This window comes from Benincasa hispida, chromosome 8 (assembly GCF_027475165.1).
Source record: "Benincasa hispida cultivar pf3 chromosome 8, pf3_genome.v1.1, whole genome shotgun sequence".
Lineage (NCBI taxonomy): Eukaryota > Viridiplantae > Streptophyta > Magnoliopsida > Cucurbitales > Cucurbitaceae > Benincasa > Benincasa hispida.
The window spans coordinates 46,046,897-46,118,985 of record NC_143485.1 but is presented as its reverse complement, the minus strand read 5'-3'; the positions used below and the strand labels follow the sequence as shown (position 1 = coordinate 46,118,985).

At 36.3% G+C, this 72,089-nt stretch overlaps 3 protein-coding genes across 5 annotated transcripts; 1 reads left to right on the top strand and 2 right to left on the bottom strand.

The window, feature by feature from the left end:
• Nucleotides 1-13,225: 13,225 nt before the first annotated feature.
• Nucleotides 13,226-17,652, bottom strand: LOC150034627 (protein FAR1-RELATED SEQUENCE 1-like). The gene is made up of 6 exons (XM_090316802.1): nucleotides 17,514-17,652; nucleotides 14,565-16,861; nucleotides 14,262-14,324; nucleotides 13,720-13,809; nucleotides 13,568-13,636; nucleotides 13,226-13,478 (listed from the first exon to the last, which is right to left on the bottom strand). Exons 2-6 carry the CDS (start codon nucleotides 16,758-16,760, stop codon nucleotides 13,437-13,439), a joined length of 2,460 nt encoding a protein of 819 aa, XP_090172928.1. The 5' UTR covers nucleotides 16,761-16,861; nucleotides 17,514-17,652; the 3' UTR covers nucleotides 13,226-13,436.
• Nucleotides 17,653-19,816: 2,164 nt separating this feature from the next.
• On the top strand, nucleotides 19,817-38,836 carry LOC120069306 (kinase superfamily with octicosapeptide/Phox/Bem1p domain-containing protein). Of its 2 annotated transcripts, XM_039021021.2 has the most exons (9): nucleotides 19,817-19,936; nucleotides 31,440-34,568; nucleotides 34,661-34,738; nucleotides 35,720-35,872; nucleotides 36,104-36,267; nucleotides 36,363-36,510; nucleotides 36,619-36,741; nucleotides 37,942-38,029; nucleotides 38,340-38,836. In XM_039021021.2, the coding sequence occupies exons 2-9, from the start codon at nucleotides 31,611-31,613 to the stop codon at nucleotides 38,528-38,530; spliced, it is 3,903 nt and encodes a 1,300-aa protein (XP_038876949.2). In that variant the 5' UTR covers nucleotides 19,817-19,936; nucleotides 31,440-31,610; the 3' UTR covers nucleotides 38,531-38,836. The 2 variants fall into 2 exon arrangements, with proteins under 2 accessions (XP_038876949.2, XP_038876950.2); XM_039021022.2 differs by lacking the exon at nucleotides 37,942-38,029 and having other exon boundaries at nucleotides 19,819-19,936.
• Nucleotides 38,837-39,336: 500 nt separating this feature from the next.
• LOC120069308 (potassium transporter 11-like) lies at nucleotides 39,337-44,988 on the bottom strand. 2 transcript variants are annotated; one of them, XM_039021031.2, is made up of 9 exons: nucleotides 44,503-44,988; nucleotides 43,611-43,831; nucleotides 43,193-43,418; nucleotides 42,420-42,665; nucleotides 42,011-42,061; nucleotides 41,661-41,921; nucleotides 41,409-41,576; nucleotides 40,874-41,128; nucleotides 39,337-40,443 (listed from the first exon to the last, which is right to left on the bottom strand). In XM_039021031.2, exons 2-9 carry the CDS (start codon nucleotides 43,737-43,739, stop codon nucleotides 39,398-39,400), a joined length of 2,382 nt encoding a protein of 793 aa, XP_038876959.2. In that variant the 5' UTR covers nucleotides 43,740-43,831; nucleotides 44,503-44,988; the 3' UTR covers nucleotides 39,337-39,397. The 2 variants fall into 2 exon arrangements, with proteins under 2 accessions (XP_038876959.2, XP_038876957.2); XM_039021029.2 differs by having other exon boundaries at nucleotides 43,611-44,212; nucleotides 44,503-44,808.
• Nucleotides 44,989-72,089: the final 27,101 nt, after the last annotated feature.

Genomic DNA, 72,089 nt, shown 5'->3' with positions numbered 1-72,089 from the left:
CCATTAAGTGACCCTCGAATACTTTAGCCGAGAGGGTCTTTGTAAACGGATCAACTAAGTTATCGTTAGAGGCTATCTGTGTGACGATCATGTCTCTTAGGTGTACAATCTCCCTGATGAGATGGTACTTACGCTCAATGTGTTTTCCGCGTCTATGGCTTATTGATTCTTTGGGATTTGCAACTGTTTCACTGTTATCACAATAGAGGGTGATTGATAAATGCATATTTGGAACCACTTCCAAATTCGTCAAGAACTTTATAAGTCATACTGCCTCCTTGACTGCTTCACATGCAGCTATGTACTCTGCTTCCATGGTGGAGTCAGCAATACAACTTTGTTCTATACTCCACCACACTATAACTCCTCCATTTAGAGTGAATATTGATCCCGAAATTGATTTCATAGAATCCACGACGGTCTAAAAATCAAAATCAGTGTATCTTGTAAGGATCAGATCCTTAGACATAAGCATATAGTCCCTCATTCTCCGAAGATACTCGAGGATGTTTTTAACGGCAATCCAATGATCATATCCAGGATTGGACTGATATTTGCTGACAATTTCAATTGCATAACATATATCAGGGCACGTACATAACATGTCATACATCAAACTGCCAACTGCTGATACATAAGGAATTTGTTTTATAACCTTAACCTTTTGAGGTATCTTAGAATATTGTTCATTAGACAAGTGAATTTCATGCCTAAAAGGTAACATACCTCTCTTGGAATTTTGAATTTTATATCTAGACAATTTCTTATCTATATAAGATGTCTGGGATAATGCTAGCATTCTATTTTTACGGTTCCGAACTATTTGGATCCTAATAACATATTGTGCATGTCCCAAATTATTCACTTGGAATTGTGATGCCAGCCATCCCTTAACATCAACTAAAAATTCTACTTCATTTCCAACGAGTAGAATATCATTAACATATAAAACCAGAAAAGCTACAGTTTTGTTGTAGCAACTCAAATTTCTATGATACTTCTAGGACGCTACTATATGCATGCATGGACTTAAGAATAAACTTTTCAAAGAAAAATTGAATAAATAAATAAAAAATTTATATTTTTAAAGTAAAATTCAAAAACTAAAATCCTGAAAACACTATTTGGGGTACATCTGACTTTATTCTAAAATAAATTGAGCAAATAAACAAATTAATAAATGAACAATGAAATAACTAAGAGTTTTAATATGCTAGACTCTTAAACAAACTCCTATTAAATGAAAACATGAATGTGAAAGCGATAACATATCCCAATGGTCGAGTTCACGCATGTCTCCTGTTAATCGTCGATTTTTTTTTTTACCTTTACCTAAAAAACATGAAGGGAATTTGATGAGTATATAAATATACCTAGGGATGTCAAAATTTTCCGTGGGTCCCTGACGGGAATCATACTCGGTCAAACCGGGGATTTAAATCGGGTCTCCGACCCCGCCCACCCTCGCACCGATTATTTTAATTATTAACATATATAATAATAATAATAATTAAAATTAGAAAAAAAAATCGAAAGCAGAACTTTTAATTATAATTTTTTTCTAATAATATAATGAATAATAATATTATGTATTATTATTATTATTATTTATTATTGATTAATTTTTTAATTTTTTTTTTTTTTTTTAATTATATATAAATATATATATATATATATATAAATCAACTACTATTTTAGGTTTTTTTTTAATTTTAATTTTCTAATATAATAAATTTTATAATAAAAAATTAAAATACTTTTTTAATTGTTAATTTAAAGAAATATATGTAACAATAATATTAATTTATTACATAAAATTTATAATTTTAATATAAATACTAATTTTAGTTAATTTTAGATAATAAAAATAATAAAATAAAAAGCGGAGATTTTTCCTCATGGGACCCGAATCCCCGACCCCCCAAAATGGGGAATGGGGCAGGGACAGTGATTAAAAATCTCCATGGGGACGGGGATGGGGAATGCATCCCCGCCCCACTCCGACCCTATTGTCATCCCTAAATATACCTAGTAAGTGATCAATTACTGGGCCCACTAAGTGAACTATTAGACTTTCTATTGAGACTAGGTGCACATTATGCATCATAGGCATAGGTGGGGCGAAATCGGAGGCACACTTTCATAAGTAGTGAACCCGGAGGGACATCGTCAAAAACATAAGTAGTGATCCCAAGGGGCACCGTACATAGGCATAAGGTGTGAGCCCGAAGGCTTACTATATGCAATGTGCATAGCCCGATAAGAAGGCTAACAGCCAATATAGTTCAACTTAGGCATAAACATTCAATTATAGTCATAAATCATGCTTAAAAGATTTCAAATCAGTCTCTAAATCCATCCATCAGTCAAACATGTTATCAATATTTCCATGGAAAAACACGAGTTTCTACAATTCCATCTGACCAAGAAACATGTTATAATATTCCAAACCAACATAGGGACCAATACTTAACACGCTTAGGTTCGAGGGTGAACCGACAGTAGGTAACTTACCTTGATTTTAAGCTCAAATATCAAGCAATTAAACCTCCCTCTTGGCTTTGAAATTATTGAATCAAGACACCTAAACATAAAGCATAAATAACTTTAATTTCAATTTTAAGGTCCAGTTCCAATACATACATTACCAAAACTTAGTCCACCTACCCAACATGTGGTTTTACTCCAAACCACTACAAAATTCCACCAAGTACTCCAACCTAAACATAAACAAGAACCAAATGTTAAAATTTCACCGACAACGATTTTGCCCAAACTTCATGAGTCATGACGCCTTAGAACTTACCAAAAATCTACCAGAGAAACACTCTTGATACCGCTGGATAACACGCTTGTAGCTCCAAAACTTCCTTCAACCTTCCAAACATAGTAGGTAACTCAAATTAGACAAACTCGAATGAACATTTTAAAAACCCATTCAAGAAAAAACCAAATAAATCTTAAATAGATCTTGATTGAAGTACATAGATGGAGTTAAAATGCAATCAACAGAAAAAATCAGGATCTTTAAGCACTCTAATTCATCAATTTTAGCATCCAAGTAAGCATGTTCGTCAAATGAAAAAAGGGTTTCTGAAACATACCTTTGAAGAACTCTTTAATCTTCAAATTCCAACTTGAATCTCCTATTCAACAAGATATAAACTACCATATGATCTTCCATACTATTCTCTAGGACCTTATATTGAATTGTGAGATTCAAGATGAACTGAATTTTGGGAATATTGAGAGAAGAAGACTGGTTCTTCTTTAAAGTTTGAAGAACACTTCTTCAACTTTGAAAACTCAGAAAATCACTTTGTATGGTCTGAAATCTCAGCACAAAAACTGAGTTTTTTTGTTCAAATTTCTCGTGCAATCAGATTGCATTCCTGGATGACAGCACCTACTTGGATGAATTAGTGGGATTTTGTATTGTCTAAAGTGGGATAAACCCACTAATTTTTAATTTTCTAATTTAAATTGAATTTACAATTAAATTCAAAATTTCTTTTTAATTTTGAAACCAATTTTCATAACTAATCAGAAAATTCAATTCATAAAATATTGATTCTATAATTTTTTAAATAAAAAAACATTAATTTTATACAAAATTAACTCAACAATTAATTTCAAAAAAAATTACTTCTTTAATAATTAATTAATTAAATAAATAAATTATATTAAATTAATATCAAATATTAAATTAATTAAACATCAGTTCCTTAATCACGAATCTTTATTAATGTATTTCATCTTTAAATCAAATTTAAATATTATCCACTTTTCCAGTTTCATAATTGTATATAATTACTAATTCCCTTAATTCGAATTTGAACATTTAATTAATCTCAACACACTATTATGAGGTTTAATCCGTTTGTGAGCTAGTAGGGGATCTAATGGACTTACAGATCATGGGCTACAACGATTCAAGATTAATTGTCCAAACTCTTTAAACTTAATCAATCAACACTCGTTAACTACCGAGTTACTCCACTAAAGCCCAGTAGTTGCACTCCCACCACTGGAGATATACTTTTGTCTATTTGATTTAACCATAATTGATAAGTTAACCCTTCATAGATTGTTTGTAATAACGACTGGGTCAATTGTTGTTTTACCCCCGAGATTACATCTTGTTCTTAAGTCCCACTGATTTTCTAATGAACAATTGGTTTGTGACCAATCACGAAACCGAATCCCTCTCAGGCCAATGAGAGGGTGAAGCCCCTTGTTCAATACCTAGAATCAGTACTTAAGAAAACAATCTCTCTACTATCCCTAAAAGTGGGTAGGAAAGAATTTCGTCTTGCACTCTATGTCCCCAACTATCTACCTGGTCTTACCCCTGAAATATGAGGCTTATTGAGTCGACACTGTTGAGCCAACCCTCACTATATAAATCTAAGGATAATCTCGAATAAATATGAGTTCATAGTTAGCTTGGGATTAAGGTCAAATTACCTAGGTCATCAATTTGAAATAGTCAGTCTTAAGTAATAAACAACGTTATTGAGTAATAGTGACTTATTTCTTGGTCCGATCTTATACAAATTTTTTGCGCAGGATGCCCCACTTGCATGTCTCTACATGAACGATTCAGGATCACATCTTCTGTACTAGATACAAAGTAGGTTGCATCCAATAGTGTTGCAATATAAGGTACCCAACCTGACCGTTTTGGTTATTTACTCGAACTTGATCCATTCCTATGTCTCCACATAAAGTTCAAGTATTCATGTAATAGCCACGAATCTTAGTTTATTGGAGTTAGTCTTTACAAGCGCAATTTACATATTCAATAGCAGTTTTATTGAATAAACTTCAATAACGTCTTTATTGCAAATAGAACATGTTTGATATTACAAACTGTGAGTTTTGGGACATACAATCCAACAGGCGGTTGTCTCTAATCCGTGAAAAGGGTCGGTGGAAGTTCTATCCAAATACCCAAGAAGAAGTCTTGAGGAGTGAAATAGGAATTCCAAACCACGGTAAAATTTTCGATGTTATTTTTCTCTATCCCTTTCCTATTTAATTTTGCAATTAACTTGTTATTATAGTTTGTTGCATTAAATTAGTTGCAATATTTATTCTTTAAATTAATTACACTTATTGTTTTATTTTGATTGGGTTTCCTTAAATTTCTATATTCAGTATCAAACTTTTTATAAGAATTAAATAGAGTGTTTTAAAGTGTTTGTTAATTTCTCATTTAACTCAAATAGAAATTATTTGCATAAAATTATTGTTTAGCAAAAAGTACATTAATTTGTTTAATTGGGCCCACTTAGTATTAGTTTACTTAAACCCTATTCATCCTCCTTTAGGATTGCCATACCGATCCTATATAGCGAGAAATCCAAGTGGTCATGTCCTCAAGTACGTGACTTGTCGTGTTTGTGATCATTCCGGTTCAAGGGAAGAGTTTTTTGTTCGTGATCCGTAGAGAGGAAATACGTGAATATGAGATATACCATGGTAAGTTATTCTATTATTCTTTCTCTCTAGTAAAGCATGTTGTATAACTTTGAATGTTTATCCTGGTTTCTCTATTTCATTTCTTTGTGTTTTGAGTTTTCTAAAATTGATCTTCGGTGGCATGACGTTCACACGCTTTCGCGAGGAATATAGTTCCTTCAATAACAAACCAACAAATTTAGAACTATGATTGTTTATAGACTTAATTTTTATAAATTAAAAAAAAAAAAAATCAAATGGTTAGCAAATAAACTTGAAATATCTGGGTTTGAGACGTGTGCTTTCTAATGTTAGGTCAAACTTTTCCTTTAGATGTTGTTTGTTTTTTGGGAATCTAATATTCCCACAGAGTAGGCATCCCGATTGACGCATTTTTTTGTGGTAATATAAGATGTCCGAGCATTTGTAGATTCCTAGACATCTCATAATGCTCATACGGAGGATATTTCAGGAGTTTTGGATGCCTTCCTGAAACATGAGTTTTCTGGATTCCCCTATTGAGGGCATCCTCTTTTTATACTGTGAACTATGTATTTTGCTCTCTTTGATTATATTGTAGTTATTCTCTAGAAAGATTTTCAAATTCAAATTCAAATTAATATTTATTTTATAAACAATTTTAAATTAATATATGTTATTTTGTTGAGAAAAATAACAAATGAAATAACAGAACTATATTAATTTAAAAAGAAATTCAAATTAATAATAACAAATACGTTATATAAGTTCAAATTATATTTAATTAATTATAAATTAATAATTTATCGTAATGACATTTATGAAACATTATATAAATTCAAGACATTATCGAGTAGAAATCCTACCAAATAAATATAGTTATCCAAATATTTTTTAATACTTTTAAAAACATTCCTATAAAATAAATGTGATTATTTAAGGATGTCTAACATATGATTTTTAAGAAATCAATAATTTCAAACATCTAAAAATTTCGATTATCAATTTTAAAACAATCTATTCATTATAGTTTTTTTTTTCCTCTCTTGTTTCTCCATAATACTATAGTCATGGAAAATACGCATCTATCATATTTAAATGAAAACATGAATTGGTTGTCAAAAAAAAAAAAAAAAACGTGACAACGTGACACATACTTTTTATTTATTCATTTATTTTTCGACACGTGACTTTTTTCCCTTTTTTCTTAAAAAAATTGATAAATTGTGGATTTTTTTGAGATAGACGCAAAAACTACGATTTGTCTGTAAAAAAATGATCTGTAAATCCTATCTCGAAAGATTTTAAAATTTTAATGTCACATCATGTGTTTTGATAAACGGGAAATGACTTTACACGCTTCTTTTCAATAGAAAATGACTAATGGTTTGCTTCATTAAACTATTTTCATTTACATGTCAATATATTTCGAAGTTTGTTGAATTTTTGGACACGTATTTTCAAATGTCGAATATTGATATGAATTGTTTTCTTAAACCGTTAAAAGTATATTAGTTTATGGGTAATTATTTTAAATAATAAAAGCACTCAAAATATTTTGAAATATAACAAAATATCACTGTTTATTAGTGATAGATTATGATAGACTACAATAACTTCTATCACCAGTGATAGATAACAATAAAAATTTATCGCAATCTATCGCGGTTTATCATAGTCTACCACGGATAGATAGTAATATTTTGTTATATTTGTAAATAATTTGACTCATTTTCCGTTAATTGAAAACCGCCCTTAATTTAATTTGTCAATCTATAAATACGATAAGGATACGATGTTTTTTTTTTTTTCTAAGCTATACATCAACATTTAGGTTATTTATAGTTCTCATCATATGTTCACAGTGTATATGTGAAAACTAGTCGAAACTATGTGCGTTACACGTGCTTTATAACTTTGAAAATGCAATGTACAGGTATGAGTTGAAAAGATTATTCAATCTAAATCTCGATCTCACACAAACATTAAGAAATAAAAAAAAAATTTACATTAAATAATAAGAAAAAAATGTTTAAAAATGATAACGTACTTTAAGCAAAAAAAAATGTGATTTTTTTAATGTTTCATCTATTTAATGTGAATTAGATATTCGTTAGAGATAAAATGATTTTTTTTTAAAAAAAATCTTTATTTAACGTGTAGAAGATATTAGTTAGAGATGAATTGTAATTTTCTTAAATTATATTTAGAAAAGTATATATTAGTTAGAGATAAAATATGTTTAAAAAAAATCCTTCACTTAAAGTGAACTATATAATAGTTAGTGATAAAATATGATTTTTTTTTTTTTTTTAAAAAAAAATTCCGTTAGAGATAAAATGTCATCTTTTGAAAAACAAAAAATTCTTTATTTAACATGGAGTATGTATTAGTTAAGATCAAATGTGATTTTTTTTTTTCTATTTTCATTTTGATGATTTAATTATCTTATTGATTTCAAACTTTGATTTAGACCAAGATTTTTTAAAAAACAGTGATAATATTTTTTTATATACTTTTTTTTAACTTGACGATTTGATCACCAACGTATTTTTAAACTTTAAATTAAACCAAAATAATTATTTTTATTTTATTTTCTTAAATTTTATGATAAAATCACTTAGTTAATTTTTTTTAGATGATCGATTATCTTGTTAATTTCAAACTTTGGTTCAAATTCAACCCATTTTATTTTAAAAAAATACCGTGACAATTTTTTTATTGGATATTTTGATAGACCTCCTAATTCTAAACTTTAAATTAAGCCATAATATTTTTTTTCTAATTTATTTTGGTTTGATGATTTGATTATTATCTTAATTTTAAACTTTAATTTAAAGCAAATTATTATTATTATTTCGTTATAATCTTATCTCCATATATATTTTTAATTGATTTAGATGATATGATTACCCTTTTAATTTCGAGTTTTAATTAAAATAAAATATTTGTTTTTTTAATACAATTTTTAATAATTATTTTTGTAGTTGAAAAAAGTATTTCATTGTCCTCTTACTTTCAATCTTTCTTCTTTTTTTTTTTCAAATTATAATTTCAACACAAATATAATTTTTCTATGCAAACGAAAATCCTAAAAAACTTAATCTCTCTTCTGATTTGTAATGATCTTCTTTTTCATTTTAAATTTTATTTCAATTTTTTTTATAAATGGGTGTATATTTACAACAAATTTGAAAAGATTAAAAATAAACAAAAGCTAAAAAATGAACAAGAGCATGTAAAAGAATAATATAAAATTATTAAAACCTCTAAACTCATTGGTGCGCATTTACGAAAATTAAAACGTGAAAAAACTATAAAACATGAAAACAATCACTCTTTTCTATGTCACTTTGTCGACGTTTAAATTGCTTGAATTTTGAGAAATTTCTTGAACCTCAAAAGTAAGGTCTTTTCTCCACACTCTTTAGTATGTGAGGATCAGTGAACCAATACATGAAAAAAACAAATTATAGAAGCACATAAAAAGACACCAAATCACTCTATATGTTTTTACAAAATTGAAAAGTGACAATAAATATTGAAAAAAAATGACATTTGCTAATTAATAGAGAGGGGTGATATCTTAACAGATAAATCAAACTTCTTAAAATAAGTTAAAGAAACATCGAGAAATATGTTGCTATTAACATTAAAAAAAAAAAAAAAAAATACCTACAACAAAATTTCTACCAAAAAAAAAAAAAGATAAAGGGAGATGAGATACCATATGGAAAATGAGGAGAAATTTGTATCGTGATTTTTTCATACTGTATCCATTCACCACTTGACACAATAATATCATTTAAGAATTATGTGAGGTCCACAAAATAAATAAAAATATTTATTAATAAATCATTTAATGACATATGAAATAATGAATGGAAAAAGTTAGTATTATGATAGTATTGTTTTTTTTTTTCAATGAAAATGAGATGTTGAAATTAGTTATTTATAGAGAAAATTTAGATATCAAATCATATTTTTATTTTTATTTTTTTTAATTTTCTTTATATTAATATGAAGTAGAGATTATTAGTGATAGATTTTTTTTAATTGTGAATAAAAGAGGATAAATTTTGTTTTTTTTTTAAAAAATTGTTATCTTTATTTAACTTTAGATATTATTAAGATAAAATGTGATTACAAATATTTTTGTAAATAAGATAAAATATGATTTTTAATGTGCAATAGATAATAAATACAAAATGAAAATTTTTCAAGGATTTAAATGTGAAATTAAGTAAGATATTCCAATGATCATGCACTAATAGGGACAAAAATAAAATCAAATGTTTTTTCTCAAGCCTTTTTAGATAGTACTAGTTTGATACTAGGTGCTTTGCACGTGTTGTATAAAATTTTAAAATAAACTTAATTATAAATTTTGAATATTACCATAACTTTAATTTATTAAGAATATATTTTTATTTAAAAAAAAAACAGTCCAGAAAAAACATTTATACAAATTTTGGAAGTTGGGTGAAGAAAAATAAAAGTGATTCTAATTGAGTATAAAATGTATTATAAAATAATATATAAATTAAATATGTATAGAATGATATATAAACTAAACTATTTTGTACTATTTTTGAAAAACAATTTTGTGATAATTATCATCTTAGTAAAAAAAATCGATTTTATTTTAATTGGGATGATTCGATGCTTCCTAATTTCAAACTCCAATATAAACGATGATAATAATAATAATAATAATAATATATTTTTATAAAAAATTGTGGTCACTTGGTTAAAAAAATATATTTGATATTTGGATATGAATTATTTGATTATCCTCTTAATTTTGTACTACATTTTTTAAAAAAATTTATTGATAATTATCTTTTGACTATTTTTTTTTATTTTAATTTCGATGACTTGATTATTTTCTTAATTTCAAACTTTGATTTAAACCATTTTTTTTTTTAAAAAAACCGTGACAGTCCTTTCTTATTTTTATAAAAACTTTTTTTATTAGATGACCTACTTCTAAACTTTAAATTAAACAAAAAAAAATTATTTTTATTTTTATTTTTTAAATTTCATGATAATAATCTCTTAGTTTTTTTTTTTTTTTAATTTGATTATCTTGTTAATTTCAAACTTTGATTTGAATCAAGATTAAAAAAAAAAAAAGTTGTGATAACTTTTCTTATTTAATAATTTTTTTTTATTAGATAATTTGATTAGCCTCCAAATCCTAAACTTTAAATTAAACCAAAATATTTTTTCTACTTTTTTATTTATTTTAGATGAGATAATTTGATTATTCTCCTAATTTTAAACTTTAATTTAAATCAAAGTAGTATTATTTTTTTCGTTATAATCATATTTATATTAATTTTTTAATTGATTAGGATGATTTGATTATCCTCCTAATTTCAATTTTTTCTTATTTTAATTTTAACAAAAATATAACTTTTTTCTATACCAAATAGAAATCCTAAAAACTCAATCTCTTGATTTGCAACGACCTTCTTCTTGATTTTAAAATTTCAATTTTTGATGTTTGTGTGTACTTACATTACAATAAATGAGTCTTTTTAAATATAAAAATATGTTTAAAAATATTTATACTTTATAGCAAAAATTTTCAAAAGTACAAATATTTTTAAAACTTTTTGCTATAAAGTATAAATATCTTTGAGATTTTGCTATTTATAAGAATTTTCCTATAACACAACAAATTTGAAAAAAGAGAGAAAAAAAAGTATGTAAAAAAATAGTAAAAATTACTATAAACACCTAAATGCATTAGTGTGCATTCACAAAAACTAAAACGTGAAAAATTTACCAAAACACTAAAGCAATCACTCTCTTCTCCTTATCACCTTGTCGGCCTCTAAAAGCAATTGCTTGAACTTCGAGAAATTTCTCGAATCTCAAAAGTAAGATATTTTCTCTATCCTTTAATGTGTGAGGATCAATAGGCGAATCTGCTATGTGTATTAAAAAAAAAAACTACAAAAACATATATAAAAAAAAGTTACATTAAATACTCTATATGTTTTTACAAAATTGAAAAGTAAAAAATTGAAAAAGAAAGAAATAAAGGAGAGAGAGATGACATATTCCTATAGTAGATAGAAGATACATTTGCAACATGTAAATTAAACTTCTTAATGAAGGAAAAGAAACATTGGAGAACATGTTGCTATTGACAAAACTAAAAAAATAACCACAACAAAATTTCTACCTAAAAAAAGAAAAAAGCAAAAATATTAGAGAGAGTTGGTTAACAAAATTAAAAATTAAAAAAAATAAAGAAAAAGAAAGAAAAGGGAGATAAGATATATGATGAATGATTAGATGTTGAAATTAGCTAAATATAGAGAAAATTTAGAGATCAAATCATAAATTGATTTGATTTTTTTTTACAATCCTTTATAGTAGAGTTTATTAGAGATTTTTTTTTTTTTAAAAAAAAAGCATATGATGTTTAGATATTAGATATAAAATGTGATTAAAAAAATCGTGAATAAGAGATTAAAGGATAAAATGTGATTTTTTTTAAAAAAAAATTATTTATTTATAGAGAAGTAGAGATTGTTAAAGATAAAATATGACTTTTTTTTATTTTTTTATGAATCAGAAATTAGAGAATAAAACATGATTTTTACAATTTTCTGTCTTAATTTAATGTAGAGAAGATATTAGAGATAAAAAGAGATTTTTTTTTTAATGATTTAAATGTGAAATTACATAAGATATCCAAATATTCAACTAGAATACATAAAAGGAGAAATCAAATCCAAATGATCATCAACTAAAATGCGTAAAAGGGGGAAATCAAATATTTCCCTGCCATAGTCCTTTTAGATATTAGAGATAGATTTTAATAATAAAATGTATTAAAATGCATTATTTATCGTGAGGGTGAAATAATAATTCCATAGTTTTTATTGGTAATTCAATTCATATTTTCAATGGCTGAAATACTAAGGATCGATGTGATTATTCACGTAGTACTTTTTTCTTTCTTTCTTTATAATGATCAATGAATATATAAATGCACTTAATTTTGGATGCAATGAATGCGTAAATTTATAGTACTACGGAGTACTATACTTTCACTTTGTCCACACTATTTTTTTTTGTCTTATAAATATTTTTTTTTATGTTAGTGGACACATAAGAAGCTCTGTCACTTTAGTTTGATTAACATATTTGTATCAAACAATAGTTACACAAAGTCAATGTAGATCAAACATTTTGTTAGACATGCATGACCACTTGTTAAGTACTAAATAAACACATATATGATAAGACTAATAAATGTTGTGAGCAAAATACATCAAACATTTTTTTTTTGGGTAAAGCATATAAATGCATCAACTCATTGGCTTTGAATTTTCTCATATAAAAATGATATATAAATGCATCAACAAGAGCGTAACTCAACTGATATATTGTTCATACTATCAACCTCGTGGCTTGAGATTCGATTCCCCCACCCCACATTTTAATTACAATACCTCTTTAAAAAAAAATCTCATATAAAAATGATATCTACTTCAATAAATGTGTCTTTCCTATGTCTATGTTCTAAATTTTTAAATTATGATATGTCACTGTGTCTGTGTTGTCTCATATATGTGTCTTGTATCCGTATTCGTGTTTCTTACATGGAACCAACACTATTTTAACTAAGATACTAACAAGTAATAAATGAAAGGAGGATTCATATAGGTTCATGTAGATCTTTTTTTAATCAACCAATTTATAAATACACTTATTTTTTAATTTAACCCCGATAAAATTTCTATTTCTACCGGTACTATACTCCCTTTAGTTTGTTTTGTGTTCTGTTTTACAAATATTTTGTAATGCTGGTGGACCCCACATCATATTTGAAAGATGATGGTGTGACAAGCAATAAACGGAAATTATGAATATCAATATTTCACATTGCGATGCGATCATCTACACCAAAGATGGTTATACTACCTTAGATGATCGGCTATGGAAACAGATTTTCACTTGAATTGTTTGGATTAAATGCCACGAACCTCCATGGATCCCGCGCTAGATGGTTCCTGCAAGAGAAGTGCACACATGAACATTAAACCATAACAATGAAGAACATACAACACAGACACAGAGATGACAGTGGCAATGCTTGTACCGTATCACGCGGGCCAACCTGAAGGTCGAAGTGATTCGAAACAAAGTTTGACCTGAATTTCAATTGCCCCTACAAGTAGAGATTTTGTTTGTGTTCAACAAATAATGTCATTGAAAATGTTGATAAATCACAATCATTATTGTCTATGGAACAGATAAACTTCGAACATCTCTTACAACTCCCTGCATTCTTTGCGCTTGGAAACGAGTGTCACTGATGGATGTGATCGAGTTAAGTTGTCCCTTCAACATAAATAAAAGAAAGATAGATTTAGATGGTGGAGATTCTAAATGAAGGAAAAACGTTGTAAGATTCAATTACATGCGCGGCGTTACTTGAAGCAATGGAGCTAACTTTTCCCTATTTACAACACAAACAACTATCCTTGGGCACTTGTACACTAAAGTAGTTCTCTTGTCTGAAATACATGACTACGACTGGAAATCAAATGATGAAGGCCAAATAGACATTCATCCAAAGAAAGAGATCCGACTAATCCAAGAATGGCGCGCCCTAAGAGGTAGCACCATCTTGAGAGACATATTAATGGTCCCATATTGGAAAGTGGAGAAAACTCATGAATCTTGTCTTACCCTACCATGCAGAAGTTGTTCCTAGGGATATAGATGCTACAAATTTAACCAATATCAAATATTTTAGATAGTCAAAGGGCTAAGAGACTGAGCCATACTACCTCTTGTAAGCCCTCCTGTTCATCAGCGCAGTGAAGGGCTAGTGTCTGTGAATTTGATTGTCCCTGCAAGCAAGAAGTTACATGCGATTAGTCCAATGCAATAATTCAGAACTCATATATGAGCAGGTTCTGATGCAAACAAAAAAATAAACTGACCAATTGTTGCCAGCCATCATCAATACCGATACTGATAATGTGTGGCTCAAAACGATCCTAAACAAGTGGAAAATGAATGCTGAAATAAATTAGATTAGAAAACAATGTCATCTAGTAAACATTTAAAATGCCTGAAAACTGAATTACCTGTCTTCTTATGTTGGTGGTTGTATTCTTTTTATTGACATTGTTAGTGTTCTTACCCTGGTTTACTTCTTCTGATTCATGGCTACTATGCACTACAGTGGACGGTTGGATTGAGCCACTCAGACTCTCACATTTCCTCAAAGCTTCTTCCAAAGCATTGAACGCCACGTTATAACTCTCATGGGACAAAGACCCTTCATCGCTCAATCTAAACGCCTGTTGACAAAGATCGATATACCGTTGAACTCTCAACTCGACATTCAACTGTTTCTTGGTTTTTTGCCTACTCTTTGCATCCCTTGTCCAACGTGTCAATACATATTGAGAAGGAATGCTATGTATGCCAGAGATTTGCAGAACAATCATTACATGTCGACAGAGGTAACCATTGAATTCAAATGTACGGCATAAACAAGAGATATCTGAAGTTGCTTCGTTCCACTCCACGAGGAAGTCTTGGCTCTCTTCAAAATCTTGAACCCTGTAAACTTTTATCACTCCATCTTCACTTTCCTTTTTTGGATGACAAGCAACTACTCCTAAAACCTCCACTTGAAATTTTTTAAATACCGTATGTGTGTATAATGCAGCCATTTGTTTCCCAAAAGGAGATGGAGATTTTAATGCTGGCTGCTTATGAAAAGTTTCAAAATCTGCTTTTCTTTCCTCTTCAAATTTATCTCGTATTAAATTACTATATTGGTCCAAGAATTCCCTAAGTGGTGTTCTTCTCTGTATGTACTTATCAAGAAAAGAGTTGATACCTTCTGGCCTTTGGCGTGTAGACATTCCTGCCAAAAAAATGTTTTTCATATATGCAGGTATCCATCGGCTGCGATCTGCATATAAGGACTTAAACCATGAGTCATGACTTAGTTCAAATCTGTCAACAATTGTTTGCCACCGTTTTTCAAACTGTTCAATTGTCCAAGACTTGAAAACACACTCATCAAACATCGACATAAAATTTTCATCTTGTCTCATTACATGACTAAGCCTTTCTGGAATCTTGCAATAAATGTCCCACAAACAATAACAATGACAAGAATCAGGCAATTCCTCTACAATGGCTTCCTTAAGGGCTTCATCTTGTACAGTAAGGATCACTTTAGGGGGACATTTATGCATTGCTCTAAGCCATGACCGCATCAGCCAAGCATATGTAGACTTGGTCTCATCAGCAACCAATGAGCATCCAATCAAAACAAACTGAAAATGATGATTAACGCCTATAAAGGGTGCAAATGGCAATCTATACTCATTCTTAATATATGTGGTGTCCAAGAAAACCACATCCGCAAAATTGGCATAATCAAGTCTGCCTTTTGCATCAACCCAGAACACATTCCTTAAACACTGCTTTTCATTCAGGTCAATAGAGTAAAAGAAGTCAGGATTTTCATCTTGCATACAAACAAATTGGTCTAACATAACTTGAACATCTCCTTCATCTATAGCTAGATGTTTCAACTTACGTACTTGCTCAGTGACAGCAACCTTCTGCTTGTTAGCTATTGTACAACCTCCAGACTGCCTGGATTTCATACAAAGCTTACTTTTTCTTCTTGCTCTATTGCCCTGCAAGACATCAGTATTACTGCTACCAGCTTCTAAATTCCTGTGACCACGAAAGTAATTGGATTCATTAGGTAAAACTTCATGATTATGCTCCTTTATGAAACTATGAATTGCCCATCTTCCACTTTGCAATCTCTTGACATGCAAGCAAGCCTTGCAATCAGTTTTTTCCCAAGAGCGATTGATTCTACCTCGTTTTTTCTTCCCATGAATACCTATGTCATTATTTGAATTTGTTACAGGATCTGAAACTTCAACTACACCAGATTCCCTCTTATTTCCATATTTAGTACATGCAAATTTTGCATCAATAAATTTTCCAGATATTCTGGACCTACGACTAGCCTTTATTATGACATTAAAACCGACTGATTTGGCATATTCCTTGTAGAATGTTAAAGCATTCTCCTTCGATTCAAATTCCATTCCTTCACGAGGCTCTATGGTTTTGAAAGACTTCGAGTTGAGAACATTCTGAGAGTATGCTATGTTCATATATTCTGGCATCTCTATATTGACAATTGGTCCTGTATTCTCTTTTCCCACCATGTGAGAAGAACCATCTATGCCATCTCTAGTACAAATTTCTTTGCCACATTGCACCGAATTATTATCCATATTTAGCTCTCACAGCTGTTCAAGATCTGTCTTGATGAATAGAACATAAACTTACATTAATATACACTTCCCTTTCGAGTCTAACTATTTTGAAAATACACCTGAATCAAGATATGGTTGTATTTGTTAAAAATAATTGACAATGGAGGTATTTCAAAAGAGTAAATACCTCTAATTCAGCAATGGGCAAGTGGGTCACTTTGATGACAAGACACAATGGAACAAAGTTCAAAATTTCACACCAAATGCCACATAGAATGTCACAGAGACATGATATAAAATATCACAAAACAAATTCAGTAAATGACATCTGGATGTGCAATGTGCAGAACAGTTACTCGATTGTTTTAAACAACGTTTCTCATAACAAAACATTTCAAAGGGCGAAGGTACGTTTGAGAGTGATTGATATGGTTTAAATCACAAAATTTAAAATCATATTGAAACATAGATTTTTAATCCTTCAAAATCAATTTAACGTTTGATTATGCACATTTAAACACATAATCATACCATTAAAAGTGATTTAACTACTTCAAACTTACTTTAAACGTGAATTTCTAACTAGTGTGAACTTTAAACTTAAATCGTAATTTTTCTTTAATAGGAGATGAAATACATAAGCTAGCGCTGAAAAGAACATAAGAAATGAAGTAATAGGAAGTAGCAGCTGAGGAGATTAGTCTCTAGAAATAAACCCAGAAACTGAAAATGATAGAAATGAAGATAAAATCAGTTCTTAGAGAAACTCACGGCTGTTTTATTGGTTACTCGAAAACTCAAAGGAAGATACTGTGGTTTGGGAGCGAGTATAGGAATTCTTGATTCGCAGTTTTGGAGGTTAGGGCACGAAAGACAATGAAATACTCGCATTTGGAATTTTTTGTTACTCGCTTATAGCAGCGATGGCCCAAAAGGTTATTTGGGCCTACTTTGTTTGGTCTGAACTGTGAACTTTCAAGGGCATATCTTCTCAAAGTTTATTTACTATGGGAATTAGGATTAATTCTACTACCATGTGGAATATAGTATATGACTTGGAGTAAATCCATCCTGATTTATAGTAACTTTCAATAGGGATTTCGAAGGGAAAAAAACCATATTTGAACTATGATTTTGAGTCTACGAATATCAACAATGCATAGGGTATAATATTGACTTTTGCAAGCATATATCTTGTAAGGTTTATTCTTTATAGGATTGATTGTACGACGAAAAAATATATATTATATGGAAATTTTTAATTAAAGTAAAACTATGTGGATTTGTGATAAATTTAAATCAATAATTGTGAAAACATAATCTTGAAATAAAATCAGATTTTGGGCTGATCATCATTGTTTTAGTTCACGTAGAATATATGTTTGAACAATAAATTTTGACTTTTATTTTTAAAATGTATTTTATTGTGACATACGTAATTCAAGAGTTTGATTTCGTATTTGAACAAAATAGCCTATTTTTGTGAATCTCACTGTAACCTCTGTGCTTATTACTTACTTTTTTTATAAACATTTGATATGGTAAATCTGTTGTTTGTCAAATGATTGTGGTGGAGTTAATATACTTGCTCATGTGAATTTGTGTAACAAGTATCATAGTATTGATAAAATTGTGATTTTCAACCGTTATGTCTTAATCTTTCTTGGCATCACCTACAATAGCTTACACCGACATTGAGGTTGTTATTTGACCTCTCTCCATATATAGTCATGCCATAAACTTTTCTAACATCGTCTACAAATATCTCTCAAAACTTTTACAACATCGTTTACAATAGCTCACTTATCATGTAGGGTAAATTCGTAAATATGATGTCAATAGTAGTTTATCAAATAAATCATAATTAAAATTATCAATAGACAGTTCATTCAAGAGTGAAAATCTAGAAACAATGGTATAACGAAGTTCGAATGAAGAACAAGTATCATAAGTTAATCTAAAAGGGGAAAATCTTCTAACTGCAAGCTATAACTACTTACCATAGCTAAGAATCGTCCTCCTAATCAATGGGGAGAAGTTTCCAAGCATTATTGCACATCGAAGAGGAAAATGGAGGAATAAAAATATAGAGAAATCGTGTGTCGGCTAGATAATTAACATAAAACAAAAATATGATATTTATAAACATCGTCGAAATGTTGTGGTGCTACTACCCTTTTGGCGTAGTACCAACCAATGCTATGACGCCTTGGGCATGTGCACACGTGAAACAATCTTCGGAGCGTCGGGACAATGCCACAGTGCTCAACTCATTAGATACTACTAGAATTTGCGTGTGCAGCACCTTGTCCTCAGGGACATTTTGGTAATTTTCGAATCTTATTTTATCGGTTGATGTATTTGAGTTCCATTTTTGTATGTTTTAGCTTCATCTCGTTCTTAATGCTCGGTTATACCTCTTTGATGCACGATACCTATAAAATCATTAAATAAACACTTAAAACTAAGAAATAATCTTGAATTGAGCTAAGTGAGATAACACATTTTTGATGCTATAAGAAGGAGGATCGCCAACCATGACACGGGACACTCACCTTGATTTGGTGAGATGAAAGATTATCCCAAAGCTACTTTCAAAACCCTATCGGGACAACTTAAGTCAACCACTCCTAAATACGTAATTATAACTCCAGGGAAGGTAAGTCTATTATCCACTCACAAACTCTTAACTTGTTCCACCCGTTTGCTCCCTGATTTGTACATTGCTTGTATGACGAATTCCACATCGATGTGCATGTCTTTTTGTCACGAGAAAATCTGATGCATGTTTTTTATCCGAAGTTTAACATTAATGTTAAAGTATTGTACACTTTATTCCACACATGCATTATTGTCGATTCAAAAGATAAAAAACATTTAAATATATTTAAAAAATTCGAGCATCCTCATAATATAACTACTTGAAAAGTTCAGTATAGGTGTAATATAACAAATCACATAATTTAAAAAAAATAAAAAATTTAGAGATGTAATCGTAAAAGAAGATTACGTTATTTTTTCACGGTAAATTTCCCAAAATCTAATTATGTAAAAGTAAAACTAGAAAATAGGCTAATTAGAAAGTCGAGGCTTTGAGCTTTGGGAAGATAAAGTACAAAGACGACACCCACTTAGACCAGACCTTCTCGTTTTGCAGCAAATTTCAAATCTCTCAGTTGTTTTGGGATCTGCAGGTAAGTTCTCGAAACGACGTTTTTTTTCCTTCTTCCCGCTCGTTGCTCATGACTGAAAACGTCAGTTTGATCCTTTTGGAAGAAAACTAATTAATTTTTCTTATTCTGATTTGTGATTCCATTTATGATGTTCGGTTCTTTAGTTCAACATGCGATTCGACATGATGTTACTATTTGATACATTTGTTGGGTCGATTAAGCTGGTTGATAGCTATCAGTTGAAGAATCGAGTCTATTTTATGTGTATTCCGGGTGTTGGATGAGACGGATGATGTTATGCAGTCTGTGCTAGGGTCGGCCAGCTTTGGGAATATCTTATTATCCTACTTAATTGGGTTTTCGTTCAGGTTTTTGCTTGATTGGTTATTTGGGGCTGAAGGCTTACTTGGTCTAATGTATATTGTTCTTCCGTATATTACTGTTACAGTTTCTTCTAATGATTCGAATGGGCAAATCTTGAGTTTTCCTTTCATGCATCTTATTGCTCATTAACAGACTACCCAATTTAATACCGAGAAAAATCTTATTGTTAGAGTTCTCTTATATAAATAAATTCATCGGAGACGAATATAATTCCACTCGAGGTGAAGACAGCAGGATGGTAGGAAAATGGAACCTCCGTTCAGTAGCTAAACTACATCCTTTTCCTGTAAGACATCCAATAACCGAGGTTTACGAAAGGAAGAAAGGGAAGGGAAAAATGGGAAGAAGGGAAGTTGGAGGAGAGGAGGGGACCAGCCAGGGAAAGGAAGGGGGGACCAGTAATACCGTTGGAGGTGTGTAGGGGGGCGCGGTATGGGAAGCCAGTGGTGGGGACCAGTGAGGGCCTATTCGAAGGAATGACCCGAGGAAGGAAGGGGGAATGTTTTTTGGTGAAGGTTCCATGGGAGAGACGACCTCTCGAATAGCCGAGCGAGCTTCTCTGCGTTTCAAGTTGTTTTGTGATCGTTGTTCTTTATAATTATGCCTTAAGACTATTTCATTGTTATCCTTGTTTATATCCTCAATATATTGCATCGGGGTGAGCTTAATACCCTATTTTATGGTGTTGGGTGTCCATTTCGGGTGTGTTTGTGCTTGTGTTTCTTGTGTAGGGGAAGTGAATACCTAAATTTGGTATCAAAGCACGTTCAAATTTGGGAAGAACACGCGCGATGGCTAAGAAACAACTAGAGGATCGAATGGAGGGAACTGAGAAAGATATGTAGAGTATTAAAGAAATGCTATTCGCCATGAACAAGACCCTGGAGCAACTCTTAGGAGATATGAAGGAGCTTCGACAGGTAAAGGAAAAGAGACTAACCCGGTGCCTAATGAGAGTTCGGGGGAGAAGAAATCAGGAAGCAGTGAGGGAGAGTCCTCTCGGATGAAGGAGTTGGTTGTTAGCTCCAAAAAAGGGAGGTACAAAAAAATTGAGATGCCAGTGTTCAACGGGGAAAACGTGGATGCGTGGAAGTTTTGGACCGGGAGATACTTTGAAATGCACAAGCTAACTGATGAGGAAAAGATCTGAGTATCTGTAATCAGCTTTGTGCAAGATGAGGTTGACGGGTATCGCTGGGCTAATAACCAGCGGAAGTTCGAAAGTTGGGAGGGATTCAAAGAACGATTATAGGATCGTTTTCGAGATCCATAGAAGGGACCCTTTTATCGCGACTATGGAACTTGAGGATGGAAACCATGGTAGCTGATTACTGGAAGAGGTTTGAGATAGCAACAACTCTGATACTGGAGGTGGCGGAAAATGTATTAAAGGCCGCTTTCCTTAATGGGCTCCATCCAACGATCAAGACGGAGGTGATTAGTCGAAGGCTCGTGGGCTTGGAGGAGTATATCCGTGAAGCCCAACTAATAGAGGATCGCAACCTGATGATCCAATGGTCTGTGGATGAAATGAAGAAAGGAGGCACAAGTGTTAGTCAGGCCCATATGGGGCTCTATAAGCCCACAGAAGGGAGGAGTCAAAAGAGTGGAGCCCGATATCAAGAAACGGGAATGGTGAAGAGCGTGATGATAACAGAGAGAGGGGGTAAAATGAAACCCACCATTGAAGCGATTATCTGACGTGGAGTATCAATCGCGAAGGGATAAAGGGTTGTTCTACTGTTGTGATGAAATTTTTTTTTGTTAGTCATCGGTGTAAGGCGAAGGAGAAGCGGGAGCTGATGTTGTTGATTGCAAGAGAAGACGTTGGAGAGACATAGGGGGCTTGTGAAATCGAAGAAGTTAGAGACAAAGAAAACGAAGAGGTGGAAAACGTGGAATTAGCGTTACGTATTGTTATGGGGTTCTCAACGCTTGGGACGATGAAGGTGAAAGGAATTTTAAAGGGGGTCGAGGTAGTGGTAATGATTGATTGTAACGCCACCCACAATTTCATCCACCAGAAGATAGTAACTCAACTTGAATTACCGTCGACGGAGACTTCAAATTATAGGGTAGTCATCGGTAACGACACGATAATGAGGGGGAAAGAAGTTTGCAAGGCAATCAGTATCATCTTGCCCTCAATTACGGTTACTGCGGATTTCTTACCGTTGGACATGGAGAATGTCGATGTGATTCTAGGGTTGTTATGGTTGCATTCGATGGGACACATGGGAGTGGATTAGCCTAGGATGACGATGACCTTCACGAAGGGTGAAACAAAAGTAATCATCAGAGAAGAGTCCTCGTTGACCCGAGTGGAGATAAGTTTGAAAATGTTGACATAGACCTGGGAGGAAGATGATAAGGGATTTTTGATAGAATTTAAGAAATTAGAAGTTGAAGTTAATGAGACAGATACCGGAGAAGAAACAAGGGAACACGAGGTTTTGGACAGAGATGTGTGGGAGTTAATGGAAGAGTTCAAAGTGTTGTTTCAAATTCCGACAGGGTTACCCCTCAAGAGGAGAGTAGATCATCGAATTACTTTGAGAGAAGGTCAGGACTCGATTAACGTTCGACCCTATAAGTACGCCCATATTCAGAAGGAGGAAATTGAACGGTTAGTTGATGACATGTTGACCACAGGGATTATTCGGACCAGCAATAGCCCATTTTCTAGTCCAGTGTTATTAGTAAGGAAGAAAGGTGGAGGGTGGAGGTTTTGTGTGGACTATAGGAGACTGAATAAGGTAACTTTACCTGACAAATTTCCCATTCCTGTCACTGAAGAATTGCTAGATGAACTACATGGCTCAACAGTTTATTCGAAGCTAGATCTAAGATCAAGCTACCATCAGATTCGAGTGAGGGAAGAAGACATTGCTAAAACAGCATTCAGAACACATGAAGGGCACTAAGAGTTCCTAGCGATGCCTTTGGCTTAACAAATGCCCTAGCGACATTCCAATATTTGATGAACCAGATCTTCAAACCTTTCCTTCAGAGGTGTGTGTTAGTCTTCTTCGACAGCATCTTAGTATATAGTCCAGATTGGGACACACATGTGAAGCATCTAGGCATGGTTTTTGGAGTGCTCAAGGAAAACCAATTGTTTGTAAATGAGAAGAAGTGCACGTTCGGGCAAAAGAATGATGTAACTAGAAGATTTACTTCTTTAATTAGCTATAGTTGGTTTGTTAGTTTTGACTTTAACTATAGTTAGTTTGTTAGGATTTGATGTAACTAGAAGATTTACTTCTTTAATTAACTATAGTTAGTTTGTTAGTTTTGAACAAACTCCTCTATAAATAAAGCTCCTTCCCTCATTTTGAGAGGAGATTCATTGATTCAAAATATTAGATTCTTGGTTTCACACCAAAATTGGTATCAGAGCACTCCAAGATTTGGAACCGATGGCGGGAAGGAGAGCCCATCAACCAATTGAAGGAGATGTTCACGGGCAAGAACAAGAGGTGGAAGATACTCCCACCCTCTCTCCAAGAACCTCAACTCGACGCTTGCTGTCCGTTGAGAACTCATTGGAGGGAATTCATGGCACCTTAACAAACCTTCAAGAAAGCATGGAAACCCTTGCTAGAAGAGTTGAAATGCTTGCAACCGCACCTCAAAATCAAGAGAATATTCAACCAATTGTTCAAGAATGGGGAGGAAGAGGAAGAAGAGGCGACGGATGGGCAAGAAATGGCCAAAACCAGCAAGAAATATTTCAAGAAAGACATCCAAGAATTCAAAGACAACACCATGAAAATCTAAGAAGACAACCAATTGGCCAAGAAAGATATCAAGAAAACCAAGATTGGGATTCATCTAGTGAATATGATCAAGAAGAAGAATTCTTTGTGCCAAGAAGAGGAAGGGGCGAGAGACGTGTGGACAATGATTTCAAGATGAAAATTGACTTGCCAAGTTACGATGGGAAGCGAGACATTGAAGCATTTCTTGATTGGATCAAGAACACAAAATTTTTTCCACATACTCCCAAGCACAAGAAAGTGCATCTCGTGGCATTAAAGTTAAAAGCTGGCGCCTCGGCTTGGTGGGATCAACTTGAGATCAATCGGAGAAGAATTGGCAGAAGACCAATTCATTCGTGGGAGAAGATGAAAGGGTTAATGAAGGAACGCTTTCTACCTCCTGATTATGAACAAATCTTGTATAGTCAATATCAAAATTGTAGACAAGGAGGACGATCAGTGGCTGATTACATTGAAGAATTCTATTGACTAGGAGCAAGAACAAACCTTATGGAGGGTGAGCAACATTTGATTGCAAGGTTTATTGGATGTCTACGCATGGATATCAAATAAAAGGTAAAACTACAACCTTTCCACTCTTTTACTGAAGCTATCTTTTTTGCTGAAACCATGGAGGAGATGAACGAAATCCGAGTCAGAATTCATCAAGAAGATTCGCTTGGGAAGCCTCCACAAGCAAAAGGGTTAGTGCTGCAAGTAAAGCACCAAATCCTCCAAATCCACCAGCCTTGACCAAAGACAAAGATAAGGAAAATCAAGAAGGAAGTGAAGAGAAGAAGACCGAGACCACATTCAAGAAGAGAGCTTAAAATCCCTACAATAGGCCTTCTTTGGGCAAATGCTTTCGATGTGGCCAAGTTGGTCATCTATCTCAACGAAAAACAGTAGCTTACATAGAAGAGGAAGAAGAAATGATGGCTGAAAACAGTGAAGAAGAAGATGAGGAAGCCGAGTTCATTGAACCGGATGACAGAGATAGACTCTCTTGTGTTCTCCAAAGAATGTTAATCACTCCTAAAGAGGATTTGAACCCCCAAAGGCACTGTCTTTTCAAAACAAGGTGTACAATCAATAACAAGGTATGCAATGTCATCATAGACAGTGGAAGTAGTGTGAATTTTGTCTCCAAAAAGCTAGTGGCGGCTCTAAATCTCAAAGTGGAGACTCATCCAAACCCATACAAGATAGCATGGGTAAAGAAAGGTGGCGAGGCACAAGTAAGTGAAATTTGCACCATTCCCTTTTCAATTGGTAATAGCTACAAGGACCAAATAGTATGGGATGTATTAGAAATGGATGTATGTCACATATAATTAGGGAGACCATGGCAATATGATACTCGAACCTTACATAAGGGGAGAGAGAATACATACGAGTTTAATTCGATGGGCAAGAAAGTGGTCTTACTTCCACTAAATAAGAAGAATGATAAAGGCGTAAAGGTGAAAAAGGAAGACAACCACCACTTGTTTATAACAATTAGTGGCAAAACTTTGATGAAAGTAGAGCCATTAATCGCATCACCGTAAAATACCGTTTTCCAATCCCTCGTATAAGTGATCTACTTGACCAACTTGGAGGATCATTGATCTTTTCTAAGGTGGATTTGAAGAGTGGATACCACCAAATAAGAATACGACCGGGTGATGAATGGAAGATGGCTTTCAAGACCAATGAAGGATTGTTCGAATGGCTAGTCATGCCCTTTGGGCTATCAAATGCTCCAAGCACTTTCATGAGACTCATGAATCAAGTACTCCATCCTTTCCTTAACAAATTTATCGTAGTGTATTTTGACGATATTTTGGTGTATAGCAGGAACATTGAGGAGCATTTACAGCACCTTCGAAGCCTTTTTCAAGCATTAACAACCGACAAACTCTATATTAATCATAAGAAATGTCTTTTTCTAGTAAAGGAAATTACATTTCTTGGCTTCTTAATTGGTCACAATCAAATTAAAGTTGACCCAAAGAAGATTGAAGCTATTACCCGATGGCCAACTCCATGCTCAGTAAAAGACATTCAAGCCTTCCTTGGTTTGGCTTCATTTTACAGAAAATTTATCAAGAATTTCAGCTCTATCGTAGCACTTATTACTAATTGTCTAAAGAAAGGTAGTTTCCATTGGGGAGAGAAACAACATAGTAGCTTTGAGTGTATCAAAGGAAAGTTGAGTTCTAGTCCTGTTCTTAAGCTACCAGACTTCTCTTTACCATTTGAAGTAGCCGTGGATGCCTGTGGAGTGGGCATTGGAGGTGTATTATCACAACAAGGGCACCCTATTGAGTTCTTTAGTGAAAAACTCAATAACTCAAGATAGAACTGGAGTACTTATGAACAAGAATTGTATGCCCTTGTTAGAGCTTTGAAACAATGAGAGCACTATCTTCTTTCTAAAGAATTTCTCTTGTTGACGGATCACTTTTCATTGAAGTACCTATAATCTCAAAAGAATATCAGTCATATGCACGCATGGGGGATTTCCTTCATTCAAAGGTCTGACTTTGTGATCAAACACCAATCAGGCAAGGAGAATAAAGTAGCCGATCCTCTAAGTTGAAAGAATTCTCTCCTTACTATTTTAGCCGCCGAAGTAACTGCTTTCTCTCATCTTCCATGCTTATATAAAGAAGATTTTGATTTTGCTGAGATATGGTATAATTGCATCCACTTTATAAAGACTAATGATTTTCATATAGTGGATGGTTTCTTATTCAAGGGAGAGCAATTGTGTATTTCACACGCTTCCCTTCGAGAAGCTCTTCTAAAAGAAGCACACTCGGGAGGATTGGCTGGACATTTTGGTCAAAATAAAACTTTTGAACTAGTGATTGCTCGTTTTTATTGGCCACAAATTCGGAAGGACACAAATAACTTTGTTAAGAGATGTTCTATTTGTCAAAAAGCAAAAGGCACAAGCACTAATGCGGGTCTATATTCACCATTACCTATTCCCACAACTATTTGGGAAGACTTATCAACTGACTTTGTACTTGGTCTTCCAAAATTCCAACGGGGGTATGATGCATTAATGGTGATAGTGGACTGTTTCAGTAAAATGACTCATTTTCTTGCTTGCAAAAAGACAAATGATGCAGTTTATATAGCCAATCTCTTCTTTAAATAGATTGTTCGACTTCATGGAATGCCCAAGTCCATTGTATCTGATAGGGACGTCAAATTCCTTAGCCATTTTTAGCGTATACTATGGAAGAAATTTGATACAACATTGAAATTTAGCACTATCTCACACCCTCAAACTGATGGGCAAACAGAAGTTACCAACAGAACATTGGGAAATCTTATACGTTGTCTAAGTAACTCAAAACCGAAACAATGGGATTTGTCCCTTGCCCAAGTAGAGTTTGCCTTTAATAATATGAAGAGTAGATCAACAAGAAGATGCCCTTTTGAAGTTGTATACACCAGAACTCCAAGACTAAATTTTGACCTTGTTAACTTGCCTTCTATAGTGGATGTTAGCATTGAGGCTGAAAGTATGGCTGAAAGAATTCAAAAGCTTCATTAAGAAGTCCATGATCATTTGAAGAAAACTACCTTGTCTTACAAAGAAGCTAGAGACAAGTCTAGAAGAGAAGTTAATTTTGAGGTAGGAGACCTAGTAATGATCCATCTACGCAAAGCTCGATTTCCTACTTGTACGTACAACAAATTGAAAGATAGACAACTTGGACCATTTCAAGTATTAGAGAAATATGGCACCAATGCATACCGCATTGAATTACCAACAGATTTGCACATCAATCCAGTATTCAACATGGCTGACTTGAAGCCTTATTTTGCTCCGGACAGCTTCCATTTAGCATCCTAATTGCCTCGCGGACGAGTCCAATCTTGAGGGGGTGGATTTGATGTAACTAGAAGATTTACTTCTTTAATTAGCTATAGTTAGTTTGTTAGTTTTGACTTTAACTATAGTTAGTTTGTTAGGATTTGAGTTTTGACTTTAACTATAGTTTGTTTGTTAGGATTTGATGTAACTAGAAGATTTACTTCTTTAATTAGCTATAGTTAGTTTGTTAGTTTTGAACAAACTTGTAATCTTCCTCTATAAATAAAGCCTCTTCCCTCATTTTGAGAGGAGATTCATTGATTCAAAATATTAGATTCTTGGTTTCGCACCAAAGAAGATACAATATCTTGGGCATTGGATCTCAGAGCAAGGGGTAGAAGCAAAAAAGGAGAAAATACAAGCAATGCTGGAGTGGAATAGGCCGAAGAATCAAAGGGAACTTCGAGGGTTCCTGGGATTAACCGGGTATTGAAAATTGCGGGTAGATTGCCCAACCTTTACATCAGCAACTACATAAGAGAATGCCTTCAAGTGGAACGATGAAGTAGAAAAGGCATTTGAAGCCTTGAAGAAGGTTTATGACGACATCACCAGTACTATGCTTACCAAATTTCTACAAATCATTCGTGATTGAGACTGATGCCTCGGGAACAGGATTAGGGGCAGTGTTAAGCCAAGACCATCGACCAATAGCCTACTTTAGTCAGACACTATCAGCTTGTGCACAAGCCAAATCAGTGTATGAAAGAGAGCTCACGGCGGTTGTCCTGGCAGTGCAAAAGTGGAGACATTATTTATTGGGGTGAAGATCCACAATCCTCTCTGATCAACGAGCACTGAAGTATCTTCTGGAATAGAGGGAAGTGCAACTTGACTTCCAACGTTGGTTGACAAAGTTGATGGGATATGACTTCGAAATTTTAAATCAATCGAGCCTCAATAACAAAGCCGTGGATGCGCTTTCAAGAAAAACAGAGTCAATGGAACAGGGGGCCAAAGAAAAGGTAGGATTAAATATGTTCTCAACACATCATATCATAGACGTGGAGTTAATCCAACAAGAAATAAGGGAAGAGACTCAGCTTTGCAAAGTTAACAGAGGAGCTGAAGCAAGATGCGACAGTCATCCTAGATACTCGCTGGAGTAGGGGAGGTTGTTGTACAAAAACAGGTTAGTACTTCCAAAATCGTCAGCCGTTACACACCTTTCACGACTTAGTAATGGGGGCCCATTCAGGCTACTTGAGAACCTATAAGAGGATGATTGGCGAATTATATTGGCACAACATGAAAAAAAAGATGTCCAGGAATATGTAGAGAAGTGCATAATTTGCCAGAAGAATAAGGTGGAGGCGTTAGCTCTGACTGGATTACCACAACCCCTACCTATTCCAGAGAGTATGGGACGATATATCAATGGATTTCATTGAAGTTTTTCCAAATCAACTGGGAAAGATGTAATTATGGTTGTGATGGACAGGCTGAGCAAGTATAGCCATTTCATAGCTTTGAGTCACCCCTTCTCCGCCAAGCAGGTTGCAACAGAATTCATAAGGGAAGTGGTGAAGCATCATGGATTTCCACGCTCCATCGTTTCAGACTGAGATAAAATTTTTGTCAGCTTAATTTGGAATGAATTGTTTGCAATTCAAGGTACGAAGTTAAGCAAGAGTATTGCATTTCACCCCCAAACGGATGGGCGGATAGAGATAGTAAACAAATGTTTGGAAACATATCTAAGGTGTTTTTGTAACGAACAACCAAAGAAATGGGAGAAAATGGCTGGCATGGGTTGAACTATGGTGCAACACAAACTTCCACATCATGATCAACACCACACCATTTGGCATCGTGTTTGGACGGACTCCTCCCCAAATTATTGCATATGACTATAGGAAGACACCACACTGCACTCTTGAACAACAATTAATCGAACGGGATGAAGCATTATTGAAATTGAAGAATCAGTCGGTGTTGGCACAAAACAGAATGGGTAAATATGCTAATCGAAAACGAAGAGAAGTGGAGTATGAAGTTAGGGATTTGGTCTATCTCAAGATTCGACCATATCGGCAGAAGTCCCTAGCAAGAAAGAGATGTGAAAAGCTGTCTCCTCGTTTCTTTGGGCCTCACGAAATCATTGAGAAAGTGGGATCCATGGCGTGGCCTACCGATTGGCGCTCTTGCCAACAACATCTATTCATAATGTCTTCCATGTCTCTCAATTAAAGAGGGCCGTTATGGACGAGACAACCATACAACCAGAACCACCCGTACTGAGAGATGAGGTTGAATGGAATGCGATGCCAAAACAAGTCATTGGAGTGAGATGGAAGGCTGACGAGAAGTGCCAAGAATGGTTAATCAAGTGGGCACGACAGCCAGAGGATGAAGCAACATGAGAAGTTGTGGACATGATGAAGCAATAATTTCTAGATGCTCACCTTGAGGACAAGGTGAATTTTTAGATTGGGGGTGATGTAAAACCTCCAATAATGAAGGTTTACGAAAGGAAGAAAAGGAAGGGAAAAATGGGAAGAAGAGAAGTTGGAAGAGAGGAGGGGACCGACCAGGGAAAGGAACAGGGAACCAGTAATACCGTTGGAGGCATGGTATGGGAAGCAATGGGGACCAACCAGGGCCTATTTGAAGGAATGACCTGAGGAAGGAAGGGGGAATGCTTTTTGGTGAAGGTTCTATGTGAGAGATGGCCTCTCGAATAGCCGAGTGAGCTTCTGTGTGTTTCGAGTTGTTTTGTGATCGTTGTTCTTTATAGTTCTGCCTTAAGACTATTTCATTGTTATCCTCATTTATATCCTCAATATATTGTATCAGGGTGAGCTTATACCCTGTTTTCTGGCGTTGGGTGTTCATTTCGGGTGTGTTTGTGCTTGTGTTTCTTGTGCAGGGGAAGTGGATACCTAACATTTCCCTTCTAAACTTGGGACAGTTCAATTTTACCCTAAAATGCACCTTAGTAGCATTGTTGATGCTCACTGAACACTTTGATTCTGCATTTCGTATTCGCATCACTTAAACTACGGAGCCAGGAGCTCGATCCCTGTTAAGGATAAGTATGAAACTCACCATTTCACTCACCAAAATGGCACTAGCATTTTGGATGCTAAGGAAAGTTCAGCAGTATTCCTGAATGTCCCTTCAGCATTCTTGAGCTATTGCTTATATGATGTACACTAGTATATTGCAGTGCAATGTCTATCACGATTGTCATTGTACAATGGTGGTGACTGAATTACAAACACATCTATAGTATGTAGAAATAACATAGTTAAGATAAAACACTGATCAGATAATATTTTTTTCTTCACTATATTATTTATACTATTAAGATACAGAGTAAGAAAATAACTATTGAACAATAAATATTGACATTAGTTATTCTTTCAGTAAAGCCATATAAATCTAGGGCATGGCTCTCTGGTATGAATCAAGGAAGCTGATTTTCGATTGTCCTCTATTTTCTCTAGTCGTTGATTTTCCCACCATACCTTTTTCTAACTTTTGAATACATGAATCCCAGGTTTTCAGTTGAGTGCTAAAGCTCTCCATTGCTGGACAAGATTACCATCTGCAAGATGATCATCTGAAAGCTGAAGCTTTCTGCTACTTTAAGTGCATGCTTTTGCTGGTACTGCAGTGTGTCTTATTCATGGCATTTTCGGTTGAGTTTGTCACCATCAAGTCTAACTAGATGGAAAGAAATGTGAAAAGAGGCATCCTAGATCAACAGAGTAATTATGAACAAGTTCGACTTACTAATATGGATGCAAGAAATCAGGGACTTGGATCTACAAATCAAAGATCTTTCCATGATCCATCGAGCAACATTAGCACTAACATTCGACCCCCTGAATATAATATGTTAGTTGTAGCTAGTCCTGGCCACAACTACTCCATTCAAACTGGCGAGGAATTTGCACTTGAATTTATGCGAGAAAGGGTGAATGCCAAGCATCACTTTATTCCCACCAATAGTCCCGACCCAGGTGTTTCAACTGGGTACATGGATTTAAAAGGCATTCTCGGAATTCCCCATGCAAGTTCAGAGAGTGGATCTAACATTGCCATGCTCAACCCTGTAGAAAAAGATCACGTCCAACATTTTGAAAGAGGGGGTTCGTCACATGAAGAAAAAAGTTCATATAATTCAATGAGGTTTGTTCCAAGAGCCTCATCAAGAAATGACGTCAGTCGGCTTCATGGTTTTACATCTTCAGGAGCATCTGATAGCTCATCAAGAAAGGTGAAATTCCTGTGCAGTTTTGGTGGTAAAGTCATGCCTCGCCCTAGTGATGGTAAACTTCGATATGTTGGGGGTGAAACACGTATTATCCGTATAACCAAGGATATTTCTTGGCCAAACCTGCTGCAGAAAACATCAACAATTTACGATCAAGTTCACACTATTAAATATCAGCTACCTGGTGAGGATCTTGATGCATTGGTTTCTGTATCTTGTGATGAGGATTTGCAGAACATGATGGAGGAGTGTAATGTACCAGAAAATGGGGGCTCAACAAAGCCGAGAATGTTCTTGTTTTCTATTTCTGATTTGGAGGATTCTCAAATTGGTGTAGGGAGTGCAGAGGGTGGTTCAGAGATTGAATATGTAATTGCTGTAAATGGTATGGACTTCAGTTCTAGAAGAAACTCAACGCCCTTGGCTCATACATCAGGAAACAATTTGGATGAGTTACTTGCCCTTAATGTTGGATCAGAGAGTGGTCAAGTTGCACCAGAATTGTCTGATAACATGAAGTCATCTTTGACCATTGCTGCACCTTCATTTTCTCAATCTTCTCAGACCATTTGGACAAATTCATCCAGTGGTTTTAAGTCCAGTTTGCAGCCGTCGTCAGGACAAAAGTTGCAGCAAGGTGAACTTGGGCCTTCCCAACTCTCTTCTTTCCACCCCATGCAGAGCTTTCCTGAAAAAACTGGAAAGACGTCAGTCTCTTCATCTATTCAGTCACAACATGATTACGTTCTTAATACCAACACAACACCTGTAGAAAATGTACCTTCAATGCCCATCGAAGGGTATGTGAATCAACATAGTGTATTGGCTACAGACTATCCTGTCAGTGGTTTTCGCACACAAGATTCAGATGCATCGTTAAAGGATGGGAAAATTACAGAGACCTCAACTTCAAAGCTGAGTGAACCTGATGAAATTCAATCATTGGAGAAGGAGGTATCATTTAAGGATGCACAAATGAAAAGGGAAAGCTCGCTCCCTAAGATTGATGAAACAAATGAAAGTCAAAATTTTGAACACGAACGTGTAGTTTCATCAAACCTAAATGATGCTTCTGTTTTGAACTATAACTCAAAAGGAATGCAAGTAATTAATTCAGACACAGATGTAGGATCAAGTTTAATGCTCATGAAAAGCAACAAGCTTCAAGATCCTGCTTCAGAATCAGTGCCCTTGGAAGCAAGTAATGAAGGGAACAAGAGAACTGAAGATGATAAATTTTCTTCCGATGGACTTCCAACTTCTGGGTTTGGTGCCTCTGAGGCTGATGAAACGGGGTTTAGCTACCTTGAACCAATTTTACCTCAGCGTGTTTTTCATTCTGAAAGGATTCCAAGAGAGCAGGCTGAATTGAACCGTTTATCCAAGTCTGATGATTCCTTTGGCTCTCAGTTTCTGAGAACTCAGGGAAACTCTGATTATTCTCAGACAATTATTGAATCAGCTGAAACATTGCTGGATGGGAATGGGACTTTGCAGTCTGAGCAATTTGTTTCATCGTCAAAGTTACCACGTGGAAATCATCAAACTATAGAAGATGGATTGGAGCCATTGGAAAAGTACAAAACATCAGCAGATAAAAATAGTAAAACAACGAATATTTCAGGTGAGCATGATGGGTCTGAAGTCAGTGATATGTCCAATATTAAAAGTCCATCTGCCTGTAGGAAGGAAGCAGAAGGTTTGGCTCATCTTACGGCGAGTGAAGAAGTTTACGATAAGCATAAGGAGGAATCTTTAATGGGACCACTAGAATCAGGCTGGATTGATGGAAGTACACATAAGAACCATGGAAATGAAACTCAAGAGCAAGCAGAGCCGTCATCATTGACAGAGAACCCTGGCAAGAATGTTACTCAAGTAGAGCCTGGAGTTGGTATTGGCACTTCAGAGCATGGGGACATTCTTATTGATATTAATGACCGCTTTCCTCGTGATTTCCTTTCTGATATATTCTCGAAGGCCAGAAACTCTGAAAACATTTCTGGTATTAATCCATTGCATGGTAATGGAGCTGGCTTGAGCGTGAATGTGGAGAATCACGAGCCTAAGCGTTGGTCATACTTTAGAAACTTGGCTCAGGAGGAGTTTGTTGGAAGAGATGTTTCGCTTATGGATCAAGACCACCCAGGCTTCTCTTCATCTCTTGGAAACGTTGAAGAAGGGGGAACCATGAACAGGTATCCCCTTTTAAATTCAGATGTAGGTGCCATTTATCAAAGAGACTCTCCTATCAATTTTGGCAACAACAATCAGCAGGAATCACGTCTGCTCACTGGACCCGGCACCACCACGAATCTATATACAGAATATGATTCTTCAAAGCTCAAGGGCAACGAAAGCATGCAGTTGGATGAACCTAGCTCTAAATCCCCACAAGCTGAGAATGTGGTATTTACCTATAGTATTCTTCCATATAAGATTTAAACCTCGAACTTATTGCTTTCTTCTCACTTCATTTTCCATATATCTTCTTGTTTCAGGATGCAAAGTTGGATATCCAAGATATTGGTGTACCTCTCGATTTTTATCTTGAAGATTTTGATATTAGTACATTGCAGGTATAAATCTCACGGTTTATTCACTAAAAACATTCAACTAAGTAGAAGATGAATATTCCTTTCTTTTGAACTCAACTGTTAATTCTTGTTTGGTACTATGAAGTTGGGGCATTGAACAGTTGTGAGTTGATTAACTTTCTCTGTATTTGAGGAGTCCACCCACACAATATCATGCCATTTTCACCTCTATGCATAATAATGATGATTTTCAGCTTTGATTTCTCCCAAAAGTTCAGATATTTGCTTCCTATGTTGCTCTATGGAGATTTAATATTAATAAGTTGATGCAGAAAAAGGGAACCTAAATATTGTTTTAGACAAAAAGAAGGAAAAAAAGAGCTTATTTTGGATTTCTGAGGTCTGCTGTAAGCTTAGCCTCTGTCATTGCTTCAATCATTGTATGAGATGTTCCCTAGTTGTAATCTTCTGCCACAAGGACAGATAGAAGTTAAGAAATTGAGCACCTGAGGAACTGGATAATTTTTTTCCCCCACCTCATGTTAGTTCGAGTCCTTGTTGACTGCTAGTCATTAGCTGGTCTTTTGCAATTACTACGTCACCTCATTTGGTGGGAACTTGAAAAAGAATGTGGTTTGAAAATTCTTATTTTTTCCCCAATTACGAAGAACAGATTGGATTGTGTAGAGTTAATAATCTATTTTTTCTAAAAAATGTATATAGTATATTTTGAGAGGGAGAAAGTGAGAAACAAAAGAATTTTTATTGTAAAAGTCTGATGCAAGTATGGAATATATGAGAGAGATTGCATTGTTTGTTGTGTCATCCTCTTATACTTCACTTACTAACCTTTTAAGAGTTATCAATTGTTTTGTTGGAGGTAAACTGGTTTTGATATTATTTTTGGGTTGCAGTCGACAGCTGATGTACTTCTATTGATCTTAGGAAGACATAGGATTTAAGACCTTACCATTACAATCCCTCCATTAAATTTTTGACCGTGTCTTTTGGATGGTCTGGCAGATAATTAAGAATGAAGATCTTGAAGAGCAACGAGAATTGGGTTCTGGCACATTTGGTACAGTGTATCACGGGAAGTGGCGAGGAACAGATGTAGCAATTAAACGGATAAAGAAAAGTTGTTTCACCTGTAGGTCCTCAGAGCAAGAAAGATTGGTGAGTTAAATTACATTTGAATGATCTCTCACAGGTTATTAGATCTCTCTAGTAGTAAATTGGACTGTGTTCAAGCAGGCAGTGTGTCTTTTGCAGGAGACAGTGTCTCACAATATAGTCCCAAGTTTTAAATCATAATTAGGATTATCTTTTTTTACTACTTTTTATTTCATAATTATTTTTGTTTGGTCACGGTTCTCTAATTTCACACATTGAATTTGTAATTTTCAGACGGTAGAGTTTTGGCGTGAAGCCGAGATTCTTTCAAAGCTTCACCATCCAAATGTGGTGGCCTTTTATGGTGTGGTGCAGGATGGACCAGGTGGGACGCTGGCTACAGTGACTGAATTCATGGTCAACGGCTCCTTGCGGAATGTTTTAATTAGCAAAGATCGGTAATCTCTTTGTTTCAAGTTATCTTGCATGCACTTGAATTGTTCAAGAGAACTACATTCCTTCTCATTATTTACATGTGTTGCAAGTGTTCCAGGTACCTGGATCGACGTAAGAGGCTCATTATTGCAATGGATGCAGCATTTGGAATGGAATATCTGCATTCAAAGAACATTGTTCACTTTGATTTGAAATGTGACAACTTGCTTGTCAACTTGAAAGATCCTTTTCGGCCGATTTGCAAGGTATTTGATCCACCGCTGTACTTGGAGAGGATTTCTATATTGGTGGTGGGTGGATTTATAAGTTTTTTCACCTGCGTTGTTTACTTTTCTGTTGGTTTTGTTATAAAGGTTGGAGATTTTGGCTTGTCAAAAATAAAAAGGAATACCTTAGTTACTGGTGGTGTGAGAGGTACCCTTCCGTGGATGGCTCCTGAACTACTTAATGGTAGCAGCAGCAAGGTTTCTGAAAAGGTAAGATACCGAGACTCTTTTTTACTATCACTACTGAAGAAGAGAACAAGTAAATAGAGCAATAAGCATGTATGCTGATGGTTTTATGGATAAAAATAAATAAAAATGATGCAGAAACGATAGGCAAATGCAATAAATCTTTAACTCTTATTTATTTGTTTTTATGGTCGATTTTAGGTTAACCTCTTTTCTATCTATCTATAGTTGTGATTGTAGGGTATTCAGATAGATATTACATTATTCTGTACCTTTATTTTGGTTGAGCTTATTTATTTATTTAGCCTTCATTTCTGACGTAGAAAAGGGGGAATTTATTTTCTTATAATGCATCAGAAGTCTTTTTACAGAAAATCAACAGCCATTTAGATGATACAATATTAAATTTACCTTCACTCATCAGCTTAAGTTTCGCCAAATTGAGCTTGGCTCAATGGCATTGGCATGACCTCCCTCTTTAGAACAGGTATTTATATAGGCTGGGAACAAAACATGACCGAATTGGTTGGTTAGTCCAAAGAAATTGTTTAATTAGTTCAACCGAAGCTAGCTGACCTAACAGCCAAAGAATAAAGGCTGAAAAAAACCATAAAATAAGTCCCAAACACTTGACTAAAAGCCGAATGTGGTTAAATTAAAAGAACCACCCGAGAAACAAAATATTTAAACCAAGCAATACAAGAAGAAAGCCAAGAGCTATCCAGAATACTCAAAAATGTCCTACATCAACTTGATTTTGCACCAACACCAACCATATAAGCCACCACTGCATCCTTTCATATTTCATTTATTTTATTTCCCCTTCTTTCTGATAAGAAATAGGACTTTCATTATCAAAAGAGAATTACAAAAGGAGGAAAGATCAGATATCCCCACACACCAGCAAGTTAAAAGAAAAAAATAGGCCATAATTTGGGGTCGTGGGTTTCTCCCCCAACCTTTCACATGTGCAATCTCTTTTCAAAGCCGAATTGCAGATGAAATAAGTTTATCTGTTATTAACTCCTTAAATAAATAACAAAAAGTTTCCAAACAATATTTCAATTTAGAAAATCCAACTCATAATTAAAGAGCAAAAAGTACCGAGTGCCTTTTTGGTTTGATGACTAAAAGTGGGTTGAATAAGGGTTTCGTTTATCACAAGTTCTGCCCATTATATGACTATTGCCCATGTAGTTTTGATTTTTCACTTCTGCTTGGCAGGTCGATGTATTCTCCTTTGGTATTGTCCTATGGGAGATCCTTACTGGAGAGGAACCTTATGCAAATATGCACTATGGAGCAATTATAGGTGTGAAAAACAAAGATGAAAAAAGAAACTCTATTTTTATGTTTCCTTGGATTGTAATAATCTTATAAATTCTTGTCTGGTTTGTAATGATGGTAAGGGTCTGGGGATTCCCTTGCTTGCTTGGTTTATGCAACTGGAAAAGCTTGATTGCATAGTATTGCATATAAAATGGTTGCCGAAAATTCCCTCCCCCCAGGCTCAATTTCATACATCTTAATTACATTCACGGTGCATTCATGTGTTCCCTACTCTGTTTTACTTTCAACTCAAATGAACAAATCAGAATTTGATGATTTCCTTCTTTATTCAGGAGGCATAGTAAACAACACATTGAGGCCACCCGTCCCAAGCTTCTGCGACCCTGACTGGAGATTGCTGATGGAGCAGTGCTGGTCTCCTGACCCAGTTGCCCGACCATCTTTCACAGATATAGCGAGGCGCTTGCGTGTGATGTCTACGGCTTCCCAGACAAGATCACCACAGAATCAGACGCCCAAGTAATCGTCTCTGATGATTTTTACATACCCTACTTTGCTTTGCTTCCTGAGTTAGCATGGATAAGAGTTATTTATCTGGATGTACTCAGTTTGACTAAAGTATAAGGCGAGTGTACTACTTAGAAATATATGAATAAGGGGCTGCCTCTGGATAAACGGAATTGTAGGTTGGTTTCAGATATCATCAATCAATAGCGAGATTGTGGTTCGTGCGATACCTGAGGAATTGATTTACATGTAAAGTCAATTATTTATGACCACAGTGAATATATACAAAAAGAAAACATCGGTACCAGCCAATTGAAGTGTACCTATTACGATTTTGGTTGTACGTTTCTAAAGTTTAACTTCTAGTAGGTTTTAATTTGTTTTTTCTTTTGATATCTACGAGTGTTCGGACCAACTTACGTGCATTTTAATTAATCTCACAAGATAATTTGCTTGACCCTATAACATTTGCGTGTCAAGGAAACTCATAGGATATTGGTATGACTACTGTAAATTGAATCCATTCCTTGAGTCCAATTCTTGCTTGGACCTTTTTTTATTTTATTTTTATTTTGCTTATGTTAGAGCGCACTAACGCATATCACGTTAGGAATGACCGATTTCATCGTAGACCTGACGCAATGGTCATCTCTATCACGATCATCATTCTTCTCATGCGTTAGTACACTCCAACATAAGCAGAATATTAAATTTCATACGTTTGTGGGAGACAGATTATTAATCATATAAATCCCTGTGAAAAGGTCTCATGTACAAAAATCTTTATAAAATGAGTAGATAAGCAAACTTGATGGACCAGACTCTTAAAATCAATAGGAAAAAGAATCACTGAGATCAATTTCTTCGTACGGATTCTAAACAGTCATACATAAAATGTTTGGCCAACATTAAGTAAACTCTCATGCGGAATATTGAACATAACGCTATTCTCCCTGCAGATCTTTTTAAGAAATGTATATATATAATCAATCACGATCTTTTTGCAGAAGCTGGAGTCCCTCCTAGCTTTCATTACTGTATTTCCAAGAAAGTGTACAACTCCAACATTTCTACAGCTAACCAAGAACTCTAACTCATCTGTCTCAGTCTCAGCATTTTCTTGACTGGGTGTTATGATGGTTTGGTTTCGATGCAATGGAGAATTGGCAGGCTCAATCCAATCTGCTCTTTGTAGGCCTGTTGATTCCACGGATGAGCAAGTTGAATTAATGGTTTTCAATGGGCATTCTGAAACCGTTTCATTTTGTTCATCAAGTAGACTAGACACGTCCGAATCTGAAGATCCACCGTCCATCAACGACTCGAGTCGAACAAATAAGAAGAGGCTATCAAAGAGTTTCTTCTCAAAATCATCATCTCTCTTGTGGAGGTCTTTGTAACCATATCTAGCTACACACCGAAACATGTGAAAATTCTTAGGTCCAATCCGTTTTACTAGAAATCTCTCTTCTTCTGGGACTGTGTAGACAGGCAAACACTTCAAACACACAAAAACCACAACAGAATGAATGGCCGGTAAGTTTGTGATGAAGTGTGAAAAGATGTGGGGGACTCCACTTGCTAGTTCTGTGTACACAAGTCCTATCCCAGGTACCCTTACAAGTCCTAAACTGGGGCCAAGGCTAAGAATCCATGCCATTGAAACCTTTGTGTGCATCTCAATCTCATAACGTTTAGCTGTACCATAATGCCAAATGTACATGATGATGAAAAATGCTGCTGCTATAACCAGGGGAACCCACCCACCTTGATAAACCTTCTGAATAACCGAGGAGAAGTAGAAACCCTCCACAATCAGTGATAAGCAAGTGAAGAGCAGAACTAGAATCCAGTGGGAGTGCCACACCAATATCATTATTAAAGTCATGAGGAATGTGGTTACCAACATCACTATAATCACTGCTGTCCCTGTTGTGACGGAGAAAATAAAAAAATATTAGAACCAACATGGTAGGTATTCCTAATAATATTCAGCTATGTAATCAATAAATGTTTTATTTTGTTATGTAGGATCCACCATTTTACAAGAAATATTTGTAATTCATGATTCAAACAGAACTGTGGTTAACAGCAAAATGATGAAAAGGAACCCGTTCTCTCATTTAGGAAGTTTCAAACAGAACTGATACGTATAGTTTACAGCTTCCATCTACTAATTCAACAAAAGTGTTTGTCTAATTGGAACAAAGATAACCTTCAAAATTGGATTGTTCATACAGGATTGGTAAAAGGGTAGACTAAGAAAATAACTCCAAAAGAGTTATACATGATCGTAGACTTCAATATTTGAAAATATTTACTATAATGGAAACCACTGGTTGAAAAGAGTCAGACTTACCGGAAGCATTTCCAATTTGGCTTTGATTCTTGAACCCAGCTGTCACGGCAATGCAAAGGACCATCAGGATCCAATTAATATCAGGAATATATATCTGATTATGGAACATCGTAGAGGTATGAATAACTTTAACTCTTGGAAAGCAACCAAGTGCAAGGGCTTGCTTGACCAATGAAAAAGTTGCAGATATGGTGGATTGGCTTGCAACGATAGCCGCGGTAGTTGCAATAAGAAATACTGGCCAGTATATACTTTCTGCAGAAATGAATACCTTATACTCAGTTCCATGGCAACATTCACACCTTGAAAGATATATACACTAGTGAGGAAAGATAACGATATCGAAAAACTCTTTTGAGAAGGTTAAAAATACTTGTGAAAATGATAATAATGAGCTTACCTCACTCTGTTTCCCCAACTTTTCCATTCAATCTACCAGTGCACGAGAAGGTATTTTGTGTTTGTGTGAGTGTGTGAGAGAGAGAGATAAGAGAGAGTTCTAAATCAACATGAATAAACTAAAATCAGAACAAACCTGGGATTGAATGGTAGAAGGCACCGACAACATAATTTGGGTGTTTAATGAGATAGGCAACCTGCCCAGTGTAGGCTAAAAGAAGGCAAGGATATACAACTACTGTAAAAGCAATTTGAATGGAGGAAACTGGAAAATGGGACAGGTCTGCAAAAAGTGCTTCAGTTCCTGTAATATATTTTCATATTAGAAGTCAGAAATTCCAACTTGATTACTTGTCATTCTTGACTAATAGCAACATCTAAATACTACCTGTTATACTAAGCATGATCCCTCCAAGGGATGTCCATCCAGCTTTCCCTCCCCTTTTGAAGTACCGATATATATGTACTGGAGAAAAGGCTCTCAGGACACTGTGATCATACTTGTAGATGTTAAATATGCCGATGCCTCCTATTAAGATGAACCACAGAAAAACTACCGGGGCAAAAAGCCAACCAACTTTATCTGTGCCATAGCGTTGCATGCTAAACATGACGATAAGTATGACAATAGCAACAAGAACAGCTACATCTGGAAACAAGGGATGAGAACTTGAATTATTAAAAATGAGAATATTGAAAGAGCGAGTGCAAAGGAATGTTTCAGCACCAGGTAGATACCATTGCTTATTTTTGCACGACCAACGTTGATACCCCCAACAGCAGAAAGAACTGCAATTTAATAAGGTCAATCATTTTGATGCAACTAAATCTCAAAATTTCATGCCAGCATATTAAAATTGGAAGTACTATCACAATTGGGGGTGGATCAAAATCTTCCAAATATGTGACACTTATGTGCCGTAGGGCTTCTTTTCCAAAGCAGCTATTATATTTACAAAATTGACCCATAGAACTAGCCATACTCGGGTGGGACATGAACCTACTTTGAGAAATTGTGATGTTTCTAAAAGGAGCATGAATACTCCCAACATGTCACTATGCTATGACTATTCCATCTAGTTCCAACTCTACCTTTCATACGATGTCATAAATTCATCTCAAGGTCCAAAAAACTAGAAACAAGTACCTGAAATGGCAGGTGTTAGAATTCCATCCCCAATCACCATGCAGGAGCCAACAAGAACGAGAACAAGAATGACATGTTTCTTAAAGTGATGTGCTTCCAGCCATCTCTTAGTTTTTGCAGCAAATGATTGTTCCCGGTACTCAGAACGACTATAAGTTGTAAGCTTCTCATCACTGAGGTCATGGTTAGGAATAGTTAATATTTTAGCATGACGGCTTAGCAATGAATATAGAGCAAATGTTCCACCTGCACCAAGGGAGAGCAAGAAGTCCCTCATCAATATCAAATAGGAAACCTTGACAACATTTAATATAGTTACTCTCTTCAAGTAATGAGAAGAAAGACATCTACAAAGAATCTAAATAAATTTTATTTTCTTATCAATAACTAACTTCCAAGATAGATAAACTAAGTTATCCCAAAGAACATGATATCTATGCTTAAATGTCTTTCATAAAGTCTTTTCTTCCCAACTTGGTTTCTCGCATTCTTCATTTATCCATCTGTGGAAAAAAATTATCAGGACAAGTACTTCGTTCTAAAACAAACAGAGAGAATTTTTAATTGCATTTGTAAGGAACATTGATTGATAATGCCCCCTGAAGAATGTAAGAGAGAGAGAGACCCTAGAGTGCTGAGCGTCCCTACAGGTACTATGAAAACAAAAACAAATCCTAGAAATTGTAAGAATAGACATATTTTATTATATCCTTACAAGCGCAACAGCAAAAATGATCTCGAGTAGAGGTAACTTACAGTTGGAATCAAATTACCTTGACCATTGTCATTTGCCTTGCAGACAATAAATATGTACTTGATAAGGGTTATGAGAGTTAGAGAGTATATAATCAATGATAGAGCTCCTATCAAGTCCTCTGTATTTTCAACTCCATCGGGGAACGTGTTATAGAAGACATATAAAGGGGAAGTGCCCAAATCTCCATACACTATTCCAAGGCTTTGGAATGCAAGTTGTAGAATTTTAAATACAGAATGATCCTGAGGGAAAATATGAGCAATAAATCATCAGGAAAAGCAATCACTCATCAACCATAGATCTTATCAATCAACACACTCACACACAATTGGATATGCTGATCTCATTTCAAATTCACAACTATTACTAAAAGAGAGTAAGAAATGGAAAATTTTATTCACACCCTAAGTGGGAGGAAGGGATTTGCAACAAACCTTTTCCTGCTGCGCATTTCTTAGCTGCCTAGCCTCCTCATCCATTGGCTGGTCCATCTGATGATCCAAAACCCAGATGTTACTATTTTGATCGTCAGTATCCTCACCATTTTTGGATCTTGACGCCATTTTTGAAAATATGGAACCTTTCTTCTCAAAGCTTATTAACTTCTGTATGTCGTCTTTTACAACAACTCAACGGTATTTCCAAAACGCTGTGACTGTAAAAGAGAAATGTAATGAGAAAGCACCACGACCAGATGCCGGTTCCTATGCAGAAAACCAGACTAAATTCACGATCGATTTGTTTTCAATCTCTGAGTAGAAAAAGAACACGGAATCCCACCGATAAGTTTCAACTAAGAAAACACAGAAGGATCTGGAGCTCGAAGAACCCGAATCCAACAGGGTAACAACTAATGAAGCTGAGGTGAATTTAACTCAGCCATGCGAATCGAATATACAGTAAAAATGACATCCGCGATCCGCGATCTTGATCAACTTGGACATGGCTATTTATTACATTGCAAATCAATAATGTCCGGAGGTAGCTACGGAAGAGGGTGACAAATTTATTGTCTTCGACAGCGCTGGGCCGCTGGCTAATTGATCAGTACGAAAACATTGAATGATAATCGAGGCTAATAAAATGATTATTTATTTATCTACAGAGCGTTACATATTTATAAAACATAATGTACATTGCGTAGTGTAATGAGCAAATATCGCCCAAATTTTCGTTCGTAATTTCACTTGGAAGTTCACAAGTTCAAAAAGAGCGTACTGAAATGGATCATCAGTCTTGTAATGGCAGAGACATCAATGGACAAATAAGGAATTTCTTGACGATGGCATTAGAAAGTCGAGAGATGAGAAGGACTAAGGACTTTACCTCTTAAAGGCTTCTTTGAAACTGACGGATCACCATCGTTGAAAGTGAAACTCCCGAGGGGTTTTACAACTTATTTTCTTCACATTGGACACAAATTTCCACGAACGTTTCCAATTTGATATCTCCTCTCCTCTGTACTGCACTGTTTCGAGTGATTTCAATTCTCGAGGTGTAGTTTGTTTGATTCTGATGACCAGAGTTCGGTCGAAACTCCACAATCGGCGGCTTCCTTTGCACGAGAGAAAAAGGCAGTCTCTGTTTCAATAGCATCCGTTTCTTGTCGGAACGGATCGAGAGGTTGAAGATGAAAGAATTGAACAGAATCAAAAGCTTTATTCTTTTGTGGCATTGCACTCATTATTTTATTTTTTGTTTTGTCTTATTTTTGGATAAAGTTTAGTAGGCGCGTAGTCAATTTCTTAATATTTTCAACATCTCATTCAATCATAATTGCTTATGTATATTAAAGTTCACATCCTATGGAATGAAAATTTGTATTTGAATTCGTTTTAGATTATATCATCGTCACATAAATTCAACCCAACCTAAAAATTGAATGTAAACATGAAACTTATACTATTATTTGAAGTTTTACGCCAGAGTCAATTTAACATAGCGGTAATTGACATAATCTTCTTCTCTAGAATGGAATGAGAGAATCGAATCTGACTTCAAAGTTGATAGTATAAATACCATATCAGTTGAAGTATGTCCATTTTGACGTAATAATTATCTTAACCTTTTTATTAAATAATAAAATTATTGATTTATGCTGACATAAATATAGTTCAATATAGGCAAATTACTTCAAATAGTAAAAATGTTAATAAGATATAGTAAAATTTTAGAACTATCAAAGATAGACGTTGATAGACACTGATAGACTTCTATTAATGTCTATCAATGTCACTGATAGACACTGATGGAAGTCTATCCGTATCTATCAACATTTATCATTGATAGTTCTAAAATTTTGCTATATTTTGTAAATATTTTAATTTATTTTTTTTATATTTAAAAACAGTTCCTTCAATATAATTGAAATAATAACACAATTAATTAATTAATTCTTATAAAATTAAATCAACTACCACAATTATTCAAATAGAAAATGGGTACATAGAAAAAAATTCTTTATATGATGTGGCCATGTGTAAGGACAATTTGTGAAGTTTAAGTGAACCGTAGAAACTAAATTAAAATTTTTGAAATTTTATAGGCCAAATTAAAACTAAAGACAAGTTATTAAAACTTTTAACACCGTAACAACGAAATTTAACGATTGTGATTTTCTTTTTTTTATAACTAAGTTTATTACAAAAAGTGATTTGTTATTCTTTTGCCTCAATAAACTTTTAACATTAGTTAAAAAAAAAAAAAATTGAAAATTCATTTATTTGAAACTCGAGAAATAATTTTGAATCTTTATATTGTTAGAATAGATATCACAAAGGGTTGCTATGCTGTGGAGAAATCACTGCCCTGAAAGCAATTACGACTCGACTTTGGTGCTAATCGTTATGCCAGTTGCTCCCAAAGTTAATGTAACCTCCAAATTTAGGCGTGCACTCACTAGAAAATGGACTAGAATTGGTGATAAGGTTGCTCAGAATAGAACAATTAGAGGAAAACAGAAAAGGAAGTAAGAAACTTTCCGTTGTGTATCTCCTCTCTCAGGTCTAATCTCTGTTAAATAGCAGAGGAGAAGAGGAAACAATAGGGAAAATGAACAGACAGATGAACATTGATACAACGTTCATAAATCGACAAATGAATGGTCAACACAACGTTCATAAATAGGAAAACGAACGGTCAACAAAATATTAATAAAATGATTTATTAAAAAAATAATTAAATAAATAAGAAATAAAAATTTAGTTCTTTTTTGCTCAAGCGCAGTTGCCCAAACCCGAACACACCTGTCCCACCAGACGGACGACAACACACGCGTGTGATGAAAGGGTTATACTTCTACCACCAACTCACTTTGGACTCTCATCTAGAATGCCTTGGTATTTATAACATCTAGTCAATGCTAAATTTTTTTCACGTGGGACAAAGCTCCCCCACTCCCCTTACATTTTCCTATGAGCCTAAGCCCAAAAATCATTTCCAACAATCATTTACAAGTGACTGTTATAGAAAATTTAACAAATAAACAACATAAAAGATTATTTTGAGAAAAACTATTCTGAGAAAATAAAGGAGATCAAACTTAAATATCAATATCTAACGATTTAAATTGATGCATAGTGAAGTAGGGCAACAACCTTGTTAGAGAGAGTGAGTTACCTCTTGAACTTTCAATAACACTGGTTGAGACCCCCACAATACGTTTTACTCCTAGTCATTTTCTCAATTCTGTGATATAGAGTTTGCTTATTATGACCATGCACATGAACCTCGGGTCACCGTGAAAGCTCAAGAAAGAGACCTTTAAATTCTTTCAATAAAGACTACCACACCTTCATTATCACGTTAGATGCTTCATCAAGTTTGTTAGAGACAAACCACTCAAACTGAGCTATGAAAACTTCGTCATCTAGTCCGTGTCAGGACCATTTTCATCAAGTCTGTCAAAGACAAACCACTCAAATATTGAGTTATGAAGATTTCATCATTATCCATCAAGTCCACATCAGGACCACTTAAAGAAAGGGCTATGGATTATTAAAAGGTTTTAGTATTATCCGTCAAGTCCATCCTAGGACCACCCACATAATGGACTATGGACCATCAAGTCTATAGCAATAGAACACCCAAACAAAGGGCTATGGATCATCGAGTCTATCGTGATAGACCACCCAAAAAAGGGCTATGGAACTCTATAAGGGATTAAACCCCATATTACTGACGTTCTAAAATTACTTTCCTTGTTAGGCCTTTGGTAAAAGGTTCAGCTAAATTTTTCTCAGACATCACATATTCCAAGGAAATAACTCCTCCCTTTAGCAATTGTTTCACAGCTTCATGTCTAAGACGTATATGTTTCCTTTTGCTATTATATACACTATTCTTGGCAATGCCTATGGCAGCCTGTGTGAATTATAATGTACAGAGACTGGTACCGATGTCCCTCACAATGGTACATCCCTAGTAGGCTTCTAAACCATTTAGCCTCCCATCCTGCTAATTCTAGGGCAATAAATTTAGATTCCATTGTGGATCTAACTATGCAAATCTATTTTCAGTTTACATACTTTGTTTTCCTGACTGGCATCTGTAAAGCCTTTAGGTTGTACCATATAGATTTTTTCTTCTAAATCACCATAGAAAAAGGTTGTTTTTACATCCATTTGGTGAATTAGAAATCCATGGATAGCAACTATTGCAATCAAGGCTCTAATTGTAACTATTTTTGTTACAGGGGAATATGTGTCAAAGTAGTCAATACCGTTTTTGTGTATATCCTACTACTACCAATCTAGCCTTGTATCTTTCAACTGAATCATTTGGCCTCATTTTCCATTTGAAAATCCACTTACACTTAATAGGTTTACTTCCTTTTGGAAGATCTACTAAGTTCCAAGTTTGGTTCATGATTAGAGAATCCAGTTCACTCTTAATGGCTTCCTTCCATAAGCTAGATTCTACAGAACTTAAGACTTATTGGTAAGTTTTAGGATCCTCATCTATTAGATACATATATGCAAACTGACAATCAATATCATCTGGCCTCTTAACTAAAAAAGTAGTTAAAAAATCAGGACCAAAATTTTTCTCAATTCTCTATCTCTTACTTATTCTAGATTCTATATCATATATTTTGTAACTACCTTCTATCATGTATTCCCTGTCTCTGTCTCTTACTTCTTCTAGGTTCTATATTATGTATTTTATCCATAAAATTTTGGGGTTTTCGATAAGCACATGGGCTGGACATCCCCAAATCTTGAAGTGGCGTAAACTACCTTTGCGATCTCTCTATAACTCAAAAGGTGTTTCAGAAACACTCTTTGAGGGAACATTGTTCAAAATATAAACTGCAGTCTCTACTGCATATCCCCAAAACGAGTCTGGAAGATGAGCATAATGTTGGGATTGGTGTCCTAATTCTCCCGGAGTCTCATTGTTTTGTAAAGATACACATTGTTTAATGAATAAAATAAATGTTATTTAATTTTGGCATTTACTCATATCCAAGAAACAAATCTCCTTGGTTATCTTATGTGAACTTAAGCATATGTGATATACAAGTGGATTATGCCTTAAATGACAATCTAAATAGGTTTGTAGTATAAGGATTAAGGTGGGATACTTGATCCTGATGACATTACGGATACAGCTCACTTTGTAGAGGTTTGCAAGTGTTGTAAACTACTATAGATGGTAGATCCTAACCATTCATGTGGAGACATGTGAGTGGGGGTGTCCTATACAAAGAGTTTGTATAAGACCTGGACCACGAGATGACTAGACTCTGTATATAACGCCATTGATACTAGAGACTTACATCTCACCTAAACGATCATAGGTGACACGACCTCAATCCTGAGTGTTTTGAGAACTCTTGCCTTTGAGAGCGGTCTTTTGATTAGTATGGGTGAGAGTGGCCAGATTGCCAACTCAACATGCCTACCTTTTTGGGGACTTGTCTGATCTGGGAGCTGGAAACTCAATCCACAAGATGGAATTCACTCTTTTCCCGAAGCAAAGACTCAGTCATAGTAGGACTATGACATATGTTCATTAGAGGGATCAGTGGTACTTAAGGAGACAGATGTAACTACAAGGGCATAACGGTTATTGGCCTAGCTGTACTTACGAGCGATTTGTGAGGGGTTGTCACATTGCTGATTGGTTAAGATGGATACATAATATATCTGTGGTAAGGAGAGTTTAGCTATCGGTCTTTAGTGGAGTGCCTTGTAGTTAACAGATGGTAAATCCCATGACTAAAGAGTTTAGTAAGTTATTCATATACCGTTGGAGCTTCGAGCTACAGGTCCATAAGATCCCCTTGGTAGCTCAACGGATTCAGTTGAGGATCAGTTCTGGTGTTGATTTGAAATGTTCAAATTTACAAGAGGTATTTTAATTATATATTATATAATCGGTATGATGTATGAGATACATCTTGTGGAGGATTGATGTAAATGAGTTTTATATTAAGTACCATGGAATAGAAAAAGAACTATGGTTTGTATATTTCATGAGATGAAATATTAAAACTATAGGTTATAAATATAGTATGATAAGTTGGTTATCATTTATATTTATAATAATATTAATTATTGGATAATTAATTCTTTTTCTTTAATAACCAAATGAATGGGTGGTTATTGGATTCATGGTAACCGTGAGTTTAAAAGGAAAATGGTTTTCCTATTCTTAAAGATGATTTTACAAACTGGCAAAAAGTTTTTTGAGTTTTCTCTCTCGCGCAAAAGAAACTCACGTAGTCGTCAAGTAAATACGGATTTACTAAACGACGGCTAGGGGGAGCTAAACGATCGTGCAGTGGCGAGCTAAATAATCGCATATTAATTACCAAACGATCGCATAGTTTTGCTGGACGATCGCTTGCCCTAAGTAAACGATCGTGTAGTGTCTGTAGGTGACAGACTGAGCTAAACGATGAGCTAAACAATTGCATAGCTTTTGTTAGATGATCGCATAGCTTTATCTAAATGATTGGGCATCGACCTATACGATAGGTCTCCGCCATCTCCCACTTGCCCAGTCATGCACACGATCGGTGTTTCCTCCTTCATCTACCTCATACCAAGTTCGAACAGAGCCCACCCTCTAGATTCTTACACCGAGAATACCAAGGTCACCTTGTTGATGGTGTCATACTCAACTCGACACCGTCAAGGTTTTCTGTGGAGGCTGTTCGTGCTGTTGCTGAGGAGTTCGTGGCCGAGGCGATTGTTGAGGGCGAGTGCGAAGAGTTCGTGCAGTGTTGCGGTCATGTAGATCGAGCGTTCGAGGTTGTTATTGTTCGAGTGGTCGTGCGCAACGGAGCGTGGAGACGCATCTTCAATTGTTCGTACAGCTTTTCCCTTTGTGCATTTGTAGGTATTCATGCTGTAATTTCTGTATGTATTGTATAACCGCTTGTTTGGAAGTCGACTGTAAAATGTATTGTTCATTCATGATTGTGATTTGGAATAATCTTGTTCCGCTGCTCATGGAAATCGGAGTCCGATTTCCTTTACTTGGTATTAGATCCATGTTCTCTGATATTCCAAATTACAGATTTGAATTGAATGCATTTTTCAGTCACGATGGTTTTTGCATTTGTGGTTAATCGTTTTCTGCATATGTGGTTACGTTGATGAATGTTTCGGGTTTAAATTGCCTTTTTGTTAAAGCTTTAGTTATTACAAAGTGTTAATTATAAGGTCCCCTTGTTTTTGGGCGAAATTAACTTTGCAATCGAGTTTGTAATTCAAAAAGTTTGAGTTCGTTGAGTCGTTCGTGATGAAGCTTCGACGCATGGCGATGCGGTTCTCAACGAAGAAGAAGATCTAGAGTTGGTCGGATCGTGTAGCCTCAGGTAAGCGATTGTTGGGATTTATAGATTTTTTTATACGATCGCATAGTATTTTCTAAACGATCATATAGCTAATTCTAAGCGATGGGGTACATCATTTACCATATCGCATGGCGTTGGTTGCGCGATTGCGTAGGCGCTGGAGGTAGACGATCGTAGAGGGAGTATGTGATGCTCGTCATTTAGAAGAAGGCGCGTGTTAGACGATCGTGTAGTTAACAAGCTTTATTGCTTAGTTACTACCTTTACGATCGCGCGTATGCGATACGGAGGCGCTAGCTAAGCGATCGCTTAAACGATGGTGCTTCGCGGCATCGTAGTCGTTTAGATGATCGCGCAAGGCGGGCGTTGTGCAGAGTGTGCTAAGCGATCATGTACTTCAGGCTTCATCGCTTAGTAAAGGTACACGATCATATAGTAATAGCTAAACGATCGTTTGGATTTTTCTAGACGATCGTATAGTAAATGCTAAACGATCGTTTAGCTCTGGGAGCACTGTAGATGATCGCGTGGTGCTTAGTACACGATGGTTGGAGAAGCGATGCTTTGCCTGAGCGATTTAAGACCCGGTTCGCATGTTTGAACCGGAGACTCCTTGTCTTTGTAATAATTAGTTTTCCTTTTGTGTTTTTTAAGGCAATTTCACCCGGTGCATCAACTTTTATTGTTTATACATGTGATGTATGGTACTTATATGCCAAAGTGTTTGTCATATAGTTAAAACCCACCTTAGGATGTGTAATTATTCATGCATCATGTATTATAAATGTTATAATATTGCATGAAGAAATTACTTGAAAGCATGCGTATACACCATGAAATATAAGAGTTATATTTTGCATGCATTGAGCATTATCATGCATCATTCTTTTATTATATCATGAAATTACTTATCTGATCTGGGAGTTGGGAACTCAATCCACAAGATGGAATTCACTCATTTCCCGAAGCAGGGATAAGTAGAGAGATTGCTCCCTTAAAGGCTGATTCCAGGACTTGAACATAGTGGCCACAGCTTCTCTTTGGAAGAGAAGACTCAGTCATAGTAGGACTATGACTTATGTTCATTAGAAGGATCAGTGGTACTTAAGGAGACCGATGTAACTACAGAGGCATAACGATTATTGGCCCAGCTGTACTTACGAGCGATCTGTGAAGGGTTGTGATGACGGGTAGAAATGCACGTCATCTTAGGCCTTTTATTTAGAATTATGAGCACTGTTAAGCATAATATGCGGCAATTATATTAGGAATTCATGAGAAAATGAGTTTGCGTCGTTCATCATTAAGAATCTCGGCTAACCCACTATTATGTGTTATTAAGCGTTCAATTGTTTGTCTTTGTAGCTAATGCAGAAAGCGGACGCATACGCGGAAGCTGGGCCATCACAACGATGATTGCAGGCGAAGAATTTCTCCATCGCAAAAGCGAACGCATACGATCAACGCATGGGTGTTGCAGTAATCGACCGCATGCGTCCATCGCATAGGAGTTGGGATCGTCAAGCAAATGCGATCATCGCAAGATTGCGGCTACATGATGATAACCATAATAGAGGGATGAACGCAAAGTTGGTGGAATGGAAACATTAATGCATATCTCGAAAGAATCAAAAGATGATGTTGACATTTCACCTACCACGCTATTAGTAGCAGAGATTCAGAAAAGGACCATCGCGCTGCGAATGTCAGAATCAGAGCAGGTCCATTAATGCTGTCGGTGATCCAGCTCTATAAATAGAAGCCGATGAGCAGGATTTAATTTTATCCAAGGTTTTTCGCCTGAGGCTCGCCTTAGGGCGGATTCTTGTGATCCAGACCAAAGCGTGAGAAGATAGCTTGAGAGTTCTTCATTTTCTTCATCCATTCCGAGTGACGACCGGAGCCTTCGTCGGAGTTAGAGCTTGAGAGAGTCTGCTCCACGACCCATCCATGGCACCACCAGTAACCTTGACACATATCTGCTGGAAGCAAGACATTACTTCCAGCTTGTCCTTTCATTTTCTCTTCTTTTCTTATATTGTATTGTATTACATTTTGGCTTAAGAAAATTAATACATTTTGTGATAATTGCATTTCTATATTTCCTGCGATTCTATCTTCATCTTCCTTTACTTATCATCTTTAACTTTCATTGCATTACTTAGTGAGATTGCTAGAGTATCGCATACTTAATCATGCGGCATAGGAATATGAAGCATGTAGCAAACCACCGGGAGGTGTGCGTTGCGTGAGTGTTGTGAGAAAACCTTATTTGCTTAAGTGTGAAGTTGAAGTAACGCTTGTCTATAAGCGGACGCAATGCTTGTCTATGAGTAAAGTCAGCAACAACTAACTGCCTGGAAGGGTAAGTGGTTAGTCACATTAAGCAATGTAAGTAAGTGTTCACTAGAGATATGAATAATCTTACATCAGCCAAGTTTATGCGGTTACCTTGTCTTATGAGCGCATCATTCATCATTTAGGCATACTTAGGAAAGTAGTCTAAAACCCAAATCTAAGACTCGAAAGAGCGGATTGGAATGCATAAGCAGAATCGAGAACTTAGAGATAAGCTCCGTTTGCTATTACACAGCGTTTGCACCCTATGGAGAGGATATTGCATGCGTCCAAGAAGTAGGATACGGTGGTATGCGGTCATCTTGTTTATATGTGGAAGCACATGAGCAGGAATAGAGACTTAGAAATAAGGCCTCTCGACACGTTGCATATACATCGCATGCGTCCTAGAAATAGGCTCAAGTGTGTGTAGCATGATCACATAGCTTGCATTGGCTGAGGTTGCCCTTGCAGTCAAGCTTAGGGTTGCGATGAAGACATATTCATATTTTATCTATTTTTCTATGCATTTACTACGTGTCAATAGTTGTCGTGTCCCTACCTCTCATTCATATTCTCATTGCTTTGTCTGTTAGGAGTAGGAGTAGTTATTAGCTTATATCCTCCATCATTCTTTTATTCATCCGCCGCAAATACATCATTGCATACATCTAGCTACAAGTCCCTGAGTTCGACCTCGGATCACCCGAGAAACTTGCGTTCGGGTTATACTTGGCGTGAGCGCAAGAAAACTTGTGACAGGAACGCATGGTCATCGCATATAAGAGTAAAACATATTTCCATTCCAACATATAAGAACCAACGCATAACCTAAGACATGCATCGCATAATTGCGTTCACACTAATTTTAGCCATCAAGTCTTTGACGGCTAATTTTAGGTCACCAAGTTTTTGGCGCCATTGCTGGGGACTTGGCAACTAATTGTTTGTTGAGTTTTGTGTTTTTGCAGGAAACCTTTTTATCTTGGGAGTATTGCAGCTTGTGCGACCGAGTTGCAACCAATATTGAAGTGTAGGCAATGCGCCAAAAGCCAGTATTGACCCCAAGATAGAAGGGCAATTAGTCGCATGAGCTGAAGGTAATTCTAAGCACATGGTGGCCAACATGCGCCCAACAATTGCCAGAAGTTCCAATGGTCAGGGCAAGCCCCTTGACTTAAGCAGTTGAAAACAATCTTCTGCATGGGAGACTTCTTGCGGTGACATCACTCCAATTTCTCCAGGGACGTCTTCTACTCTATCTTTACCTTGCTTTCTTAGTTTATTTTTTTTTATTGTTATCTTGGATATGCAGCTGCTTCCTTGGTTGTGGTGCATTTTCTCCTTGTAGGTGTGACAATAATTCTCCTTGGTGTGCAGTACAACGGAAGAATTCCCTCCATCCTTCAATGCATGACTTCGATTGCATGAATTCCAATGCATGGTCGCATGCGTTATTCAGCTTAAGATTCTTTTCTTGTTATCTTTTATGCATTATCCTTTTGAAATTCTCCTTGTCCGATTGCGTTCCTTTGCGATGCATCTATGATGGTACGTATAATTCAGCGTATTCGCTAAGTAAGCATCGCAATGCTCACCTTACTTTTAATAGCTTCTTCAAATTTTGAAAGTCTTAAGTTTTACTTTGCGCAAACCTTCACTCAAACGTTTGTTACCGCATTCCTGTTGATTTTGTTTTTAGCTTTGCGGTGAGAACGCTGCCAACTTCTAAGTTTGGGGGTGGCAGCGTTCCTGGAGAATTGCGTTCATTACATTGCGATCATTTCTACAAATTTTTTTTTTTTTTTTAAGAATAACAACTCAAATGTCAACGCAATGGAGAAAACCATGTTGATAAGAGTTAAGTTGTGAAAGGCACTTACCCGTAGTTGGATGTCTGCATGACACACGTGGGGACAAGCCAAAACGAAGGTAAGTCGCCAGGATCAACGCATAAGTACAACTCTTCTATCCGGCGCAAGCCAAATCAATCAAGACAAGAGTTTAGTTAAATATAGAACGAAACCGAAGTTGGATGCCCGCATGACACATGTGGAGGCAAGCCAAAACGAAGAGCGTAACCAGGTTCAATGCCGCATTTTTTTTAAGAAATCGAAAAGTTTTGAATTTTTTTGAACGAACGCATTCTCAAAAGCTAAATGAAAAGTTGCGGGGAATGAATAAAAAGTTTTTGAGCAAAGGCTTGCCGGATCTAAACTTAGAAAATATTTTTTTGAAGAAGCAGCCGAAGTGGAGGAGAGCGTTGCGGCCATGGTCAGAGGTATGGGTAAATTATATTCTGAGAGGCTAGTCATCGCAAAGGAAAGCTAGAAGGTGAGTTAGAATTTCTTGAGTAAAACGCATGCTTGAGGACAAGCATGATTCTAAGTTTAGGGGTGTGATGACGAGCAGAAATGCACACCATCTTAGGCCTTTTATTTAGAATTATGAGGGTTGTTAAGCAGAATATGCGGTAATTATGTTAGGAATTCATGAGAAAATAAGTTTGCATAATTCAACATTAAGAATCTCGGCTAACCCACTATTATGCGTTCAATTGCTTATCTTTATAGCTAACATAGAAAGCGGATGCATACGTGGAAGTCGGGCTATCGCAAAGATGACCATATGCAGAGAATTTCTCCATCGAAAAGGAGAACGCATACGATCAATGCATGGGTGTTGCGGTAATCGACTGCATGCATCCATCGCATAAGAGTTGCGATCGTCAAGCGATTGCGGTCATCGTGTAGAAGTTACGGTCATCAAGCGAATGCGATCATCGTAAGATTGCGGTTACATGATGAAAACCATAATAGAGGGATGAACACAAAGTTGGTGGAATGGAAACATTAATGCATATCTCGGAAGAATCAAAAGATGATGTTCACATTTCACCTACCACGCTGTTAGCAACAGAGATTCAGAAAAGGACCATCGCGCCGCGAATATCAGAATTAGAGCAGGTTCATTAATGCTGTCGGCGATCCAGCTCTATAAATAGAAGTCGATGAGCAGAATTTCATTTTATCCAAGGTTTTTCGCCCAAGGCTCGCCTTAGGGCGGATCCTTGTGATCCAGACCAAAGCATGAGAAGATAGCTTGAGAGTTCTTCATCTTCTTCATCCATTCCGAGTGACGACCGGAGCCTTCGTCGGAGTTAAAGCTCGAGAGAGTTTGCTCCACCGCCCATCCATGCACCACCGGCAGCCTTGACACACATCTGCTGGAAGCAAGACATTGCTTCCAGCTGGTTCTTTCATTTTCTCTTTTTTTTCTTATATTGTATTGTTTTACATTTCGGCTTAAGAAAATTAATACATTTTGTGATCAATGCATTTATATATTTTCTGCGATTCCATCTCCATCTTCCTTTACTTATCATCCTTAACTTTTATTGCATCACTTAGTGAGATTGCTAGAGTATCACATACTTAATCATACGGCATAGGAATATGAAGCATGTAGCAAACCACCGGAAGGTGTGCGTTGCGTGAGTGTTATGAGAAAACCTTATTTGCTTAAGTGTGAAGTTGAAGCAACACTTGTCTATAAGCAGACACAATGCTTGCCTATGAGTAAAGTCAGCAACAACTAACTGCCTGGGAGGGTAAGTGGTTGGTCGCATTAAGTAATGTAAGCAAGTGTTCACTAGAAATAGGAATAATCTTACGTCAGCCAAGTTTATGTGGTTACCTTGTCTTATGAGTGCATCATTCATCATTTAGGTATACTTGAGATAGTAGTCTAAAACCCAAATCTAAGACTCGAGAGAGCGGATTGGAACACATAAGTAAGAATGGGGAACTTAGAGATAAACTCCGTTTGCTATTACACAACGTATTCACCCTACGGAGAGGATATTGCATGCGTCCAAGAAGTAGGATACGGTGGTATGTGGTCATCTTGTTTTTGTGTGAAAGCACATGAGCAGGAATAGAGACTTAGAAATAAGGCCTCTCGACACGTCACATATACATCGCATGCATCCTAGAAATAGGCTCAAGTGTGTGTAGCATGATCACATAGCTTTCGTTGGCTAAGGTTGCCCTTGCGATCAAGCTTAGGGTTGCGATAAAGACATATTCACATTTTATCTATTTTTCCATGCATTTACTACACCTCAACAGTTGTCGTGTCCCTACCTCTCATTCATATTCTCATTGCTTTGTCTGTTGGAGTAGGAGTAGTTATTAGCTTATACCCTCCATCATTCTTTTATTCATCCGCCACAAACACATCATTGCATACATCTAGCTATAAGTCCCTGAGTTTGACCTCAGATCACCTGAGAAACTTGCGTTCGTGTTATACTTGGCGTGAGCGCAAGAAAACTTGTGATAGGAACGCATGGTCATCGCATATAAGAGTAACACATATTTTCATTCCAAGGAATGACCACTGATGCATGAGAACCAACGTATAACCTAAGACATGTATCACATAATTGCGTTCACACTAATTTTAGTCATCAAGTCTTTGACGGTTAATTTCACGTCACCAGGTTGTCGCACTGCTGTTTGGTTAAGATGGACATATAATATATCTGTGGTAAGGAGAGTTTAGCTGTCGGTCTTTAGTGGGGTGCCTGGCAGTTAACGGGTGGTGGATTCCGTGACTAAAGAGTTTAGTCAGTTATTTACGTACTGTTGGAGCTTCGAGCTACAGGTCTATGAGGTCCCATTGGTAGCTCAATGGATTCAGTTGAGGATCAGTTCTTGGTGTTGATTTAAAAAGTTCAAATTGACAAGAGGTATTTTGATTATATGTGATATAATCGGTTTGATGTATAAGACACATCTAATAGAGGATTGATGTAAATGAGATTTACATTAAATACCTTGGAATAGAAAAAGAACTATGGTTTATATGTTTTATGAGATGAAATATTAAAACTATAGGTTATAAATATAGTATGATAAGTTGGTTATCATTTATATTTATAATAATATTAATTATTGGATAATTAATTATTTTTCTTTAATAACCAAGTAGTGGGTGGTTATTATTTTCATGGTAATCGTGAGTCTAAAAAGAAAATGGTTTTCCTATTTTGAAAAGAAGTTTTTAAAATGCTAAAAAGTTTTCTTTGAGTTTTCTCTCTCGCCCAAAAGAAACTCACGAAGTCATCAAGTAAATTCAGCTTTACTAAACGACGGCTGGGTGAGCTAAACGATCGTGCAGTGGCGAGCTAAACGATCATGTAGTATTTACTAAACATCACATAGTTTTGCTAGACGATCGCTTGCCCTAAGTAAACGATTGTGTAGTGTCTGTAGGCGACAGACCGAGCTAAACGATCGCTTAACTTTATCTAAACGATTGGGCATCGACCTATATGATAGGTCTTCACCATCTCCCACTTGCCCAGTCGTGTACGCGATCGGTGTTTCCTCCGTTCGTCTGCCTCATACCAAGTCCGAACAAAGCCCACCCTTTGGATTCTCACACCGAGAATACCAAGGTAGCCTTTTTGGTGGTGTCAGACTCAACTTGACACGGTTGAGATTTTCTAGAGGCCGTTTGGTGCTGTGGAGGCCGTTCGTGTTGCAAAGGAGTTCGTGACCAAGGCGATCGTTGAGGATGAGCCGAAGTGTTTGTGCTGTATTGCAATCGTGTAGATCGAACGTTGCCGATTGACAGTTGTTCCAGCGGTCGCGCAATGGAGCATGGAGACGCATATTCAAATGTGCGTAGAGTTTGCTCTCTGTTCATTTGAGTTTTTCATGCTGTAATTTCTGTATGAATTGTGTAACCGCTTGTTTGAAGTCGTTTGTAAATGTGATGTTTATTCATGATTGTGATTTGGAATTATCGTTCTTCCACTGCTCATGGAAATCTCGAATCCGATTTCCTTCAGATAGAACATGGGATTGCGTCCCAACTCTCGGCCCCTGGTACACCTGAGTAGAATGGTGTATCTGAAAGGAGAAACAGAACCTTGTTGAACATGGTTCGGTTTATAATGAGTTATGCTCATCTTTCAGACTCGTTTTGGGGTTATGAAATGCAGAGCATGTTATATCCTGAACAACGTTCCCTCGAAAAGTGTTTCTGAAACATCTTTTGAGTTAAGAAGAGGCCGTAAAGGTAGTTTACGCCACTTTAGGATTTGGGCTGTCCGGCACATGTGCTAGCGACTAACCTAAAGAAGTTGGAACCGCGTTTGAAGGTTTGCCTCTTTGTAGGCTACCCCAAGGAAACGAAAGGTGGATACTTTTATGATCCGAGTGAGAACAAAGTGTTTGTTTCCACTAATGCTATCTTCTTGGAAGAAGATCACATGAGGGATCATAAGCCACGAAGTAAGCTCGTTTTACGTGAGATATCTAGTGAGACTGAGACTACTGAGTGTTCAACAAGAGTTATTGAACAGGCCGACAGATCAACAAGAGTTTTCGAGGTCAGAACGTCTAGTCAACCAACTCAAGAGTTGAGACTATCTCCACGTAGTGGGAGGGTTATGAACCCATTGGATTGCTACATGGGTTTGACTGAAGCCCATAACTTCATTACGAATGATGGGGTCGAGGATCCGTTGTCTTTTAAGAAAGCAATGGAGGATGTTGACAAAGATGAATGGGTTAAAGCCATGAACCAGGAAATGTTTATGTACTTCAATAACGTCTGGGAGCTTGTTGATCCACCTGATGGGGAAGACCTATTGGGTGTAAGTGGATCTTTAAGCAAAAGATAGATGTAGATGGAAAGGTGCAAACCTTTAAGGCTAGACTCATGGCAAAGGGTTATACCCAGGTTGAGGGAGTTGACTATGAGGAAACTTTCTCACCTGTTGTCATGTTGAAGTCTATTCGGATTCTCCTGCCCATGGCCACATTTTATGATTATGAAATATGGCAAATGGACGTCAAGACTGCCTTTTAGAATGGCAATCTTGAGGAGACCATCTATATGACTCAACCAGAGGGGTTCATCGTTCTAGATCAAGAGCAAATAGTTTGCAAGCTTAATAGGTACATTTATGGGCTGAAACAAGCATCTAGATCTTGAAACATCAGATTTGACACTGCTGTCAAATCGTTTGGTTTGACCAGAATGTTGATGAGTCTTTTGTTTACAAGAAGATCATCAACAACTTAGTAGCTTTCCTAGTATTTTATGTGGATGATATCCTACTCATTGGGAATGAAGTAGGGTATCTGACTGGCATTAAGAATTTATCTAGCTGTCCAGTTCCAAATAAAAGATTTGGGTGAGGCACAGTATGTTTTCAAGATCCAGATTATTCGAGATTACAAGAACAAACTGTTAGCCCTGTCTCAGGCATCGTACATTGATCAAATGCTGATCAGGTATAGGATGTAGAATTCCAAGAGGGGTTTGATACCCTTCGGGGATGGAATCATTCTGTTTAAGGATCAATGTCCTAAGACACCTCAAAAGGTTGAGGAGATGAGACGAATTCTCTATGCTTCTGCTGTAGAAAGCTTGATGTATGCAATGTTGTGTACCAGATCCGACATTTGCTATGCAGTAGGGATTGTCAGTCAGTATTAGTCCAATCCAGGATTTGATCATTGGATGGCGAACAAGACGATCCTCAAGTATCTTCGGAGAACGAGGGACTACAAGCTTGTGTATGGAGATAAGGATCTGATCCTTACAAGATACACAGATTTTGAATTTTAGACCGATCGAGATTCTTGCAAATCGATATCGGGGTCAGTGTTTACTTTGAATGAAGGGGCTGTAGTCTGGCGAAGCATCAAGCAAGGATGCATCGCGGACTCCACTATGGAAGCCGAATACGTTGCGGCTTGTGAAGCAGCTAAGAAGGCTGTTTGGCTGAGGAAGTTCCTTTCAGATTTGGAAGTTTTTCCAAATATGGATTTGCCAATAACACTATATTGTGATAATAGCGGGGCTGTGGCAAATTCGAAAGAGCCTTGGATCATCGTCGGGGTAAGCACATAGAACGGAAATATCACCTGATCAGAAAGATTGTGCATCGCGATGATGTGATAGTCACAAAGATCGCATCGAAGCACAACGTTTCTGATCTCTTTACAAAGGCCCTCACGACTAAAGTGTTTGAGGGTCACCTAGAGAGTCTGGGTCTGCGAGACATGCGACATCTTGTCTAGGGCAAGTGGGAGATGATAATGGGGTATGCCCTAGCTTATTGTATATTGTACATTTTTATATTGTATTGTACATTAGTCTCCCGAGTCATTAGGACAAGTAGGAGATTCTTGGGATTGGTGTCCTAATTCTCCCGGAGTCTCATTGTTTTGTAAAGATACACATTGTTTAATAAATAAAATAAGTGTTATTTAATTCTAGCATTTACTCATATCCAATAAACAAAACTTCTTGGTTATCTTATGTAAACTTAAGCATGTATATGTGATATACAAGTGAATCATGCCTTAAGTGATAACCTAAATGGGTCTGTAGTATGAGGATTAAGGTAGGATACCTGATCCTGGTGACACTACGGATATGACCCGCTTTGTAGAGGTTTGCAAGTGTTGTAAACTACTACAGATGGTATATCCTAACCATTCATGTGGAGATGTGCGAGCGAGGGTGTCCTATACAAAGAGTTTGTATAAGACTTGGACCATGAGATGACTAGACTTTGTATATAACGCCGTTGATACTAGAGACTTACATCTCACCTAAACGACCATTGGTGACATGACCTCAATCCTAAGTGTTTTGGGAACTCCTGCCTTTGAGGGTGGTTCTTTGATTAATTTCTAGTTGTTGCATGACCTGTTAGTTTCCGTTTCTTGTACTGTAATTGTTAATGTTCAATTTTGAATGGAATTTGGAACGATCCTTCCGCTGCTCATGGAAATCCTCAAGTCTGATTTTTTTCAATTGGTATCAGAGCCAGGTTGTTCTGATATTCCAAATTTTATTTCTGTTTTGAACTTCTTTTATAGTTGTGGTGGGTTTTCTGCATTGTGTTTAAGTGTTACATGCATTTATGGATGGATGTTGATGAATGTTTACAGGTTAATTGCCTCTGTTTAAACTTTGTTTTGATTACAAAATGTTAATTTGTTAAGGCCCCTGCGTTTTTTGGGCATAATTAACATGCAATCAAATCTGTAATTCAAAGTGTTTATGTTGGTTGAGTCGTTCGTGATGGAGTTTCAAATCATGAAGATGTGGTTCTCAGTGAGGAAGAAGACTAAAGGTTGGTCGTATCATGTAGCCTTAGGTAAACGATCGTTGGGATTTGGCTAAACGATCGTGTAGATTTTTATACTGAACAATCGTGTAGTATTTATTAAATGATCGTTTAGCTAAAGTTAAATGATGGGGTAAAGTGTTTGCTCTATCGTGTAGCGTTGGTTGCCCGATCGTGTGGACATTGAAGGTAAACAATCGAGTGGGAGCATTTGGTGCTCTTCGTTCAATAAAAGGTGTAGTTAGCATGCTTCATCGTATAGTCACTTACTACATAATCACGCGGTATATGATACCTTGGCGCTTGCTCAGCTATCGTTTAGACAATTGTGCTTCACCGCATCGTTGTCGTTTAGATGATCGTTTAAGGCTTGTGTTGTACATTGTGTGCTGCATGATCGCCTGCCTCATGCTTCATCGCATAGTAAAAGGTACACAATCATTGCTAAACAATCGTTTAACTCAGGAAGTGTTGGTAAACGATTGAGTAAAACGTTTACTCTTTCGTGTAGATGATCATAAGAATTTTGGTACACGATCAATGGAGACGCGTTCCTTCGCCCGGACGGTTCAAGACCTGGTTCGCCTGTTTGAACCAGAGACTCTTTGCCATTTGTAATAGTTAGTTTTCGTTTTTGAGGATTTTGAGGCTAATTATCCCAACTCATCAACTTTTATTTAATATACATGTGATGTATGTTGGTTTATATGTGAAACCCACCTTAGGTTATGCAATTATTCATGTATCATGTATTATAAGTGTTATAATATGGCATGATGAAATTACAAGAGAGCATGCACATGCATCATGAAATATAAGAGTTATATTTATGCATGTAGTGAGCATATTCATGCATCATCTTTATATTATAAGAGTTATAGTATACGGGTGAATGGAAGCATGTTTGCTTGGTTCATTGTTTGGTTGTATAAGTGTTATATAAAAGTAGCAATGAATAAACAATGCATGGAGTGTGACACTTAGGCTAATTTGTAAATGTTATAAATGCCTTGTATGTGTTTGTTTTGCATTGTGGATGGTTTTAGTTGTTCCTATTATAAGCGTTACAATAGAAATTAGAACTAAAATCGATAAGAAAAAGTTGCATGCGAACTTAGGCGAACTCATATTTTAAAAGGGTTATAAAATTGGATTGAGATAGACCTAAGTTCAAGGTTCTAATGGGATTAGCAACCTAAGTTTAATATTTTTAAATCAGTTTAATAGGATTAAATTGATTGTCATAAAATATTAAAATTCTATTAAATCTATCTATAAGGGACCTTTTGTCTAAAGCGGGTTCTGTCTAGGTTGTGGTACTTAAGCTGACGAAAACAGTACACCCCTACCTGGAAAACTACCTGAAAAGGTGAATTAGTTAGATTTTCTGTAAGCATGCGACAATTGATCAAAGACTCTGTTAAAGAGTTTAATGGATGATGATCAAAAATATGTTTCAACTTTCCAAGGAAAAAGTTACTCTTGGGCCTAAAAAGTCACTTAGTTAAAATTCTTAATCATGTTTTTTTCTAAGTAAACTAAACCTTAGGTTATAAAATACTCAGTGGGAGGAAGAGATATATATGATATGTCAATGATTTTACTCACGTTTCCCTTGAATGTTCACGCCATGAGATTCATGCTTGACCTCGTGGTGCCCTGGGAGCATCCCCCTTCGGATGGTGTTTGCAAGAGTCAATATCAAGGTGGACGGAGAAAGTATTTATAGTAAGTAGGTGAAGGGTATGTGTCAACACGTCCTATGGTCTTCTCCATTGGTTCGCACCATGAGATCATCCTTGCACTCCCTCATAGTGCCCTGGGAGCGTCCCCTTTCGGATGGGTTTTGTGCAGTTGGTCAATATCAAGGTTAACTCCAGAAATGGATAGGGTCACTTTAGTTTTTGCCCCAATCGATTTTTTTTCCTTCGGATTGGCTGCTTGGGGCAAAACTCTAGGGCCTAAAATGACGGGTCACACTTACAGGAAATTGTTAAGTAAGTTAATGATTTCTCGACCAAATCAATGATGGCTAGTTGTTATAGAAGCAAGAGTTGTTCTGGTATTAATGACTGGTTGGGAATGTCTCAATTCAGAGGAGGGATAAATTGACCACCCTTCGGCGGCTTTTGTCCTAAACCTTTGAAGTGTCATTGCGAAGCTAGATGTCACATGGGGTTCATGTTAGTTTTTCCAAACCGTATTGGATGTATTTGCTTAAAACCTAACATAGGTCAATGTATTTCTTTTTCAGCAACATGTTTGTTTTTCTGTTAAATGGCTTCAGTTTGATCGGTTACATACAGTGGAAAGAGTCTTGTAAAACATATTTCGTGGTAAACGACCTCGAGTTTGTCATGGTTGAGGAGTGTCCTTAAGTCCCGACCCTTGATGCATCGCGAAGTGTTCGTAATGTATATGAGGTGTGGATGAAGGCTAATTCATTGGCTCGATTTCACATATTGGCTAGCATACCTGATGCTTTGGCCAAAAGGGTTGAGAACATGGCCATTGCACTTGAGATCATGGACTCGTTGCAAGAATTGTTTGAACGCCAGTTCTTACTTTTTTAGCATAAAGAGGTGGATGACAATACCAGTAGTGTCAGTTCCCAAGTTAAACTCCAGGAAGAGAAAGCAAGTGTTGCTGACTCTGTTAAAGTTCATCGATGAGATGTGTTCTCTGACGTGGAACTTGGAGCTTATTTAGGTTCTGATATTGATCCCAATACTCTCCAAAAGAGGAGGAAGTCTAAAGACAATAAATATGATTTATTGGTCTTAGAGACGTGTTTGGTAGAGAATGATGATTCTGCCTGGATCCTTGATTCGGGTGTTACTAACCACGTCAGTTCGTCTTACCAAGGATTCAATTCCTGGCGAACGTTGCCACATGGAGAGATGACTCTTCGAGTCGGTACTGGTGAGGTTGTTTCAGCTGCTGTTGTGGGTAGGCGGAAGTTATTTTTGGACAAGAAACGTTATTTTTTACTGGATAATGTTTTTGTAGTTTCTCATATCAAGGGGAACTTAATCTCAGTTTCTTGTTTCATTGAACAAGGCTATATTGTTTCCTTTTCTGAGAGTAAAGTGTTTATTTTCAAGAATGGTATGGAGATTGGTTTTGGTTCAATGGAGAATAACTTATATGTACTAAGGTTGTTAGTCATAAAAGCCTTGCTTAATACTGAAATGTTCAGTACGACAACAATAGCTAAAAGACCAAAGGTTTCTCCTAAGGAAAATGCCCATCTGTAGTAAATATGATTTGTATGACTTACATTAAGTGGAGGATTAATGTAAATATGATTTACATTAAATACCATAAAATAAAAAAAAGAACTATGGTTTGTATATTTTATGAGATGAAATATTAACACTATAGGTTATAAATATAATAAGTTGGTTATCATATTTATTTATAATAATATTAATTATTTGATAATTATCTCTTTTTCTTTACTAACCAATTGAGTGGGAGGTTATTGGTTGTTTTATGGTAACCGTGAGATAAAAAAAAATGTTTTCCTAATATTAGAGAGTTGCTACTTTCAGAAAGAAAATTACGATAAAGCTATCAAGTGAAAAGGTTTCACTAAGCTATAACATTAGCGAGATTAAACGATCGTGGACTTACACTATACGATAATTCACTTAGTTGGTCGTAGCTAAACAATCGCGGGGCATTGTTTATATGATAGGTTGCCATACGATCGCGGGGCATTGTCTATACGATAGGCTGCCATCTTCTACACGATTGAGCACATCGTTTATACGATAGACTGTGTCATCTCCCACTTTCTCAATCGTCTATACGATTGTTCCTCTAGTCTCTTCCTCTAACCAAGATTATATAGAGCCCACAATCCTAGATTCTCACATCGAGAATACCAAGGTAACCATTGTGGTGGTGTCCTCACTCAACTCGATTAAGTTTGAGATTTTGGAGGCCGTTCGTTGGGTTCGTGATCATTGTGTTCATTGTCCTCGTGTTGTACTAGTTATTGTGTTCAAGTATTTGTGCATTTCTGTCTTGGAGACTGTTTGTGCGTTCGTGATCGAGGGAGTTTGAAGAATGAGTCTTCAAAGGTATGTATAATCTATCCCTTGATTATCTTGTAAGTATGCTGTAATTTCTAGTTGTTGCATGACTTGTTAGTTTCCGTTTCTTGTACTGTAATTGTTAATGTTCAATTTTGAATGGAATTCGGAATGATCCTTCCGCTGCTCATGAAAATCCCCATGTCTTATTTCCTTTATAGTTGAGTTCCCAACTCTCTAATCAAACGAATCTCCAAAGTGGTTGGTTTGAGTCGGCGATCTATCCACTCGTACCCATACAAATCAAAGGACCGCCCTCATAGGCAGGAGTTCTCAACTCACTCGTGATTAAAGTCATGTTTCTTATGGTCATCCTAGTAAAATGAAAGTCTCTGTCATGAATGGCGTTATATAACGAGACTAAATATTTCGTGGTCCGGTCTTATACAAACTCTTTTATATAAAGCATCTCCACTCGCATGTCTAATACATGAATGGTCAGGATCAAACAATTTGTAGTACTTTACAACACTTGTAAGATCTACAAAGCGGGCCACACTCATAGTGTCAACAGGATAAGGTTTCCCTCATTTATCCATCTACTACAGACCATTTAGGTTATCACTTAAAGCACGATTCACTTGTATATCATCACATACATGCTTAAGTTACAACGATAACCAGGGATCTTAGTTTATTGGTTTGTGGTTAATGCAACAAAATATCTTGAAGGAAACTAGACATGAGGAATTCCATGAGTAGCGGAAGGATCGTTCCAAATTTCAATCGTATTTGAAAAACAACACTTACAGTCAAGAAACGGAAACATATGGTTATGCATAAAATGAAATTACAACATGCTTTTCTATGAGATCAAGGGAAGAACAAACAAACCTTTGAAGACTCATCTTCAACACTCTTGATCATGATCGCTTGAACAACTCGCAAGTCTGCAACATTCGAACGCTCGAACACTTTGACCGCTACACTGCACGATCCACTGCAATCTCCAACACAACGATCACCTGGATCACGAACACAGCGAACGCAATGAATAGCCATCAGAGAATCTCAACTACTGTCGAGTTGAGTATGACACCACCATAAAGGTTACCTTGGTATTCTCGATGTGAGAATCCAGAATGTGGGCTCTGTGTGGACTTGGTTAGAGGTAGAGACCAGAGATGAACAATCATGTAAACAATTGAGCAAGTGGGAGATATAAGATGATGCCCAATTATTTAACAAAAGCTATGCGATCATTTAGCTAACCGGTCAACTGAGTGTCTAAAGTATAGAAACACTCCATGATCATATAGTCTCTCCAAGTTGTCGTTTAGTAAATCTAATTTACTTTAAAACCTTTACGTGAGTAATTTCCGAGAATGGAAACTCAATTCAATAACTTCTAAAAATTAGGAAAACATTTTTCCTTTTATCTCATGGTTACCATGAAACCACCAATAACCTCCCACCCAATTGGTTATTAGAGAAAAAGAGATAATTATTCAATAATTAATATTATTATAAATATACATGATAACCAACTTACCATAGTATATTTATAACCTATAGTTTTAATATTTCATCTCATGAAACATATAAACCATAGCTCTTTTTCTATTCCATGGTCCTTAATGTAAATCTCATTTACATTAATCCTCCACTAGATGTATCTCATACACCATACCGATCATATCATATATAATCGAAATACCTCTTATCAATTTGAACATTTCAAATCAACACCAAGAACTGATTCTCAACTTGAATCCATTGAGTTACCAAAGGGACCTTATAGACCTGTAGCTCGAAGCTCCAATGGTACATGAATAACTGACTAAACTCTTTAGTCACGGGATCCACCATCCGTTAACTGCCAGATACTCCACTAAAGACCGACAACTGAACTCTTCTTACTACAGATATATTATGTGTTCATCTTAAACAATCAACAGTGTGATAACTCTTCACAGATCGCTCGTAAGTACAGCTCAGCCAATAACCGTTATGCCCCTGTAGTTACATGTAACTCCTTAAGTACCACTGATCCCTCTAATGAACATAAGTCATAGTCCTACTATGACTGAGTCTTCTCTTCCAAAGAAAACTGTGGCCACTATGTTTAAGCCCTATAATCAGCCCTTAGGGGACCAATCTATCTACTTACCCCTGCTTCGGGGAAGGAGTGAATTGCATCTTGTGTAACTGAGTTCCCAGCTCCCAAATCAGAGAAGTTCCCAAAAAGGTAGGCATGTTGAGTTGGAAATCTGGCCACTCTCACCCATACTAATCAAAGGATCGCCCTCAAAGGCAAAAGTTCCCAAAACACTCAAGATTAAGTTATGTCACCTATGGTCGTTTAGGTGAGATGTAAATCTCCAGTATCAACGATGTTATATACAGAGACGAATCATCTTGTAGTCTGGTCTTATACAAACTCTTTGTAAAGGACACTCCTGCTCGCATGTTTCCACATAAATGGTCAGGATCTACCATCTTTAGTAGTTTACAACACTTGCAAACCTCTACAAATCAGGTCGTATCCGTAGTGTCACCAAGATCAGGTATCCCACCTTAATCCTTATACTATAGACCTATTTAGGTTATCACTTAAGGCATGATCCACTTGTATATCTCATATACATGCTTAAGTTTACATACAATAACCATGAAACTTTGTTTATTGGATATGATTAAATGCCAGAATGAAATAACTCTTATTTTATTCATAAACAATATGTATATTACAAACAACGAGACTCTGGGAGAATTAGGACACTAGTCCTAACATATCTCATATATTGATAACGGGTAGAAATGCACGTTATCATAGTGCTGAGTTATTAAACAATGTTGGATTGCGTTGATAAAATATGTTAGATTGCGTCCATTAAGCATAAATTCTATAATATTGCGGTTGCATGCGTTCAACGCATTAGAACTATTGATTTTTTTATTTTTGTGCAGAATATGCGTTAACGCAATGCAAGATAGCGATCATAGAAAATTATCGGTCGAGTGCAACTTCACCGCAAGACTTTGTGTTGATCGTGCTCGCAAACATTTGCCTGAGAAGGATCGTCGCAACTTGGTCAGCGCAACATGGTGGGTGCATCTGGGTGAAAGGCCAATTAAGAGCGATGGGACAGAAAGCTGATGACAGTCGAATCCAAATTAAGTTGACAGCTGATAACGGTCATAAAGTACATTCAGCTTTATCGGTAACAATCATTCGACGCGTCAATCAGGAATTAAAACTGTCTGATGACATGCAGATATGGATGTCATCTTAGGCCTTTTACTTAGAATTATGAAGATTGTTAGGCAGAATATGTGTCGATCATGCTAGGAATTCATGAAAAAAAGAGTTTGCGTCGATCAGCATGTCGAATCTCAGCTAACCCATTACTTTGCGTTAATTATGCATTCAATGATCTATTTTTGTAGTCAATGCAGGAAATGAACGCAAACGCAAAAATTGGACCATCGCATAAACGACTGCATGTGGAGAAACACTCCATCGCAAGGCAAACGCATCGATCAACACATGGATGTTGCGGTAATTAGCCGTATGCATCCATCGCATGAGAATTGTGCTCGTCAAGCGATTGTGGCCATTAAATGATTGTGGCTATGCGACAACGCATTCTAATGGGATCAACGCAAGGTTGGTGGAATGAACACATCAACGCATCTACCTTGAGAAAATCCAAAGCTGATGCTGACATTTCAACTACCACGCCATTGGTGGCAGAGGTTTAGAAAGGACTGACGCGCCGAACGTTAGACTCATAGCAGTCCAATTAATGTTGTCGGTGGTCCAAACTCTATAAATAGAAGCCGATGAGCAAAATTTCAAGTAATCCAGGGGAGGATCCTTGTGAACCGGGGACTTTCCCCGCGATCCAAACAAATTGCGTGAGAAGATGGCTGAGAGTTCTTCACCTCCTTCATCCATTCCGAGTGATAACCGGAGCCTTCGACCAGAGTTAGATCTCGAGAGAGTCAGCTCCTCCGCCCATCCATGGCACCACCGGTAGCCTTGACGCACATCTGCTGGAAGCAAATCTTTGCTTCCAGCCGGTCATTTCTTTTCCTTCCTTTTCTCATATTGTATTGTATAATATTTTGGAATTAAGAAACTAATACAATGTGTTTTCAATGCATTTCTATGCTCCTTCGACTCCATCTCCATCTTCTTGCTTAGCATCTTTACTTTCATTGCAACACTTAGTGGGATTGCTTGGGTATTGCATACTTAGTTATGTGGATTAGGGATATGAAGCATGTAGCAACCCACCGAGAGGTGTGCATTGTGCGAGTATGTGAGTAATCTTATTTGCTTAATGTGAAGCTGCTGCAACGCCTGTCTATGGACTAACGCATTGCTTGTCTGTGAGTGAAGTCAGCAACAATCAACTGCCCGAGAGGGTAAGTGGTTAGACGCATTAAGCAAGGTATGCATTGTTCACTAGGGATAGTAGCAACCGTAGGTCAGCGAAGTTTATGCGATTGTCTTGTGTTATGTATGCTTCATTCGTCCATTAGGGATACTCGGGAGGGTAGTCTAAGGACATGATCTAGGCTTGGGAAGGTTAGGTCAGAATCTAAGCTTGGGAGAGCCAGATTAGAACACATAAAACAAGAGATAGGCGCTTAGGAATGAGTAATGTTTGTTATTAACGCATCGCATGCATCCTAGAGATAGAATACGATTGAATGCGGTCACCTTGCTTTCATGCATTCTGCATCATCGCTTAGGACAAGAGTAGAGACTTAGGAATAAGCTCTATAGACACTTTGCGTTCAACATATGCGTCCTAGAATTAGGAGCACCACATTTCCATTGGAAAATGACTTGCCATGTATGGTTGTAACATGATCGCATAGTTTGACGCTGACTAAGGTTCCTTTGTGGCCACTCTTAAGGGTTGCAATGAAAACATCTCCACATTTTATCTATTTTCCCACACATTTATTTCATGTCAAGGTTTTCGCATTTCTACCTTTCATGCATATTCATTAACGCAATTTTATTTATACCGCCGCATGCACATCACCGCAAACATATAGTTACAAGTCCCTATGTTCGACCTCGGATTACTCGAGAAACTTGCATTCATGTTATACTTGGCGTGAATGCAAGAAAACTCGTGGCAGGACGCATGGTCATCGCATACATTCGTTAACGTAATTTTCATTCCAATGCATGACCATCGACGCATGACTATCAACGCATATCTTAGGAACATGCATCGCATAATGCGTCCAAGAGAAGTTGGTTGTTGAGTAAAATTGACTTCCAATTTCCATGCACCACTGTCCCATCTGTACAACCGAGAGAGAGAATCCGCTTTTCACCATTGATGCCCTATAAATACCAAGTGCATTCTTCAGAAAAGGGGTTGATCGGTTGACGAGTTAACTAGTTGCTTTTGTTCATAGTTTTTCCATTTTACGGCGGAGCAAGAGAAGAGTGGTGGCGCCGGAGATCGCCCAGGAAACTCGAGAGAGAATCTTGGGTCGTAAGGGCATAGAGCGGGCCGACTCTCGCGAGAGTGAG

What these genes read in the sequence shown, in the direction of transcription:
- LOC150034627 (XM_090316802.1), bottom strand. Translation starts at nt 16,760, where the DNA reads ATGGATAATAATTCGGTGCAATGTGGCAAAGAAATTTGTACTAGAGAT. An exon ending in CCACCAACATAAGAAGACAG is followed by an intron (nt 14,325 to 14,564) that starts GTAATTCAGTTT and finishes TCTTGCTTGCAG; the next exon opens with GGACAATCAAATTCACAGAC. An exon ending in AGGTTGGCCCGCGTGATACG is followed by an intron (nt 13,479 to 13,567) that starts GTACAAGCATTG and finishes CTTCTCTTGCAG; the next exon opens with GAACCATCTAGCGCGGGATC.
- LOC120069306 (XM_039021021.2), top strand. Translation starts at nt 31,611, where the DNA reads ATGGAAAGAAATGTGAAAAGAGGCATCCTAGATCAACAGAGTAATTAT. An exon ending in TTGATATTAGTACATTGCAG is followed by an intron (nt 34,739 to 35,719) that starts GTATAAATCTCA and finishes ATGGTCTGGCAG; the next exon opens with ATAATTAAGAATGAAGATCT. An exon ending in GCAGCAAGGTTTCTGAAAAG is followed by an intron (nt 36,742 to 37,941) that starts GTAAGATACCGA and finishes TCTGCTTGGCAG; the next exon opens with GTCGATGTATTCTCCTTTGG.
- LOC120069308 (XM_039021031.2), bottom strand. Translation starts at nt 43,739, where the DNA reads ATGGCGTCAAGATCCAAAAATGGTGAGGATACTGACGATCAAAATAGT. An exon ending in GAAATGCGCAGCAGGAAAAG is followed by an intron (nt 43,419 to 43,610) that starts GTTTGTTGCAAA and finishes ATTTTCCCTCAG; the next exon opens with GATCATTCTGTATTTAAAAT. An exon ending in TCTAACACCTGCCATTTCAG is followed by an intron (nt 42,062 to 42,419) that starts GTACTTGTTTCT and finishes ATTAAATTGCAG; the next exon opens with TTCTTTCTGCTGTTGGGGGT.